Raw genomic sequence first — 63,081 nt, 5'->3', positions numbered from 1 at the left:
GGGTATCAAAATTGACTCAGTCTCCATAATAATGAGATTTCAGGCAATAAGCATACCCTGAGGGAGGCATGTTATTGATAGAGGTGAAAACAAGCAAGGCAGCTGATTAAAAAACTAGGAGTGAGCTGGAAAATTCTGAACCATTTACAAAGGAAGATAATGATGAACATGTAAACAGTTTATAGCAAGAATGAGTGGATCCCAGGTATATAGAGGATGGTCATTCCCTAGCTCAAAGGGAGGCAGAATAGCCATCTCTAGCCTTCTTTCCTCCTACCCTTCTCCAAGGGAGATTTTCATTCCTGCCACAAAGGGAAGCAGGAGGTTGAGGCCAGAAGGCACTTTGCTTGCCTCAGATAGAGTCCAGGCATATGGAGGTGAGATCCTTTGCCAGAGTTGTGGCAGAGAGGAGGTATCAGAGGAAAGAAAGGAGTATATTGGAGAGATGTTGTAAAGAAGTAATCAACAGGCGTTGGCAACAGATTGAATATGAGTGAGCGAGCAATAAGGAGGTGTTGAGATAACCCTTAGATTCAGAACCTTTCTTGTTTCTTTCTTTCTTTCTTTCTTTCTTTCTTTCTTTCTTTCTTTCTTTCTTTCTTTCTTTCTTTCTTTCTTTCTTTCTTTCTTTCTTTCTTTCTTTCTTTCTTTCTTTCTTTCTTTCTTTCTTTCTTTCTTTCTTTCTTTCTTTCTTTCTTTCTTTCTTTCTTTCTTTCTTTCTTTCTTTCTTTCTTTCTTTTTCTTTCTTTCTTCTTTCTTTCTTTTTCTTCCTTCCTTCCTTCCTTCCTTCCTTCCTTCCTTCCTTCCTTCCTTCCTTCCTGCCTTCCTTCCTTCCTGCCTTCCTGCCTTCCTTCCTTCCTTCCTGCCTTCCTTCCTGCCTTCCTTCCTTCCTTCCTTCCTTTTTCTTTCTTACTATTAATTAGGGAAGTGGGAGGATAGTGTTCCTGACAGTAACAGAGAAGTTTTAAGGAAAGGGAAGTGTGTGAGGGGAAGTATAACTAGTTCAGTTTTAGACATGTTGAGTTTAAGATGTCTATGAGGCATCCAGTTCAAGACATCTTATAGATAGTGATGTGAGACTGGAGGTCAGCAGAGAAGATAGGGCTGGATGATCATCAGCATAGAGATGGTCATTAAATCCCTGCGAACTAATGAGACCAACAAATGAAATGGCATCAAGAGAAGAGGAACCAGGACAGAGCTCTGTGGGACATCCATGGTTAGCTGGCATGATCTGGATGAAGATCCAACAAAGGAGACTGAGAAGGAAAGGCAGAAAGAGAACCAGGGATGTCCCCCAAAAAAACCTAGAGAGAAGAGAATGTCAAGAAGAGGGTGATAGATAATGTCAAAGGCTTAGAGAAGTACAAAAAGATGAAATTTGAGAAAAGATAATTGGATTTGCCAATGAAGAGATCAATAGGGCCATTTAGGAGGCTTAGTAGAGAGCCAGGCCTGGAGACAGGAGGTCCTGGATTAAAATCTAACCTCAAACACTATCTAGCTGTGTGATTGCCCAGCCCTTACCACTCTTCTGCCTTGGTACCAATTCTGAGTATCAATTCTAAGACAGAAGCTAAGGATTTATAAAAACAAATAAATAAAAATAGATCATTGGTAACTTTCGAGAAAGGAGTTCCAGTGGAATGTAAAGTTGGAAGTAATGAGAGGAGAGTAAATCGAGGCATCTATTGTAGACAATCTTCTTAACTGCCTGGAAAACATTATTTGCTATAGAAAATCTGTAAGCACCTACCTTCTCCGTTCTCATATTTTCATCAAAGATACTCTCAGTAAGTGTGTTGGCCATTCTTTTAAAGATTTTATGGAGAGAATATATTAGTTCTATGGCTTGGTAGTTGCTAATCTCTTCTCAGTTGCACTGTTGGAATCTTGCTTGCTATTTACTTTCTAATCTCCCTTCTTTGAGTTATCATGAAACTTAATTTTTCTGTGTTTTGAAAATATGCTACCCTCCAGCCAGATCTTTTCAGTATATTCTTAAGTCTTGTCCAGTCTCCTACCCCAACCTCACTTTCTTGAGAGCTATTAAGAAACTGATGGAGTCTGAATGCAGATTGAAACATACCATTTTCACTTTATTTCCTTCAGGAGTTTTTTTCCCCTTTACATAAGTAGCTTGTTTCTTTCCCATCATGACAAACATGGAAATAAATATTGCACAATAGCACATGTATACTCTCTATATATATTTACCTGGGGAAAGGGGGAAGGAGAGGAAGAGAGGGAACATGGATCACAAAATGTCAGAAAACAATTATTAAAATTGGAGCTACATGTAATTTGGAAAAGAAAAATATAATACTTTTTTAAAAAAGGAACTATATTTGAGTACTTACGTGTTTAAGACCAAACATGGTGGTGTGGTGCTGCTGTCATCAATGATGAAAATAAATCACTATAGAAACTATAACGAACCTATTCCATTTTTGCATCTTTCTGGATTTTATTTCTCTTCCAGTTTTGGCTATAAACGTTCTTGGGATGATATGGCTTAAATAAAATCTCATATTCTCTTCTGATTTATTTTCTTTTCTACTTTATGAAGCAATAATAGTCATAATTTTATTTGTTATTTTTAAACCCTTGCTTTCCATCTTGGAATCAATTGATTCCGAGATAGAAGAAGGGTAAAGGCTAGACAATCAGAGATAAGTGACTTGCCTAGGGTCACATAGCTAGAATGTCTGAGGTTTGATTTGAACCCAGGTCCTCCAGACTACAGGCCTGGTGCTCTATCCACGGTGCTACCTGGCTTCCCCTAATGCTCATAAAATTATAGTGTCCTCAGTAATACCCCACCAATGAGCTAAACCATTGTTGGTTAGTAAGGAGGGCAAGAATTTCCTGGAAGAGGGGCAGTTTCCAGGCCCTTCTGGGCTTCTTACTATGGTAACTACAGTGGTTAAGTGTTAACTATGAGAAATAGTAATAATTGCTGCCAATGTGTATAGAAGATTTCATGACATGCTTTGTAGAATTTGCCTACTGCATTTTCTCTCCCTTTTTTGCAGAGGTGGGTGAGAGACTATTGGCATGGCACAATACATATGCTGTCAGATTTTGTTGATGCGGTGGTTAATTTTGTTGAACATTTGTTAGTTTTTGTGACGTAAAAACAAAAGATGTCAATAACTTTTATTTTAAACCCTCACCTTCCACCTTAGAATCAATACTCTGTATTGGCTCCAAGGCAGAAGAGTGGTATGGGCTAGCCAATGGGGGTGAAGTGACTTGCCCAGGGTCACACATCTGGGAAGAGTCTGAGGTCACTTTTGAACCCAGGACCTCCCCCCTCTCTAGGCCTGACTCTCAAATCCACTGAACCACCCAGCTGCCCCTTAAATAACTTTTTTTAAATTATTTTTTTATTTAGAATATTTTTCCATGGTTACATGATTCTCAATAACTTTTTTTAAAAAGCATTTCTCCACTATTTTGTCTCCTGATGCATAAGTTAGCACATAAGCTCCAGGTGGTAGTTTTGACTACTCATATTTGTCAGGAACATCACAAAGCAAGATGACTTTCCTATAAAATGACGTTCCCCATTTCCTTGGAGCCCACAGTGAAACCAACTCCATTCTTCCTTTTTTTTTTTAACCTTACTTTCTGTCCTACTAACAACTCTAAAACAGAAGGATGAGGGTTAGGCAAATAGGGTTAAGTGACTTGTCCAGGGTCACACAGCTAGGACAAGTCTGAGTTCAGATTTGAACTCAGGACCTCCTGTCTCTAGGCCTGGCTTTCAAACCACTGAGCCACCCAGCTTCCCCCTCAATATGCTTTTCCACTATACTACTCATTGGTCTTTATGGATGACCACTGTGCTCACTATTTTGAATCTTAGTGTCTTTCTTGTTTGCCAATGGGGGAAACTCCTGAGTCTGCTTAACTTTTCCATTCTCCTCCTCCTCAATCATCTAACTTTCATAGCAAATATCCATATGTATCTATATCTATATAAGTACATATATTTCAGTGCAGCAATTATATATAATTATTAAGTACCTATTTGGGGTGTAGGGGTGTGCTGATAGGACCGGCACCTTTGGTGTGAGAGCTTTCCAATCTTGTTCTCTTGTCACCCAACTCTCTGGTAAAACAATCATGGCAGAACAGGCTAAACCAGGATGAGGGTAACCAAAAGGATCTCAAGTTCCCAATGAGCTAGGGGGGAAGTGAAGACTTTTCTGGATCAGTGGGTGGATGAGAACAATTTATTCTAAGAGCCTCAAAGGTGGCTAGAGTGGACACTGGGGAGCCCTTAGAGTTTGGACAATCGCTCTATCCTCGGCCATCACCAGTCAGCTTGACTTTCATCTTGCCATTGGACTTTGAAGACTGGAATAGAGAATGAGGCGGACAACTTTGTGCAGTTCTGCCTCACTTAAATCCAATTCATAAGCAAGGCAAGACATCGCCTCATGCCACTGGTCCTTTAAAAAATCAAACAATAATTATTTTTATGCAAAGTTCCATGCTAAGGAACAAGGAACATAAAGCACATCAAAGACCACAAAGTGTTTTGTTCCCAATAAGTCTACCTTCTAGGAGTTTATAATCTACTAGATCTATAACTAGGTCAGAGCTACAAGGGCTTAGTTCCAAAGTTCCAAATTAGAGAGTGATAATAGCACTCGTAGTCCTTCAACAGCCAGAAACAACTGAGCTTAACACCTAGTTAGCAATTATAGTTAAAATAGGATGCTCCAACAGCTTCCTTTCCTTCAGGTAGCTGTTTCCCAGACCTAGCCCTGAACCCCAAACCCTACATCCTTCTCAACATTGGCAAAGTAGTGGCTCTGAGTGCCCCCTTCTCTACCCCCATCCCCTGCCCATGTGCATTTATTTAATGTATCTTCTTCAGTGATCAGGCATAAGATCCATGTTGATTTTTATTAGGTAGTGAATTATTTTTTAGTCACAAAAGCTCATGAAAGAATGAGATATAGAAGGATTTTGATGTTCACTGGATGATAAGCTGATTAAAGTTGTTTTTTTTTTCTGCTCTACTATTTTCTCAATGATTTATTGGATAGTTTTGGAGCCGTTACAAATTACACATAGTAGTGTGAATAAGAAAAATTTAAGTTTTCTTTTCTAGTCCTTTTTTCCCTTTTAACTTTTATTTTTAAATTTTTTTCCATAGTTACATGATTCATGCTGTTTCCCTTCCAGAATTTATAAGCAATTCCACTGGGTTATACATATGTTATCAGTCAAAACCTATTTCCATGTTTTTCATTTTTATAAGATAAATCTGTTAAAACCAAACCCCCAATTCATATACCCATATAAACAAGCGATAAATCACATGTTTTCACCTGCATTTCTGCTCCCACAGTTCTTTCTATGGATATGAATAGCGTTCTTTCTAGTAAGTCCCTCAGAATTGCCCTGGATCATTGCATTGCTGCTAGTTAGCTGATTAAATTTTTTAAAAATTTTAATTATTTTGAATTGTGGTGTCTGTTGGTGATGGAATACTATTGTGCTCAAAGAAATAATGAACTGGAGGGAACGACCTCCAGGAAGTGATGCAGAGTGAGAGGAGCAGAACCAGGAGAACATTGTACACAGAGACTGATACACTGTGGCACAATCCAATGTAATGGACTTCTCTACTAGCAGTCATGCAATGATCCAGAACAATTTGGAGGGATCTATGAGAAAGAGCACTGTCCACATCCAGAGGAAGAACTGTGGGAGCAGAAACGCAGAAAAAAGAGCATTTATCACACTACATATATGGGTATATGATTTGGGGTTTTGGCTTTAAATGATTGCTCTATAGCAAAAATGAATACGGAAATAGATATCAAGTGACAATATTTCTATTACCCAGTGGAATTACTTGTTGGCTCTGGGAGGAGGGAAGGAAATAAAATGAATCATGAAAACATGGAAAAATATTTTTAAAATAAATTAAAAAAAATTTTAAATTGTAATGGTTTTGGAGGGGAGAGACGGAGTCAGAACCTGTTATTTCATCTATGTAAGGACCTCCCAGGCTGGAAACTCCCTATACCAATGTAGAGCAGAAACTCAGTAAAAGTCTTATTTTTTCAGAGCACTAGTCCAAGGCCCCAGTGCCTCTATCTGTCAGAGGCAGGATTCGAACCTAGTTCTATCTGACTTAAAAGCCAGCTCTCTGTTCCATGATGCAATGCCATCTCTCTCCCATACATTTAAAAAAAAATTTTTAACCCTCACTTTAAGTCTCAGAATCAATCCCAGATTTCAATTCCAAGACAGAAGGGCAGTAAGGGCTAGGCAATTGGGGTTAAGTGGCTTGCCCAGGGTTGCACAACTAGGAAGTATCTCTGGCCATATTTGAACCCGAGTCCTCCCAACTCTCAGCCTGGCGCCTAGCTACGTCTTCTCCACGCATTTTAGTAAAATCAAAGATGGGATTGAACAACATATCTAAGTAATTCGATTGTAGCCATGCTTCCTTCCAAATATGTCCGAAGTTTTGATGCCTATCGTTTAATTTTTTTGTTTTCTCCAGTTTTAAGTCAGTCAATATGCTGCTCTGCCTTACTTTTCCTTCCACGTCTTCCTGTATTTCCTCGGATTTTTGACATTTATTCTTTTTATGGCACCATAATGTCCAGTTACGTGCATAGGAGAGAATTTTTTGAAGCCACTCTCCACACGTGGGCACATAAATCGCTTCTTGCTGCCCTCCTCTCCCTCTCAAATTTTAAGCCCTTTTGAAAGGTTTTCTCATTGTCATTTACGGCAGATTTTAAAATTTGGTTCCATTTAATACTCAATAATAATACTAAACACCTATATACCCCAGACACACGTCTAGATATCACAGGGTTTTTCAGACTCCTGTCCAAGCCACAGATTCCCTCCCCAGGAATTAGCAGGAGGCCTCTGGCCAGGCCAATGTCATAATCATCTTTTGTGATCTCATCATCGGAGGATACGGGTGCGATTTGGGGGCAGAAGAGGCTGGCACCCGTGTGGGAACCCAACCGAGCGGCTTCCTGCATTATTGTCCAAGAATTAAAGCTATTTCCAAGGACAGATGAAACTCCCCTGTATTCGCCAATGAAGTAGTAGCTTGTTTTTAACCCCTCATCTTCTGTCTTAGAATCAATGCTAAGTATTGGTTCCAAGGCAGAGGAGTGGTAAGGATGAGGCAATGGGGGTGAAGTGGCTCTCTTAATCCGAGGTTGTTTGGGAAGGATGGTACTAGCAATTAGGGGCAGAAGAGGAGTAAGAAAGGCTCCTAGGAAAAGGGGGAGCCCAGTGAGTCTTTAAGTGAGTTTCTATGAGTGGGGAGAAGGAGGAAGGACATGGTAGGCATTGGGGGCATTCTGGCAGGAGACAAAGAACCGAGGCGAGGAAGCAGCTAGTTGGTTCAGTGGTCACACAGCTAGGAAGAATCTGAGACCACATTTGAACCCAGACCTCCTCCCATTCCCAGGCCTGGCTCTCTAGCCACTGTACCACCCAGCTGCCCATAAAGGCTATGAGAGTCCTTCATCGCCAACCCTCTCATTCTACGGAGGAAACTGAGGCTCCAGGAGGCTGTTAATTTCCTAAGTTCCCACTGTTAGTGTCCCAGGCAGGATCTGATCCTGGAACTTCTGACTCCAGCCCCAGGGCTCTCTCTACTCCGCTAGGATGCTTCCATGGTCCAGATCGTCTTGTCTCCCCTGCTTTGGCCTCCAGGAATTCTCATGGGCTGTCCCTTCTCCCTTCTATTGATTACAGGCCATGGTTTCCTTTGTGGTTCAGCACAGCTAGCCATCTCAGACTGGGGAGAATGGAACCTCTTTTTCCATGGACAACTTATTGGTTACTCAAATAGAAAAGATCTGGGTTTGAATTCGGGGTCCAGCACTCACTGGGACTTTGAACAAGCCTCAGTCTTGTCCCTGGAGGCATAATCTGGGTGTTTGTCAACCTTACCCAGACGTTGCAAGAAAAGCTTTAGATCTGAAGATCCTGTGGAAATAGGTGTCATTGTGAGAGGTAGTGTGCATAGAATGCTGAACTTATAGCCGTTGGATGACCTGGGTTCAATTCCTGTTTCTGATACATTAATTCTGTGATCATGTACCTCTCTGAGCCTCAGGCCTCTTTCTAAGACTTATCCACTAAGTTATGGATAGAGAGAAGAGGAGAAAAGAAAGAGAAAAAAAACTTTTTTTTTTAACCCTTACTTTCTGTCTAAGACAGAACAGCAACCACAGTTAAGTGACTTGCCCAGGGTCACAAAGCTAGGAAGTATTTGAGGCCACATTTGAACCCAGGACCTCCAATCTCCAGGCTTGGCTCTCTATCCATTGAGCCAACTAGCTGCTTCCTCACTTCTGTTCTTCAAACAAGATCTTTCTGTCTCCTGTCTGAATGCCTTTACAATATCTCTCTCCCAATGCCTAGAATGTCCTTCTTCCTTCTCCCAACTCATAGAAACTCACTTAAAGACTCAGACCGAGCTCCCCCTTTTCCTAGAAGTCTTTCTTATTCCTCTTCTGCCCCATAATTCCTAGTCCCGTCCCTCCCAAACAACCTTAGATTTATTCTGTACATTCTTATTTCTCTAAATATTAAATCCCTGTTAGAATGTAATCCCCATGAGGGATAAGTAGGTAAGCATTTATTATATGTTTATAGAGAATTATAGATCTTTGCCAGACTGAAGCAACAATAACATGCCCAAATGATGAGAAAATAAGCCAAATATTTTACTCTGGGGGATCTTCTGCTAAGAATTAGATTTGTGGGTCTGGCAGGTATGTGGGTTGACACTTTCCTCAAGGGAGAAAGAATGTTCAGAAGAGAGAATCTCTTAGTGGGGAAACCTCTCGGTCTGTCTCTCACTTGACCAGGGGCCCTTGGATAAGTCATTTTCCTTTTCTGATCATCTATGCAAGGGGGATGTTAGTAGCTGGTCCAGCGGAGTGATTCTTAGTAAAAAAAATTAAATTAAATTAAAAAGAGACAAAAGAGACTTATTTTTCCAACTCAGATAGAAGGGGAGAATGGGAGAGACGGAGAAGTCCCAGAGGGAAAGGCAACACATCCCTTACCCTCAAGTCCAAGAGTCTGAGACCCTGGTTTAGATAGATTTGTATTTTATTCATTTGTCATTTAAGCCATATACTCAGATAGATGCATGATTTCTCTGTCATTTGAGTGTTAGCTCCTTCAGGGCAGAGACCCTTTTCCTTTTTGTTTTGATATCCCTCAGCACCCTTCCTTGATGTATAGTAGGAATTTAATAAATGCTTATTGATTTGAGTGTTTTCCCCACTTACAGATGAGGAAACTGAGGCCCAGGGAAATTGCAACAAGGGCAGGTTCTGAAAGGGTAAGCAGTCTTATGGGAAGATCATTGGCCTCAGAGTCAGGAGCCCTGAGTTCTATTCCCTGCTCTTCTATCACTAATATTCAAGAGATCTCTGGCTAGAATTCTGCCTCTTGGACCTTTGACTTTAACCTGTTCCCTGGAACTTTCCCGTCTTCTCTCACCATGCTAAAACCATTCCCATCCTCAGGGTTCACCTTATAGATGAGAATATTCTGTCCCCTGATACAATGGAAGCTCCATGAGGGCCAGGACTATCTATTTCCTCATGGAAATTGGAGAATTTTTCCCATTTCTCCTCTGAACCCTCCAGATACCTTGTAAGCATCCTATGACACAAACCTTGTACTTTAGGGTTGGGGTTTGTTTGTTTTTTTGGTCCCAACAATGATTTCATCAGTAGGGAAATCTTCAGTAAGGAAATCAATCTCTCAACAACAATCACACCATGGGTAGCTGGGTAGCATCATGGATAGAGCCTGAAGTCATGAGGCCCTGGGGTCAAATGCAGCCTCAGATATTTCCTGGAGGAATGATAAAATGACCCTGGATAAGTCATTTAACTCCAGGTGCCAAGCCCTTGCTGCTCATTTATCTTTACTAAGGCAAAAAGTGAGGATTTAAAAACAACAACTAATCCCACAAGTCACTAGTTTGTTGGATACCTGAGACACTGAGACAAAACTTAGACAGGCCCTCCAGGAATTTACACCTTCAAGGAGTTCATTTGGGGAAGTTGCAGCTACACATTGGTATTATGAGCCACTGAAAACCAATATGGCCCCAGTTCTCAGGATGTATGTACCTAAAGAGCAGGTAGGTGGATAAGTAGCTAGAGCTCTGGGCCTGGGTCAGAAAGAAGAGTTCAAATCCAACCTCAGTTACTTCCTAACTGTGTGGCCCTGGGCAAGTCACTTAACTTCTCTCTGCCTCAGTTTCTCAATTATAAAATGGGAGTAATAGCACCTACCAGAAGGAATTGTTGTGAGATACTATCTGAAAAAGCAATGAGCACAGTGCCTGGCAATTGGAAGGTGCTTGATAAGTGCTTTCTTTCTGGAAATATCCAATGGGATAGAACCCTTCTAGTGGAGGGAGACTCCACTTCTATTTGAGTTTAAAACCACTGCACTAGAAAACTTTGATCCACACAATGACAGATCATGATTCTAGATGATTAGATTTTTATTTTATTTTTTTCATTGTCTGTTTTATTCCAATTACAAATTTACCCATAAGTTTTCCAAGGTTCCATGATTCATGTTGTCTTCCTCCCCTCTTCCCTCCCCATTCCCGGAGGTGACATGCAATTCCACTGGGTTATATATGCATCAGGATGATTAGATCTTTTAAAAAACCCTACCTTCTGTCTTAGAATCTATACTAAATATTGGTTCCAAGGCAGAAGAGTGGTAAGGGCCAGGCAATGAGGGTTAAGTGACTTGCCCAGGGTCACACAGCTAGGAAGTATCTGAGACCATATTTGAACCCAGGTCCTCCTGCGGCTCTTTCTCCATTGTGCTATCTTCCTGCCTCCTATATGACCAATTTTTGTCTGAAAGGCGGTAGCCTCAGGGTATAGAGTGAGATGTACATGAGGGACAGTGTCACTCTTCCAGAATAGTTCCCTCCCCTTTTGCCCTGCAAATATATCCAAAGAATGTACAAAATCAATGCAAGGTCAATTGGGAAAGGAAGGCACTAGGACCCCTGCAGGGTTAACTGGTCATGGGTTCTCACTGATGGGAAGCAACAAAATATTCCTAGTCCAGAAAACATCTAATCAGAGGTCTTTGCAAGTTAAAAAAGACAAAAACAACCAATCACTTTAGGTGATATGTAATTGTGATCATTTTAATTGACTGTATTTTTTATATTTGACTCTATTGATTATAATTAACTATAATTGCTTGGGTTGAGGAGGTTGGCTTTTCTAAATAGGCTTCCCTCTCTTAAAATTTTGTATTGATATATTCTGTTTTTATATTGTCATCCTTTTCAAATATATCTTTCCCTCTTCCCTGTAACCAGAGAACTAGTCCTCATAAGGACAAATAAAAAAAGAGTGGAGGAAGTTTGGAATTTTGAACCCTTCTAAGACCCCTTTTCAGGAACTCATTTCCTTCCTTCCTTCCTTCATCCATCTATTCAACAAGCATTTATTAAGCATCTACTAATATACCAGGTCTTCCTGCGACTCGAGGCCCAGTGCTATTACTCCCATTTGACATATGAGTAATCTGAGGCAAACAGGGTTAAGTGACTTGCTCAGGGTCACACAGTAAGTGTCTAAGACTAGATTTGAACTCACATCTTCCTGACTCCAGACCCAGGACTCTCTCCACTTTGCTACCTAGCTGCCAGGAACTTCCTAGAGGGATTTCATTTGGCTACACCTCCTGTAGGTGGTAGTAGTTTGACTGAGTTTATGCCTGTTTTCCTATAGGCAAAGGTGTTATCCCTGTAGGACAGATGAGGAAACCTCAGAGAGGGACAGTTAAATTCACTCCCCAAGTTGTTGTCAAGTCATTTTCCTGCTGAATAGATCTAAGAGTCACTCCTTTGCTCTCGAACCTTCAGGGGCTTCTCTTTGCTTACAGAAGAAAGTGCAAAATCCAAGTATATTTGTGATCTATCACCACCTTACTGGAGCTACTTTTCTAACCATATCCCACCGTTCTGCCCTTCACAGCTCCCTTGCACCTTTAATGATGCCTTATTTCTTTCAAGACTCAGCTCAGGCCGACTTATCAGCTCTAATGAATACAGTGATCCAAGACCATTCCAAAGCACCCATGATGAAAAATGCTTTCCACCTCCAGAGAGAGAACTGATGAACTCAGAGTGCTGATTGAAGCAGACTTTTTTTACTTCTTTTATGTGTTTTTGCTTTTGCTTGTGTGTGTTTTTTGGCAACATGGCTAATATGGAAATGTTCTTTGCATGACTTCACATGTATAATTGCTATCATATTGCTTGCCTTCTCAATGGGTGGGGGAAGGAGGGGAAAGTGAGAATCAAAAAAAATTTTTAATGAATGTTAAAAGCCAAACCCGGGTGCAGTTAGGTGGCTCAGTAGGTTGAGAGTCAGGCCTAGAAATGGGAGGTCCTGGGTGGGCAAGTCACTTCACCCCCACTGCCTAGCCCTTACCACTTTTCTGCCTTGGAATCAATACATAGAATTGATTCTAAGCAGAAGGTAAGGGTTTGTTTGTTTTTTAAAGCCAGACTCAGAGACAGGAGATCCTGGGTTCAAATATGGCCTTAGATACTTTCTAGCTGTGTGACCCTGGGCAAGTCTCTTAACCCCCAATGCCTAGCCCTATACTGCTCTTCTTCCTTGGAACCAACACTTAGTGTTGACTCTGAGATGGAAGGTAAGGGTTAAAAAAATCTTAAAAAAAAGACAGCTCAAGCACCTTGTTCTGTGTGATACTATTCCTGATTCCCCACTCCCACCCCTGAGTGCCAGTGCCTTCCATTCCAAATTGATCTTACACTGATTTTATATTTTATATATAAAAATTTTTTTTGGATATACTTGCAGGGCAAACGGAGAATTCCTGAAGAGTGACATTATCCCTCCAGTATGTTCCACTCTGTACCCTTAGTCTGCCACCTCTCAATCAGGAGGCAGTTAGCATGTTTCCTCATCAGTCATCTGGAATCCTGAGCTGTCATTGTATAAGTCCTCTAGTTCAGTGATATTGAATTCAAATAGAATAGGTCCTTGGAGTTAGTATATTGACTTAGAAAACCATAAATTAATATTATCTAGATTGTAAGGTATTTGCATTTATTTTGTCAAGCATTTCTCAATTACATTGTAATCTGGTTCAGGTTGGACTGGAGAGTGCATTTAATAATAAAGTCCCAAAGTTATTTGTCTTTATAGCCAAGTGATTACTATATAAATTGTTCTTTTAGTTTTTCTCATTTCACTCTGCATTAATTCATGCATCATTTTATCCTTTTCAAAGCAATTTCCCTTCTGCTATTTCATTTCATTTTTCCCAACACGTGGTGGTAGGGGAAAGGGAGCCAGCCATTGTTACCCTACTCTACAATAGAAGAAACAGAAGCCCAGAGAATTAAAATGGTCCATCAGGTATGACACATCTGGGACTGGAAGGCAGGTCTCTGCTGCTTTCTTCAGCATTCAGGGTCTCAAGTTATTACTGGCCCATTCGACCACAAATCACCTGCTTGAAAAGCCAAGGTAGGACTTTCTTCCTAGGGTAAGGCCATTTCCCCTATCATATACATGTATACTGAACCTAACATATATTGTAGCCACATACCATTACCACCCCCAAGATTTCCACCTGCACACTCCCCTTTCCTTGATAAGAAGGGGAAGGGAACCCTTCCTCCCATTTCTAGGCCTGGTTCTTTATTCACTGAGCTACCTAGCTGTCCCCTAAGTGTTAGTTCTAAGGCAGAAACGTTGTAAAGGCTAGGCAATTGGGATTAAGTGACTTGGTCATGGTCACACAGCCAGGAAGAATCTGAGGCTGGATTTGAACTCAAGATCTTCCATCTCCAGGCTTGGTGACATATCTACTGCCCCTTGATGTGATTTTTTAAAATGTGGAGTATGTTGACAGTAATAATAGCTAACATTTATATAGCACTTATGCACTAGGCACTGTGTTCTCATTTGAACCTAGTTCTGGGAGGTAAGTGCTATTATTACCCTCATTTTGTAGATGAGGAAACCAATTTGCTCAGAGTAATACTACTAGTAAGTATCTGAGGTTATATTTGAACTCACATCTTCCTAACTCCAGACCCAGTGCTCTATCCACTAATTTTACCACTATCTACCTAGTTGCCCATGACAAGGATGGATCAAGTGCTGGAAAGGACCTTAGGGATGATCTAATCCAACTCCCTCATTTTACAGTGAAAAAAACAGAGGCCTGGAAAGGGGAACTAACTGATTTGTTCAAGGGCTCATATAACAATCCGACCAGCGGTTGCTATATAATTTTTCTTTATGGGATATAGCTTGAGAAGGAGGAAGGAGTCTGAGGAAAATGGGTGATACATCAAGACACACAGACAAGTTAATTGATATAGGGAGCAGCGCTTGCCCCTCATATTTTCCTTTGAAAATTAGGTAAAGGAAAATATGAGAAACAAGAGAACACATGGAAGTAAGAATTCCGAGATAGACAGCAAATGGCCAAGAGTGGCGCTAGGAAAGATAAAGAGAAATAGAAGGAAGAACTCCAAGGTTGCAGGAATCAAGAGAGAGAATAGCAGCCCTGCCCCAGCATTTATTGTTGATTGAGAGGTGATCAATGAATACGAATACGTAACATATCACGTAGGTCTTAACATTGGTTGATTAGACAATGACAAGATCAGAGGGGGTGGGGATTCACCTGACATGCGCTTTTCAGAGGAATGAGGTTTGACAAGGTGAGAGCTAAGCCTTTGTGGCTCAGGCTCAGGAATTCTCCTGCCCTTAGAACTGTCTATACATTGATCATTAACTGATCTGACCAAGTATTTAATACATCAACCATACTTCCCCAATGCTTATATGTCTGGTATGTTACAGCTCACATCTATTAAATAACAGGATTAGAACCCATGTTGTCTAACTGCAAATCCCAGACTTTGTATTTGGCATCAAACTGGAGCCCTGTGAAGTAGGTATTATTATCTTTGACTTTGCAGATACAGAACCTGATGCTCAGAGAGGGGAAGTGGCCTGCTTTGATCACAAGGCTTAGAAGGACTATAGAGAGGATTTAAGACCAGATCTTCCTTACTCCAAGTCCAGCATTGGATTCTCCACTGCTGGAATGCTTTAGAAAATACTCTGGCAATTAGGAGAGACCTTGAGACCATCTCATTTAACCTCCTTCTTTTTAAATGGGAAAAAGAGGGTGTGGGGGTGTTCAAAGAGCACCAGTACCTTTGGTGTGAGGGTTGGCCAAGCCCTATTCAGGATTGCTCATCCTCCTTTGGTGTCCACCTGCCCCCCAGCTGTCACCTGTGGCTCCAAGAAACTGTAGCATGTGCAATGGCCACACCTTGGTAAATGATCTGGGCAGGTAGGCTAAATCAAGTTGAAGTAACCAACAGGTTGTTGTGGGGGTGGGCTCTGTCTATCCCAAGCATGTGAAGACTTCCCCTGGCTGATGAATAATGAGAATAATATTTGCAATAGCCAAGAAGGCAGAAGCAGGTGCTGTAGAGGGCATAGAGCTAAATCATCCACTGAGTCCCAGGATGTTGCCAGTCATACTGACTTTTGTTTTGCCACTGGATGATGACTCTGGAAAAGAGGGTGAGGCTGATGACTTTGTGCAACTCAGCCTCACTGGAATCCAATTTGTGCGAGAGTCAAAAGACATCACCCATATCATTTTATCATTTTACACTTATTACATGTATTATTTTTCACAAAATTAGAACCATCCCCAGTTTAAACATTCATAAGGTCTATTTTGTGCCCAACTTGTGGTACAGCCTTATTAGCTCATATTGGATTGATTGGCCACAGTCAGACATACCACATACATTGACCCAACCTAGTAATGTCATTCAGATCCTCTTCATATATGAAGGACAACCACCAACCAAAATGGGAAAAAATGAGGCCCAAGGAATGAAGTGATTTGCCTTTGGTCACACAGCTAGTGTCAGGGAGAAATGGGATTTCAACCCAGGTCTTCTTGACTCTGGTCTGGCATTCTATCTACTATATCCAGCTGTTAGAACATATGGATAGGAGAGATAAGGGGACTTGAAATTTTCTAATCCTACCCTTTCCTTTTATGGATGAGGGAAACGGGCCCAAAGAGATGACTAGATGTGTCACACAGCAACCTAGCGATTCACATGTCTTTAGGCCAACAGGAATGTTGGGCATTGTTTTGTTCTCTATATGCCCAGAAAATTGTTTAACTTCTCTAGAACATAGATGGGAGATTCTATCTTCTCTAGAGTTTTCCAGGGAAATATAGCCCTAAATTTATGTATATACATATACATTTTTTTGTGTGTTAGGATTTAAATTGTAACACCATCCTCGCTCCCACCCCTTTCATTGCTACAGGAGTTTGCCATCAGTAGACTCAAGTATTCCAAGAAGCAGCAACACAATTCTGAGATGTCATTACATTGAGCAAAACACTCAGAAACATAGCCTGAAATTAGCACACATGGAAGGGAAGGGGACTTCTATACCAATCTGATTAGCATTAAGTTCAGCAGTCCTTGCTTCCGTAGAGAACAGAGTGATTATTAGAAGGATCTGTTTATTTCAGCATTTCCCCCTACCTCATCCACCCTGATGTCTTTTGGAAGGTAGGTGACAGCCTGAGCTTCTCCCTCTGGCCCCCTTTATTAAAGACTATGTCAGATTGACCACATAATTTAACCTGTGTTGTCTAACCTGATACTAGAGAATTAAGAAGTCATCCATTGGGGCAGCTAAGTGGGTCTGGTCAGGCCCAGAGAGGGGAGGTCCTGGATTCAAATTTGACCCCAGATACTTCCTAGCTGTGTGACCCTGGGCAAGTCATTTAACCCCCGTTGCCTAAGCCTTACCACTCTTCTGCCTTAGAACCAATACACAGTACTGATTCTAAGAAGGAAGGTAAGGTTTAAAAACATTTTTTTAAAGTCATCCATCATGAAATATGTGCTCCAGAGACAGGAATCATCTAGCAGCAAGCATTTATTAAGTATGTGCTGGGGAGATAGTCCCTACCCTCCAGAAGCTTATAGTCTGGCTTACAATAGCCATTATTTTCAAAGATAAATACAGGATATATACAAAATAAATTATTTGGAGAGTAGAGGGAAATAATTGTTGGACAGTAGAGAGGCAAATTTCAGTTCTATACAAGAAAGAATTTTCTAAGGATTAGCCCTAAATTACCATTCCTCCCCATCTGCCTTCTGTACTCCTATTCATGTCCATTGATTTGGTCTACAACAATGTATGTTATCTAATCACTATTTGGCCCTTCCTGAGGCAAAACAAACTGTTTGCTCTTCCCTACTTGATTTACATCCTCAAGCTGAATCTTCCAAATATTCACTTTTCTTCCCAAGCTACTACCCCACCCCTGGTCCTGCCTCTAGAGAGAAGACAGGCCATTTGATTTGAGTTCCTTTTCTTTCCTTCATTCCATTCATTTATTTCTCTCCATTCATTCTTCTCTTTTGCCCCAGGCACTGATGAGGGAGTAGTAGGGGTCTCCACAATAAGATTATTTATTATAAGATTTTCCATTTGAGGACTTGATCTGATTCCTTTCATTTCCTCCAGTATTTTGCCTCTTCTGTTATGCCCTCTCTCTCTTTCTCTAATCTTCAGTCTCTTCCTATTTCCTGGCTTCTTCTTGCCACCTACAAACATTTCCAGCTGCTTAAATATTCCTCTTAAAAATCCTTCATGTAACCCCATCAGAGGAGTGGATAGGTGGCAAAATGGATAGAATCCCTGGGCTAGAGTGAGTTCAAATTTGACCTTAGATACTAGTTGTGTGATCCTCAGCAAATCACTTAACCCTATTTGCCTCAGCTTCCTTATCTGTTAAATGAGCTGGAAAAAGAAATGGCAAACCACTTCAGTAAAACCCCAAAATGGGGTCATGAAGAGTTGGACATGACTGAAAAATGACTGAACAAACTGACAATCCAAGCCTATGAGGTTACAAAGTGTCAGATGTGACTGAGACTGAACAACCCTAGCATCCTCTGAAGTCATGATGACTTTAGTTCTCTTCTTTTGACCTTTCTATAATTTTTGACACTGTTGACAACTCTGGTGGCTTCAGGGATTAGTAACACAGTACACTGTCTTTGCTTATATTTTCTATAAAGCAGGATTTTAAAAGAACTTTATTGAAGTAAATTTCCATTTACCCAACTCAGGGGATGATCCTTAATCTGCTGGTTGTCGACCTTCAGGGTTAGAAAAGTTACAATCACAGAATGTTCTAACTGAAAGACATCCTTGTAGTTAACCTCTTCATTTTACATACAAGGAAACTAAGGCAGCTCCTGCATGGGGTAATGGGAAGAATATCAGATTTGGAGTCAGAGGATTTGAGATTAAATTCTGCATCTGACACTTTTTTTACTATGACCTTGGGCGAATCAGCTAACCTCCCGGTAAAATGAATGGATGGGATGGATGACTTTTAGGGTCCCTTCTGTCTTTAAACCTAGGATCCTTTGATCCATGGAGATAAGAAGCCATTTAGGAATCTTGAGTTTGCATTATCCACTCCTTCAGCAGTGTCTCTAGGTTAACTGATGTTAAAGCATGAATTTAGGCAAATTATCTCCTGGGGAACCTGGCAACCTCATTTTGATGAAGGAGTTGGACTAAATGGCCTCTAAATTCCCTTCAATGATCCTAAAATCCTAAATAAACCTCCCAGGCATTTTAGAAATTAGAAAGGGATATGTTGGGGGGGAGGGGTGGCAGTAGAGATTTGTAGTAGGGACCTACTTTGAAAATTAGGCATATTTGTATTTAATCTTGAAACTTTTTGGGGAGGAGGTGCCAATTGGCACTCTGGAATAACCTCCTTCTTGGTTATCTTCTTTATTGAGGTGCTGAACACACTGTAGGTATGATATTTTATGGTCTGCTCTATGAACTGCATTCCCAGGATCTTTGGGCAAGTCTGTGGGAACAAAGATCATCCAGTAACTTCTCCAGGCTAATGGAAGGCTGGAAAATCATGGCTCCAGAGAACAGGATTCTTATTGTCTTCTTTAGTCTGTGTTCTTCCTCACAAACCAAAATCTGAACCCCTTTTCACTCTTAGATCAGTGTCTTCCCTTCTCCCACCGTCCCGGTCTCCCCCCACACACCCTTCCCTTCTTACATCTAGGCTTAGTAATGTTTGGTAATAATGGCAGATATATGCAGGATGAATGAATGAATGATGACATAGATGAAATCAACAGATTAAAAAGTAGGATGTTACTAAAAAGATAGAACTTGAAATGTCAGCGGTAGGAGAAACCCAAGATTAGGTCAGAACCAGAAAGGTTCTTATAACTTAGAAGATTGTATGTCAGAGCTGGAAGGAACCTCGAGGAGCCTTTTGTTATAAATAGTGGAGCATATCTTATCTCTCCTGCCAAACTACACTTTGGTATGACTTCCTGACTCCTACAGGAGGGGACTCATGACCGGTGTCTTGAAAGGGGAGGTCGATTTTTTTTTTTGCTCAAATTTTGCCCTGTGACCTGCACCTCAATTTCCAGTTATTAAATACTTTGCTTAAGGAACATTGCCAGGACTTGGTGACAGAAAGACAAAAATGAAAAGGTCTCTACCAATTTGGGACTTACTTTCTACAGAGGTGCTCTACATAGAAGGAAATAAATAGGTGGGAATTTGAGGAGAGGCAGAACAGACTAAAGAAATGTAAGGAATTTGAGACCTGAGGTTTAAAGATAAGGATTTTAAAGGATGGAAATCAGAAAGGACTATATCCTAGTCCCGGTGTATCCCAGGACCTAGTAAAGGAAACAAATAACAGCCTGGCCTGGGGCCTTGACTGGAACAGATGGAGTTAAGGTGACATAAAATAGGTAAAAGGTTAGAAGTAAAATGTGGAGGGGCTTTAAATGGCTCAAATTTCCTTATCAGCTAAAAGAGATCATTGAACTAGGTCCCCTCATATTCTAATATGAAGACTATGTTTTTCTTAGGTAGGATTCAATTCATTTATCCTCTAAGTAGAGTGAGACAGAGAAAGGTGGGATAATCTAAATAAGAGTCTTAGATTTAAAAGGACACTGAGTCTAGCTTCCCATCCAGGATATTAGAACTCCCCCACTTTAGGGAGGCAATTATGGTACAGTGGAAAGTGAAAAGACGTACCTCAAAACCCACCTTTGTCGTTTACTACCTCTCTGATCTTGGGCAAGTAGTTTAATCTCCCTGGGTTTGTTTCCTTAAATGAGAGATTTGGATTAGACAGCCCCGGGGATCGGTCCAGTTCTAGAGCTAGGAGCCCGGAGTGGGGACAACGCTTTATGTCCTTGTGGAGAATGAATCTGCATGCTCTGGACATCGGCCCCACTACCTACTGGCAGTTCTACTGGGAAAAAGGGGGATTGAATATAAAGGAACCAGCTTCGAATAGCAGCAGGAGTTGAGCCGATGTTGGGCACCGCTTCCCAAGATGCCAGTCAATGTGTGTGCGTGCACAAGGGCTGCTCTGAACCTAGGAGGTGCCCGGTTTGTGACAGAAATAGGCAGGGTCACTGCACGAGAGTACCAGAAGTACAGAGGGGGCTCTAGTCCCCCACCTCCGCACCCCGCGGCTGAAGGAATGAGCAGGACAGTCTTTAGCAGAGCATCGGTGGGGGGGGCGTCAGGATGAGTGGGAGTGGCTGGGGGGGGTTCGGCCCAGGTTTCGTTCCCAGTGGGCTTGGCAGTGGGGTGTCTACGACCATTTTGAGAGGGGTTCCTTTCTATATCGCGAGCTCTTTGTGCATAGTTGTGTAGTCCATCTGCCAGAGTCGGTAAGCACTCCTGAGAGCATGTGCAAGCCCAGATGCTGCCTCTGGACCAATGGACCGAAGTCCGGTCCCTAAGGCTAGCCCAAACCATCCCGGTCTCCAGTCCCGAGACCCGCCCCGCCCCTTCCCAACTCCCATGACTCCCCACTTTCTTCCCCCCTCCCCCTCGCCCCGGCCCCGCCCAGCCGCGCAGTACCGCCTCTCCACGGACATGTGGGCCGGCGCGGAGCCCGCGCGTGCGCCGTGTCCCCTGACCCATTGTTGGGCTGGGGGTGACGTCACGGGCTCCCGGGAAAGGCGGGGCGGGGGGGGGGCAGCCGGAGGAGGAGGTGGAGGAGGAGGGAGCTTCCAGCCGCCGCCGCCGCCGCGCTGCCCACCGCCCTGCCCGCCGCCGCCGCCGCAGCCCCCGCGACCGCCGCCGCTTCCCGCCCCGGCAGCCGCAGCCCCGCGTAGCCGCCGCCGCCGCCGCCGCGACGAGCCCCAGCCCCAGCCTCAGCCCCAGCCCCAGCCCCAGCCCTTGCCCGAGCCCGAGCCCGGAGCGAGCCCGCCAGGCAGCGGCCGCGGTAGCGTCGGCGGCCGCGGCGGCGTCGGCGGCGTCGGCAGCAGCGGCCGCGGTAGCGTCGGCGGCGTCGTCGGCGGCAGCAGCAGCAGCAGCGGCCGCGGCCGCGGGCGCAGCTGAGCCTCCTGCCGCTCCTCCGGCCCCCTTCTTCCCCCCGCTGCTGCTGAATGCAGGCGGCCGGCTGGAGAGGAGACAAAGGAGGAGGAGGAGGAGGCGGGGGGCGGCGGCAGGAGGAGCAGGAGGAGGAGGAGGGGGCGGCGGCGGCGGCGGAGGAGGAGGAGGAGGAGGAGGAGGAGGAGGAGGGGGCGGCGGCGGCGGCGGAGGAGGAGGAGCAGCAGCAGCAGCAGCAGCAGCAGCCCGGGGAGCGGCGGCAGCGGCGGCAGCAGCAGCAGCAGCGGCAGCGGCGGCAGCGGCGGCGAGGATCGGAGCCCCGAGCCCAGCCCGGGTCGCCGGCCGCCTCCCCCCTGAGGGCCCGGCTCCCGCTGCTGCAGCAGCCGTGGCAGCTGCAGGAGCGGCAGCGGCAGCAGGAGCAGCTCCGGGGCTAGCGAAGCCCGGCTCCCCGCCGCCCTCCCCGCGCCCGGCCATGCCTAGCTCCATCTACCAGCCCGAGGGAGGGGAGGCGGCGGCGGCGGCGGTGGCGGCGGCGACGGCGGGCCCGCCCCACAGCTGCGGCGGCCTGGGGATGCTAAGCCCCGGCCCTGGCCCTGGCCCTGGCCCTGGACAGCAGCAGCAGCAGCAGCAGCCCCCAGCACCCCCGCCGCCGCCGCCCCCGCCCACCCCGCCGCCGCCCCCACCGCCCCCGCTCCCGGACCAGGGCGCCGAGGGGGCAGCCCCGCCAGAGCAGGAGGAGGCGGCCGCCGCCGCCCTGAGGTTCGCTCTGGACCAGCTCTCCATCTTGGGGTTGGAAGAAGAGGAGGACGACGAGGAAGAGGAAGAGGAGGAAGAAGGCGGGGTGAACGGCGAGGCCTGCGCCGAGGAGGAAGAGGAGGAGGAGGAGGACGATGAGGAGGAAGAAGACGAGGCGGCCGACGGCGCCCTGGAAGACCTGGACCCTGCCACCGGGCCCGGGCTGGACGCCCCCGGAGGGGTGGCCGTCGGGGCGGGAGGCGTACTGGGAGCCCTCCAGATGCTGGACCCGGACGTGAGCCCCCCGGCCTCCAACACCACGTCCCCGCCAGATGTGTTCAGCAACTTTCACCACCACCCTCACCTGAGCCACCACTCCATCCTGGCCGAGCAGATGAGCGTGATCGGCAGCCGGAAGAAGAGTGTCAACATGACCGAGTGTGTCCCCGTGCCCAGCTCAGAGCACGTCGCCGAGATTGTGGGGAGACAAGGTAAAGTCCCTCCCTGGCCTTGATCGCTGCCCTCTGGCACTACCCCTCCCCCCCTCCAGCGGCGCCCTGAACCCTTTATCCAGAAAGTGTCACTAGGAAAAGTGGCTTGGACCAACGACCTGGAAGTTGTGAGTGCCCCCACACTGACACTCCCTTTGGAAACCGGGGCTTGTGAATGACAGGAGCTATACTATTTAGGAGGGGCCGTTGGCAGCCCCCTAGGACTGGAGTTTGGAGTCAGCTCCAGGGCTTTAGTTATTGACCTGACGGGGTATCTGCACCCCCATTTAGGGCAGAAGCTGTGAGCTCTGGGGAAAGATGTGCACCCCCTTCTGTATCTGGGTCACTTTTGTTCCCTTTGTGCAGTGCCTGGAGAGTTTAACTTGGCAAAAGCCCCCCTCCCACCCTGCCAGCCTCCCTGTCCTTGCCCTGGCTGGCCTCTACCTTTTGTGTGCTGCCCGGCCTTGGTGGTCCCAGCTTGGGGACAGTGTCTGTCTGCCCAAGGGGCCAGCCAAAGTTTGAGCTGCTGTTAAGGATCTGGAGAAAGGGAGGGAGTCCCTGGGGATGGGGGGGGGGGAAGAAAAGGCAGACTGTGTTCAGTTTGGGGTTGGGGGGCCTTTCCTTTCTAAGCCCTACCGTGTAAGTAGGCTTCTGTCAAAGAGGTGTGTGTGTTGGGGGGGGGGGGCAAAGAATCAGTCACAAAGACTCCATATTTCCCAGCTTACTGAGAGGGAGGGATGCTGCTGGGCTGGTGAGAGAGTGGGGGGGCTGGGGGGGTCGAGATATTTCTGAGGAGATCTTTCAGCCTTTTACATGCCCATTTGATATTCCCCCTGGGAGTGTACGTGGTCCCCTGTGGATTGGTCTTGAGGAGCTGGTGGGTATCGGAGGATACCGCCTTCACCCACCACCCGCCCCCACCCCAGGCCACTGCTCGGGGCTGGGCCAAAAGGGGGTGGTCTCCGTTCCATCCCGGGCTGGAAGGCTGGGGCCGGCTCTATTGTCGGAGGGGCCTGGGTGGCTGGCTGCCCTATTGTTCCCTTTGTTAGAGGACCATGCTGCGATTAGCATGGTGACATCAGGCCCAAGGCTTCTCATTGGTGGCTGGGCTGCCCTGAGCCAGCCCACTACCTCCCCCCCACTCCTTCCCAGCTCCTCTCAGCCCTGGCCCAGCCCAGCCCAGCTTGGCTGCCGGTCTCAACTTTTCTCTTCCCGCTCCCCCCCTTGTCCCCCCTCCCCCTGCCCCCCCCACCCCCAGCCATCCTCTGCCTTGCCCAGCTCTTTCTTTGTGGCTTGGGGGGGAGGGCCTGCTTAGGGAACCAGGGTGGGGCCAGGCTGGTAGCATGGGACTAGGAAAGCCTGCCTGACTCCTTCGGTGCCCTCCTGCGTGGCATTCCAGGTCTGGCATAGAAGTCCCGAGGTCACACCAGTCACCCAGTGACAGTCCCACAGCCCTTTCCGCTCACTCTCGCCCCAGAGGCTCCCTGGACTCTGCATCCCAGGAGAGATGAGGAAACTGAGTTCCATATGGGATTAGAGGATGTCGGCCAGCTCCCTCCTTTGACCCCTGGGGAAATTTAGGCCAAGACCGCAATTTGCCCCTAGTAAGAGATGCCCTCTGGAGCAGAACCCAGGTTCTCCGCTTTTTCCAGTCTAGAGTTTGGGGTTGGTTTTTTGTTTGTTTTTGCATCTGGCTGGCCCGGTTTGGCCTTCCTTTTGCCTAGAAACCATTTTGCACCCAAGGTGGCAAAGTAGAGAATGCTGGACTTGGGATCAGCAGTAGGCTGGTGGGCAGGTCGATGGGCTTCTTTCAGGGCTGTAAAATCAGCCAAGAACAGTTTACAACTCACCAGGCGGGCGGGTGTGAGCTCTAAATGAGATCATGTATGTGAATGGTTTTGCAAACCTTCCCAGATCTCGAGGCTACTGTTGCTACTATGGCTAAGTGTGTCCAGTTGGGGTTAGTTTGTTTCTAGTTTGCATAGGGGCAACTCTGTGTCCAAAGAGATGTCTTGGCCAAGGTCACTGGGCAAGTTTGGTGGCTCATGGAGGATGGAGCCCCCGTCTGCAGAGGGTTTTTTCCCCAGAGTGTTTCTTAGTTGCTTCCCAGCCCTCCGCTCCTCTGAGGCTGGGGCCCCACCCTAGTGGGCACCGGGGAGTCAGGATGCTCCTCCTGAGCACCCCTGAGGGCTGAGTGTCAGGAGCTTTAGATCTCAGCCCTCCCACAGGATCCCCAGGAGGGGGCTCTCTAGGGATCGAAAGGTGGAAGGGATTCCCAGAGGCCATCTGGTCCAACCCCTTCATTTTACAAAAGAGGAAATCAAGTCCCTGGAGGGCAAGTCACTTGTCCAAGGTCACACAGGTCAAGCCAGGACCCCAGAGTCAGTGTTTTCAGGGCCAGACCTTTGGCAGGGCTCAGCATGGTGAATTCAAACTCAAGACAGCTCAAATCTATGGCTAGCTACTCCCCCAAATGACCTTGGGCAAATCCCTTTTTATTTAAGCTCTCAGTTTCCTTATCTGTCATAGGAATTTGCCCAAGGTCACTTGGGGAATGGCTGACCCCTTAAGGGAATTCTTTCCCATACCCTGCTCTCTCCTCCAAGGTCCCTGGGATCCTAGAAAAAGCTGACCTCTCTGTGGTAGCTGAAGCCTAAATTTCCATGAACTGCCCTGTCTCCCCACCACCCAGCCCCTCCAACAAAGCCTTGCTTCTTTGGCTTCCCACGTGGAGCAAAAGCAAACATATTCTAGGAAAATTTGGGTTTTACACAAAAGGTAACTAGTCTATCCCCCTTACTTCCTGCAAAGGACTTTCCACACAGCCTTGGAGGGGGGTCTGGGGTGGATAATGCAAGGATTTTTAACCTTCTTTTATAGTTGAGGGAACTTAGGCACAATTCCCAAAAGTGAGTAAATGGTGGAGCCTGGATTAGAACACAGGTCTTTTAATGCCAAGTCCAGGACTCTTATCCTGTTTGTTACAATGGACAGGGAACGTTCTTTATTTTATTTTTTTACTTTTTATATTGTAAAAGATGTGTTTTTTAAATTTTTAATTATTTAAAAAATATTCTTCCATGTTTACATGATTCATTTTCTCCCCCCCCCCCCCCCCTTCTCCCAGAGCCAACAGTTCTTTAATAAAAGCATCATTCTTTGTTGAAGGAAGTCACACAGGTGCTCCATAAGTGGCCAGATTCCCCCAGAAGCATCAGGCAGACCCAGTTCATAACATCAGTCAATTAAGCATTTATTAATCAGCCTTCTGGATAAGATTTTGAGAAATACTTCTGTTAGGGAGAGCAAAATAACAAGCTTAGAAAGGCTGCACCCGATAGGCTCCCACAGGTTAGAAAAGATGGAGTCACCTCCTTCCCTGGGAATCTGAGGTTCCTCCCTGGACATTATATGTAGCATGGATTAGGACTCTGCATGTTTTCTAGGGGCTCCCCCTTCCCTTTCCCCCAGGGATCCAGAGAGTTGGAAAGGGGGCTCCCTGACCTTGGCAGTTGATGCTCTAGCCTGGGGAAAGCCAGAGAGGGGAATTGCCACCCACAAGAGTGAAAAACTCACCCAGCCCTTTGTTTGCCTCCTCCTCCTCCCTTCTCCATGCCTTTGAACTTCACCATTCTCTCCTGGCCCAGAATGCCCTCCCTCCCACCTACTTTCCCACCTTGAAATCCTTGGGTCTTTTTTCAAGCCCTTAGATCATAAACACTTGGAAGCTAGGGCCTGTGAACCATTTCTCCAGCCTCCAACACCCAGCAAGAGATATAGGAATGAAAGTGTACTGATGGATGGTGGAAGTCAGGGGTTCTTCCTGGAAGAGGTGGCCCCTGAAGAGTAGGGCTTATTCCCTTTGGAGGGAAGAGAACAAATATTGATTAAGCACTTTATTTATTTATTGTGCCATGCACTGTGCTGAGCAATTTACGAATATTATCTTATTTGATCATTTTGGGAGAAGTAATGAAGCACCTACTATGGGCCAGGCACTGTGCTGGGTGGTTTACAAATAATATCTCATTGATAATTTTGGGAGAGCTGGCACTGAAGGACTTGGGCTGGCCTGAGGCGGTGGCAGAGAAAAGGACCTCAGGATTATAATTCTTTTTTATTTAAATTTTTGAATTTTGTTTATTTTCATGCAAAACCCACTTCCATTGTTGTTGATCATTATTGTAAGAGCAAAATCATACATAATCAAAACCTTCAATAAAGCCCAAAGATCCACTGATGTGAAAGACCACCCCGACAGTTCCTTCTCTGGAGTGGATAGCCTTCCCCATCATAAGTAGGATTGTCATTGTCTCCCATTGGAGAAGAACCTTTCCATTCCCTCCTTCTCAGTGTGGAAAGTACCCTTGAAAGAGTTACTGCTGGGAGAGGTGATTGTGGGATGCTGGGGAGGGACGGGGGCCCATCCTGCTTGTAGAGTGCCCTTTGATATGTCTGAACCCCCTCTTTGCCTCCTCCAGACTACTCCTCTTGAAGGTTATTTGGGAACCCCAAGAAATAGACAGGGATAACTTCCAACTAGCCCCATCTCTTCCCCTTCCCAGGTTCTTCCTACCTCTGCTAGGGCAGTATCCCACCAGAATATCCCACCTTCCCCCAGCCTCCAACTCAGCTCCAGTGCCACCTCTCCTGGGAAGTCCCTGCTGATCTTAACTTCCAGGCGTGCAGCCTGGGCATATTGGGAATTCCCTGTAGGTATGCCTTGCTTAATCTGTGTCATAGCAATAGAAGACATTGTGTGCCGCTTTTAGGTTTGCAAAACAGCTTCTTGCTAGTATCTCCTTTGAGTCTGGGTTGCAGCTACCCCCAAAGGAGATATAATTAATCCCCATTTTACAGAAGGGGAAATCAGGATTTAGAAGTGTCTAGAAACTCACTGGTGCTTGTCCAGTGTGGGAAGTAGACATCATCTCAGGTCTTCTCTGCCTGATATCTAATCAGTCTTTTCACTCTATGCATTGTGGCTCCTTAATATAAAATAAAATTTCATTTATATCGGGCCTTTAAGGTTTGCAAAGTGCTTAGCTTCAGGTTTTCATTGAAGCCAGCCATCTCTTACAGATAGATAGGGTGGAACCTATTCAGAGATGAGGCGAAATTGCCTAGATTTAGAGCTAGGAAAAGGGACTGTCTAACCCAACCTCTCTCACGTTTTGCAAATAAAGAAATAGACCCAGAGAAGGCCTTCTAGGGAATGAGTGACAAAGGCAGTATTTAAACCCCAAAGCCTCTGTCTGGTCTGTCCTGCTTCCCTCATGGAGGGCTTCGGACCTTTCTTTCTCAATCTGGGCCCAGGTTGCATGGACACAGCAGGCCATCTGCTTGCTCCTGAACACCCAGGGGACATAAAATGCCGGGGTGTCTATGGGTGGGTAGGAGTGCCTTCTTAGGTGTGCTGAGGGCACAGGGCAGCAAGGAAGGGAGGCATGTTCTTCCCCATGGACATCTTAAACCCATTATGTCCAAAATAGAACTCATTATCCCCCCCTAAACCCCATCTCCTTTCCTGCTGTTCCTGGCACCACTATCCTCCCAGTCCCTCAGGCTGGCGACCAAAGAGTAGCTCCTGGAAATCTCCTTATTCTGAGCTGTTGTTGATTTTGCCCTCACATCTCCTGCCTGGCTTGTGGCAATACCTGCCTAGGAAAGTCTCTCTTCACTCCAATCCCTCCTCTCCATTCAGCAGCCAAAGTGATTTTCATAAAGAGAAAGTGGAATTGTTTCAAACTCCTGCCATTCCCTGTTGCCTCAAGGATCCGATAGCAAATGCTCTCTTTGGTATTCACCTCCCTTTTAATCTAGCCCTTCTCTCTCATCTTTCCAGGCTCCTTAGATCCAGCAGGGTGGGTGTCTTGGAGGAGGCACATGAGCTTGTGTCTGGAAGGGCATTGTGGCTTGGGTGGACCGTGTGCCTGGGCTGGGCTGTGCAGGGACCAGAGAGGGATCCAGCTGAATGGGAGGAAAGCAGAGAGATAAAGATGGCAGCATGAGAAGGCTAGAGAGCCACAAGGACCAGACAGAAATAGACCAGAGCAGCCCCTTTGCACAGAAGGCACTCACACCTTTGAGAATCCCTAGCTTCCTTCAGAGGCACCTGACTGGCAAACTGGTTAGAGCACCAGATCTTGGAATCAGGAAGACCTGAGTTCTAATCTAGCCTCATATATTTCCTAGCTGTTCGATCCTAGTCAAATCACTTCACCTCTGTCGGCCAAGGTTTCTTCATTTGTAAAATAGGGATAATGACTGGCTTGTTGTGAGGATTAAATGAGATTTTTCTTTAAACCCTTAACCTTCCATCTTAGAATACTGTGAGGGGGAAGCTGGGTGACTCAGTGTATTGAGAGCCAGGCCTAGAGATGGAAGGTCCTGGGTTCAAATTTGGCCTCAGACACTTTTTAGCTGTGTGATCCTGGGCAAGTCTCTTAACCCCCCTTGCCTAGCCCTTACCACTCTTTCTTTTTTTTTTAACTCTTTTTATTATTTAAGTGTTAGGTTACCCATTTCTATCTTTTTTAAACTTTTAATTAATTTATTTGTTTAATTTAGAATATTTTTCCATGGTTCCATGATTCATGTTCTTTCCCTTCCCTCTTCCTTCTCTCCTCCCTTGACCAACGTGCAATTCCACTGGGTTTTGCATGTGTCATTTTTAAACCCTTACCTTCTATCTTACAATCAATACTGTGTAAGGGCTAGGCAATGGGGGTTAAGTGACTTGCCCAGGGTCACACAGCTAGGATGTATCTGAGGCCAGATTTGAACCTCATATCTCTACAAAGAGATTTTTGTAAAGGGCTTAGCACAGTGCCTTGCACATTGTGGGTACTTAATGTTTGTTTACTTCCTTTGAAGTTCAGCTCCCCAGCCACCCAGGGAAGCTTTCTCTGGTTCCTGAAGGCTTCCAGAGCTTTCCCACCTCAAATGATTGTGCATATATTTATTTACATGACCTACCTTAGTAGAATGTAAGCTCCTTGAGAGCAGGGACTGTTTCTCCTTTGACTTTCTTATTACGTGCCGTGCTTCATAAATACCTGCTGGTCACATTGAATTGACAGCAGAAACAGGAGGCGGTGGTGGAGTCAGAAAACCTGAACCCTCAATCACTTCTGCCATTAACAGTGTGACCTGGGACAAGTAGTCATCTCTTCTCTTTATGCCTCAGCTTCTTCTCTAAGATAAGATTTTATAAATTCAGAGAATTCCAAAGTTTTGGTTTAGTGAGCAAAAAAGGAGCCAGTGGTGATTTCTGAGCAGCAGAGAGCCCCACACTTTAGAAAGGTTCGTTTATTAATTTAAGTATTCAGTATTTACTATATACAGGTGGGAGATAGAAAATTGAGTGGCGCCCACAATCAAGTTTATCCCACAGCCATCAATTAGACTGGCCTAACTGACCCTGAGAGCAAGGGAGTGTGGTACAAGGACAGAAAAAGAAACCTCACTGGGGCTTCTGGACTTTCTTCTTAGAGGGAGTGTCTGAACTTTGGAGAATGGGGAGAATTTCCTATGGGAAAGTATCAGAGATGGGCAAAGGCCTAGAGGTGGGAAATCTGTAAATCCATACATAGGCCTTCAGTTAGCCAAACTTGGCTGCTTAGTAGCAGAGATGATCTTTCTAGCCACTTATGCAGAAGGATTTGGGGAGTTACAATGATCTAGGCAAGAGTAGGTGAGCTAGGGTAGGTAGAGGCTGTATGAGACAAGAGAAAAAAAGACTTTCCTAGGAGTGGCAGAGAAGAAAAGGCAGGGGCAAAGATGGTTCTAGGATTGTGAAGTGGAGGGAGCCAAGGTAGCAGGTGTCAGGAGCCCCTGGTCTAGCAATCATGCTAAAGGAGATAGTTGGGGAAATGAAAGAAGCCCTGGCTTTAGTGTTGGCCAGTCTACATAGGTTCAAGTCCTAACTCTGCTACTTCTTTCCCTTAGGACCTTGGGAAAGTCACTCCCACCCTTGGGACTCAGTTTCCTCATTTTAAAAATGGGAATGGTTGTCCTTCCATTGCTTATCTTATGCCATTTTGATCATCAAATGCCAAACCATAAGCCTGGGAGATGGTATCAATTTTTTTGTTAAGAGCTTAGCTGTCCATGCCTGATTGGCCATGGAGTGGCTGGCTCATGGGGGAGGAAGGGAATGGGGGGGGGGGGGCACTCAGGGCCAGCCTAACTTGTCCCCATTGTTAGTTGTCCCAGAAGGAAACTAGGTTTCTTGCAGAAAATCCCAAGTTCCATCCATAGTTCTTCTGTTAACCTGCTTGAGTAAGAGGCTTCAGGCACCTTATCTGAAAAAATGACAGGTTTGACTTTTGATCTCAGCCCCAAATCCCATGATTCTGTGGACTTCTCTACCCACAAACCATAGACGATTGTTGGAGGATAAACTCCAGGAAAGTGTGGTGTGGCTTAAGGTCATGGAACTAGCTCTTGGAGGATGAAGGGTTCAAACTCACTAGCTGTTTGTCACTTAAGCTCCCATTATCTTTGTAAAAAGAGATCAGCCTGATGGGAAAGGTCACTCTGAGCCTTAATAGTCTGTGAATACTTTGGGAAAAGGCTCAGTTTTGTTGGAATACAGAATAATCAAAAGCAGGTCAATCCCTACCCTTGAAGGGAGAATGTAAAGTCTGGTGGAAGGTTTCACATCTGTGCTGTGTTCTTGGGCAAGTCCTTTCCCTTCCTCTCTCCAGATGGGAGAATAGGTCTAGGCTTAGCATATCAGAAAAGGATACAACAGCCTTCTTTTTTGGAAAAGCCAGTGCAGAGTCAGGAAGACCAGGGTCCAAATCCCAAACTCCGACCCTGTGTAACCCTGGACAAATCACTTAAACCTCTCAGCCTCAGTTTCTTCATCTGTAAAATGAGGGTCCTAAATGGCAACCAGCTGGGGTCTGTATATCCACAGTATTCAGTGTATCCAGTGTATTCAGGGCATTCATGAACTTGGAACTGAAAATAACATCTTGATTTCAAAATAATTGTCTTCCTTTATGATGCTATATATTGTATTTGTCGCAGATAATATCTTTCTGAGAAGGGGGCCCCAGGCTTCACCAGGCTGACTGCCTGGTCAGAACTCTTGCCTTTATAGGTTTGTTAGAAGGATCAAATGAGAGCATGTCTACAGAGTTCCCTTTGTAAAAAAACTGTTAATGTGAAAACTGATTATTACTGATCTCTCCCTGCACCCCCTCCCCTTCTTCAAAGCTGGGGACAATTTCCCTTTTTCTGATCTTATAGAATTGTGTTCAGAGTCCCCCTCTCTCTCTCACGTACTAGCTGTGTGACCTTGGCCAAATTTCTTGCCTTCTCTGGGTTTCATTCTCCTCATCTGTAAAGCAGAGATAATAATTCCTGCACTACTTGCCTCCCAAAGCTGTCAGGAAGAAAATGCCCCGTCAGCTGTGAAGAGCTTGGAGAAACAAAAGCTGTTATTATTTGCTACTGAGCTGAGGGAGTGTCTGATGGATATCTTGAACCAGAGAGGCTAGGAGGAGGAAGGAAAGGGCCATGGACTTCCAAGTGGTAGGCTCTTATTCCAGAGGGAGCAGGTACAGTGGCTTTGGACTCAGGACTTCGGTTCAGATTCTGCTTTGGTTACTTACTACCTGCATGACCACTGTGTGCACTGGGCTACCTTTTCTGCATCTGTAAAATGAGAGGGTTGTTGGATTAGATGGGTTTGGGGGTTCTTTTGAGCTCTTTTTTTTTTTTAATCCTTACCTTCTGACTTGGAATCAATATTGAGTATTAGTTCCAAGGCAGAAGAGCAGTAAGGGCTAGGCAATGGGGGTTAAGTGACCTGCCTAGGGTCTCACAGCTAAGAAGTGTCTGTGGTCATATTTGAACCCAAGACCTCCTATCACCAGGTCTGGTTCTCATTCCACTGAACTACCTAGCTGCCCTGCTTTTGAGTTCTTAATCTGTCACTCTATAGTTCTTATTTTTAGGAGCTGGTTTGGGAAGTCTCTTTTGGGGGCTGCTGTAGGTAACCGTGAGCTAGGCACCATAGGGGGACGTCTGTGAAAACAGACGTAGTCTTCTCCCTTGAGGAGTTGGGATGTCTGGGAAGAGCTCAGCTGCCCAAATGTACATCTGTTGACTAGTATAAGGGATAGTCTTAGAATCAAAAGTCCTGGATTCAAATCCTGCCTCCAGCACTTAACTAGCTGTGTAAACCAAGGACCAATCATGCCTTTAGACTCAATTTCCTCATCTATCTAATGAGGATAACAATGGTCTTACTACTTCCCTCACAAGGAGTCAGGAGGTGAAGGAATTAGGGTGCTCTTGAAATGAGCACTAATGGAATGATGAGGGGGAACGGCAGGTCTAGACGACTATTCAGCTGTGGATCCCTCCATTGGCTTGGGTGAGGAATAGGAATCTTAGTCCAGCATTAACCCCAAGCTTTTTCTTAGTCCTTCTTGAGCTCTGTGGCATTTAACAGTATCAATTCCTTTCTCCAAACTGGATGTCCTTTGGGCCCCTCCAACCCAGCAGGGTCCAACACAGAAGCAAGTATGTCACCCTCCTAAGCCCATTCCTCTTCTGAATCCATCCAGCCTCAGGGACATCCTGAGCTCCTCACTCTTAAAGACTCACCCCATAGTGATCAGCAGGCACAACTTGTACCTCTCCACCATCTTTCAGATGTGTTCCCGTCTCTCCCTTCACACTGCTCCCCTTGGTGTTCAGCCCCTCATTGCCTCTAGCTTGGACCACTTCAGTAGCCAGCTTGTGGGTCTCTGCCTCAAGTGGATCTTCTGCAAAGTCACCAAAATATGGGTGTCGTGGCAAAAAAGTCCAGCGACTCCTTTGTCATCATCAGCGTCAAAGAGAAACTTAGCCTGCCATGTTCCTAGTTTTTGTCCACGTTACACCACTCCATGCACTCTTAAGGCCCCACCATTCAGATCTCACATGGGATACCCCCTTTTCCTGCCTCTGCTCCATGCTTGGAATTCTCTCCTTTCTCACCTCCACATTTTAATCTCTGACTTGGCTTCCTCCAATGTTTATCTTGAGCTTTCTTCTGTAGCGGGCTCCTTCCCCATCCCCCCCCCCCCCCCCCCCCCTTAGACTATCTTAAATGCTGTATAGATGTATCTACTCTTGAAAGCTCTTAGCACAGTGCCTGGTACACACCCTGTGAGTGCTTAATAAATTTGTCCCCTTCTTCTTTCCTTATGTTTGTATCTTGTATGAACCTCTATTGATGTCTTCTCCACTGACCTGTACACTTCATGAGGTCAGGGGCCCATCACCTTTCCTTTGTATCCAGAGCCTGGTACCTTGTGCTATGAGCCCTTAATCCTCATTTAATGATTGATCGATTGATTTCCAAAGTCCAGTGAGTAGCTACTCATCTTGGCCAAGGATCCAGCCTCTGTCCTGTGAAGAAGGTTGGATTAGGAAAAAGATAAAGATTACTTCTCTGTTAAACAAAGGCATTGGACCGGATGACCTCAGACCCTGCGTAGCTCTAAATCTCTTCTCCTGGCTACTCTTTTTTTCTTTTTAAACGAGCTCTTACAAGATCTGTCTTAGAATCCATACTAAGTATCAGTTCCAAGGCAGAAGAGTGGTAAAACCCATGGGGATTAAGTGACTTGCCTGGGGTCACCCAGCCAGGAAGTGTTTGAAGCCAGATTTTAGCTGGCTCTCTAGCCACTGAGCCACCTAGCTTCCTTAATTCAGGCCACTCTTAATTCACATGTAGCTTCCCTGACTAAATAAGACCACCTTGAACCACAGCCTGATGAGATGGGCCTTTGACCAAATTAGTGATGGGAAAGTTGAGACCAAAAAAGGGATTCAGGGGGTAAAGCTAGGAGTTTATCTGAGGGCCTTTTCCGGTACCAAGACCACACAGCCTGCAAGTTCACCCCTGTGCCATGCCTATACAGTATAAAACAGAAGACGTGCTGATGAAAGACGACTCCAAATCCCAGCCTTCAGGGCCCAGATTCATCTCACATCCCTTCCTTTTTTGATATTCCTCTTTCCAGCCAAATTGGACCGCTCTATTCCTCTCCTCCATCTCCCCCTTTCTTATCACCCAGCGTTCTCCATCCTTCCTTCCCAGGATTCCCTCAGAAGCCTTGTGGGCCAGGAGAGGGTGCTGAATTAAGATGTACAACATTGCAGCTTTGAATTTCAGCTCTGCCACTGACAAAGGAAAATCACCTGTCCATGAGGGCCTCCCCTTCCTCATCTACAAAATGAGGTTGTTAGAGGAGATGAGATCTCTGAGGTCCCTTCCTGTTCTGAATCTGGCCTTCTCAAGAACTCTTCCTGCTCCTTCATGAAGCCTTTGCCAAGGCTCTGTCTCTTCCCTCTCCTCAGAGTTAAGGATTCCCACCCCCTCCCTGCCCAAGTTCTTCCCAGAGCAGGGAACCCAGCAGGGAATTGTTGGGACCCCTGCCTTGCTCTTATCTAGTTCTCTCATTGGAGCCAGATCATGGCGTGGAAAGACTTTGAATGACAGACAGAGAAGTTGGGGTCTTCTCCTCCATAGGTAACCAATGGATCTGAAGCCCTAAAAGGTCATTTTCCTAAAGTGCTACACCGATAGCACTATCTCCCTCTAATCAATGAAATTCAGTGGCTCCCTGTTATAGTCTAAAGTCTTCCGTTTCACATTTAAAACTCTTCCCAGCCAGTCCTCTTCTTACCTTTCCAGTTATATATTTACTCCCCTCCCACAGTCTGGGCTCTATGGTCCAGCTGTCAGCTGTCATGGCTGTCTGCCGAGATGCTCCATCCATCTTTCTTCTCTCAGCCTTTGCCATGCCTGGGGATCCTCTCTTTGCCTCCTGACTTACTGGCTTACTTTCAGGACTTGGCTCAAATCTCCTGATCTTCAGGAGCCACGAAGGCCTTCCCTGGTTGATTACCTTTCTTGTATCTATTCTGTCTAGTAGTCTAGTTATTGAAATGTTTCCTCTGCTAGACTGGGGCCCCTCCAGAGACAGAGCCATCGTTTTGGCTTTTCCTTGTATCCCTAGGGCTTAGCACATAAGCATTTAATGAATGTTGACTGACTAAAGAAGGTTCTAGGGAGTCTGACAAGTAAGAATGTGATTTTAGAGTTTAGAGATGAAAAGAGACCTTAAAGATCATTTAGGTCAATCCCCTACCCCCATTTTATAGATGAAGAACTTCATGTTCTTTTTTTTTTTAATTTTATAGTATTTTATTTGATCATTTCCATGCATTTTTCATTAAAGACAAAGATCATTTTCTTTTCCTCCCTCCCACCCCCCGTGGCCGACGCTTGATTCCACTGGTATCACATGTAAGAACTTCATGTTCTAAGAGTAGAAGGGACTTACCCAGGGTCACTGAGAGGCTGAAGCTGATTGTAACTCGGTGACTAATTTTTCTACCCATACCTGCTAAGCTTTGGAAAGATAAGAATTCTAATGAAAGCTGACCTTTATTCAGCCCTTCTGGATCTTCTGACTGTCCCCCACCCCCACCCCCCAAGAGGCAGTCACTAGGAATAGAATTATCACTATTTTACAAAGGAGGAAATAATCCCATTTGAGGTTTTCTTGGCAAAGATATTGGAGTGGTTTGCCATTTTCTTTGAGGAAACTGAGGCAAACAGGATTTAAATGGCCTGCTCAGCATCACACAGCTAGTAATAAGTGCTAGAGACTAAATTTGAACTCGGAAAGAGGAGTCTTCCTGACTCCAGGCCCAGTGCTATGCTTTGCGCTGTCTAATAGGAATAGCATTTCTGTAGTGATATAAGATTTACAAAGCCCTTACATCTCTGATCATGTAGGATCTTCACAACCCCATCAGCTGTGGGGTGGGAAAGAGGTGCTATGACTATCCCCATTTTGAAGATGAGGAAACTGACGCAGATGGCCATGAAGTGGCTGGCCCCAGCTCATATACCTACTTTGTGGATATCCCGAAACCCAAATCTTCCTGACTTCAAGGGAGCCCCCATTCACTCTGCAGTGGTTGTGCTGGAAAACACTGAATGGGGAAAAAAGCAGAAAGGAAAGCCAGGATGTGGTGGTCCAGCAAGAGTGAGGGCCATTGGGAATGGAGAGCATGGGATAGATGGGAAAGGTCTTTGCAAGGACAGATTGGCTCTGGCTGTGGGGAGGTGGGGAGGGGGGGAAGGAAGTAGAAGCTTCCTTGTTGGGGGAGGACCTTGTCAGCCTTTGTAGTTTCTGGCTGTGGTTTGGGAGCATCATCCATGGGCTCCAGTTCAGGACAGGCCTGAGGTTTCAGCGACAAGCCCTTTTATTAAGTGCTTCTTGTATGCCAGACCCTGTGATGAATGAAAGAATGGAACTCCTTGGGAGCCCCTGAGAGGAGAATTACGTGCCCTTGATGGGTCCTCGGACATGGACTTGGAGGGGTTCTCTCTCTAGGAAGTATCCTCCTCTCCTGCTTAATGATGGGAAACTCACTGCCTCCCCAACATATATTGATTTAATTAAAAAAGAAAAGTCTCCTTTAGAAAACCCTCACAGTAAGCAATGAAGTAGATGCTATTATTATCCTAAGACAGCCCATTTCCACTTTTAAATAACTGTTTGGAAACTTTTCCTTACAGTGGCCACCCCAACCCTAATCTTTCCACCCCCCCCCCCCATTCTTCTCCAGATGCTCTTGTTTCTGCCATGAAGCAAAGCTTAGATAAGATACTTGCTGAAAATGACCTTAGAGGCCATCTAATCCAACCCTCCCCCTTTTAAAGAGGACAGAATTGAGGCCCAGAGATAATTAAGTAACTTACTCAAGGTCACACAGCTCATAAGTTGCGAAGCTGGAATTCTAACCCAGATCTTTTGATTCTCAGTCTAGTGACACGAGGCTATGGTGTTCCCTGGGTTGCAGCAGAATCTGTGGTAGCAATTGAAGCTGGGCAATGGCTTGCTATTATAAAGTATTTTGAGGATCAGGCTCTGTGATTGAGAACATAGCCTGAGAGGAGCCTTCTGCTTGTGGGTGGCTCAAGGACCAGGATGCTGGCCTCCTCTTCCTGCCCCTTCCCAGACTTCTGGGCGATAGCTGGATGGGGGCCTTCCCCTTCCTCGATCGGAACATGCAGGGCTACCCTTGGTTAGGATCTGACAATTCCGGTGTGGAGTTACCTGGTGGACCTCAGAGGCTGTCCATTCTAACCCATTCATTTCATTTCATTAATTTTTATTTATTTATCATTATTTATTTTTAAAACCCTTACTTTCTGTCTTGGTAACAATTCTAAGGCAGAAGGACAAGGGCTGGGCAACAGGGATTAAGGTTTGCTCAGTCACACAGTGAAGAAGTGTCTGAGGCCACATTTGAACCCAGGACCTCCTGGACTTTAGGCCTGGTACTCTATCCACTGACCCTCCTAGCTGCCCCTAACCCCTTTATTTTACAGATTAGGAAGCTAAGGCCCAGTAAGAGGCAGAACTCCAACTCAGGCCCTCTGACTACAGAGTCTAACATCACACAGTGCCTCTTCCTTTCGGCCATTTTGGGTGGTGAAGAGGCCCATGTGAACAGCTAAAACAAATGTGTCCAGGCCTCCTTCTCAGCTCACCTCCTCCACGCAGCACTTCCTTAACCAGTGCCAGCTGGCTGCAGGCTCCTAGTTGATCAGTTTGCATTTATCCCTTGAGAAAGGTGGCAGAGTGAAAAGTGCATTTGATTTGGAATCAGGATTTTCAATTCAAAGTGGGAAAAGACATGACAGGTCATTGAATCCGACTCCTTTGTTTACAAATGGGGAAACTAAGTCCAAGGGGAGGGAAGTATCTTGCCCTGGGTGTCAGTAAACATTTATTAAGTACCTATTGTGTGCCATGCACTGGTGATATAAAAAAAAAAAGGCTAGACAGTCCCTGCCTTCAAGAAGCTCCCAGCCTAATGGAGAAGATAACATGTAAACAGCTGTTTTGTTAGAATTATGTACAGATGAGCTATAGGTAGGATAAATTGGAAATAATCAGCAGAGGGAAGGCATTAGAATGAAAAGGGATTGGGAAATGCTTCTTGGAGAGGGTGGGATTTTATTTTATTTTTTTGAAAATTTTATTTAATTAGTTGATTTAGAATATTTTTCCATGGTTACAAGATTCATGTTCTTTCCCTCCCTTACTTCCATCCCCCTCTCGTAGCCAATGAGCAATTCCACTGGGTTTTACATGTGTCATTGATCAAGATCTATTTCTATATTATTAATATTTGCACTTGGGTGAGAGTCTATATCCCTATCGATCCATGTGATCAAGAGAGGGTGGGATTTTAGCCAGGGCTTGAAGGAAGCCAGTAGATGAGATGAGGAGAGAAAGCATTTCAGGTATGGGGGACATCAGAAAAAATCCCTAGTCTGGAGAATGGAGTGTCTTGTGTACAGCTAGCAAAGACCAGAGCCACTGGGTCAGAGTAGATGGATAGGGGTAGGGAGAAGGCTCAGGGGCTTAAGGAGACAAGAAAGGTTCCGAAGGACTTTCCCTCCTCTCCCCTTGATTGTGTGACCCACTCTCCTGGCCCTGAGCTCACCTGCATGGAGTTGGGAGTGACCTTGGAAGTTCTGTTGTATTTACTATAATCAGGAAGAGACCTTGCCCAGGATCAAATAGTGAGTTGTGTCTAAGGCAGACCTAGAATTCCCCATTTAACCCTACACTTGTTCTTTCTTTCTCTTTCTCTTTCTCTCTTGTCTCTCTTCATCTTCCTCCCCCCTTCATGAGAAAGGTATTTGAGACCCTTTCTCCGTCCCCTTCCAGGCTCTCAGAGCCTTGATGGTTGTACCTGGCCATGAAGGAAGCAGGTAAGAATGTCTGTAGCCTTTAGAAAGAGAACAGCAAGCATGAAAAAAATCACATCCTAAATCTCTTTTCTCCTCCTCTTCCTCTGTCTTTTTTCCTGGGGCAGTTAAATGGTTCAGTGGATTGAGAACGAGACCTACAGTCAGGAAGTCTTGGTTTCAAATCTGGTCTCAGAAGCTTTCTAGCTATGTGACCTTGGGCAAGTCACTTAATCCCCATTGCCCTTACTGCTCTTTTGCCTTGAAACTAATACTTAGTATTGATTCTAGGACAGAGGGTGTGGGTTTAAATTTTTTTTTTTTAAAGGAAGGAGGCAAAGTGATGAGTCTGGTTATTTAGTTGTTCAGTTCTATCTGACCTTTTGTGACCCCATAAACCATAATTATCCATGAATTTTCTTGGCAAGGATACTGGAGTGAATTGCCTATGGCACACAGGAAGAATCTGAGACTAGACTTGAATTCGGGTCTTTATGGTTCCAGGCTCAATGTTCTTAACCACTGAGCCACAGCTGCCTCTGCTGAGGCAGAGGACCTAGTTTCAAATCCCATCTCCAAGGCTTGTGATCTGGATGGCTTTAAACAAGTCATTAAGTTTCTTGACCTTAGTAGTCTCTCATTCATAAAATGTAGAAGTTGAGCTAGACAGTCTCTGAGGTCCCTTCCTGCTCTGGAGTCATGACCCCTCCATCAAAACAAAAGCCAAAAAAAAATTGCATTAATTCACTGGTGATTGAAATAAACTCAAATATTGTTTCTTTTTCCCTTTTATATTTTTTCAGGGCATGAAGATAAACTTTTAAAAATAATAATCTTCTATTAGGCAGGCAGTGCAAGTTATGATCCCATTTTACAGATAAGGAAACTGTGATCCAGAGGGTAGAAAGGATTTGCCCCAGGTCACATGGCTAAATAATTTGTTGTTCTTCAGTCATTTCAGATGTACTTGACTCTTCATGGTCCCTTTTTTGAGGGTTTTCTTGGCAAAGATACTGGAGTGGTTTGCTATTTCCTTCCCCAGCTCATTTTACAGGTGAGAAACTGAGGCAGACAGGGTTTAAGTGATTTGCTTAGGGTCACATAGCCAGAAATGTCTAAAATGTCCAATTCTTTATGATTTCATTTCGGTTTTCTTTTCAGAGATACTAGAATGCTTTGCCATTTTCTTCTCTAGCTCATTTTATAGATGAAGAAACTGAAGCAAACGGTTTAAATTACTTGTCTAGGGTCACACAATTGGTGAGTGTCTGAGGCCAGATCTGAACTCAGGAAGAAGAGTCTTCCTGACTCCAGGTCCAGCACTGTTCACTGTGTCCACTTAGCTTCTCTAGTTCTATGTATTTAGCTTTAACCTCTCTCCTGACCCCATCATATTAGCTGCCTCTTAGAAATCTCAAACTGGATGTGTCCCATTAGCACTTAATGGAATATCAAACTCAATTTGCCCAATATAGAATTCATTCTTTTTCCTCTCCAACTCTTCCTTCTTAAAATTTCTAGTATTATTAAGGGCATCACCATCCTCTGTCACTTAGGCTTATAACCTAGGTGTTATACACTTCTCTCACCCCACATATCTATCTGTTGACAAGCCTTGTTTCTACTTTCATAAAATCTTTTAGATACAAATCCCTTTCTTTTCATTCTTGTTGCTCCCACCCTAGTACAGACCCTCATCACCTCATGTCTAAACAGGTAGTCACAGTAGCCTTCTCATTGAGTTTTCTGTCTCAAGACTCTCCCTATTCCAGGCCATTTGAATCATTTCCTTCAATTAACAAAGTAATTTTCCTAAAGCATATTCATATCATATCTCCTCCTCAATCAATAAATTATAGTGGCTCCCTATTTCCTTCAAGATCAAATCCCCTGTTTAGCATTAGAAATCTTTCACAATTTCTTACTTTTCCGGCGTCTTATGCCTTTATCTTCTTATATTTTATAGTCCAGTGACCCTGGCCTCCTTGATATTTCTTAAGCAAGACCCTCCATCTCCTGATTCTGTGCCCCATTCCTAGAATGCTTTTCCTCCTCATCTCTGCCTCTTGACTAACTCTAAGACTCAGCTCAGACTTGCTTCCCAGTTCTCCCTCTAGTCCGCCACACACATCCTGCTAGTGCCTTACCTCTGTTTCCCCTGTCTATATCTTGTATATTCATAGTTGTTTGCCAGTTGCCTTCCTTAGTATAATGTGAGCTCCTTGAAGGCAGGGACTATTGTTTTTGCTTCTCTTTATAACCCCAGCATATTGTACAGTGCCTGCACATAGCAGACATTTAATAGATGCTTGTTGACTCTTACCAGTAGAATCAGGCTTGGACCATAGAACATAGCCTGTCAGGGTGGAAGAGCCCTTCGAAGATGGGAAAAGTATAGTTCAGCAGCAGTTCTGAAAAAGATCTGGTGGTTTTAGGAGACTTCAAGCTTAGTGTGAGTCAGTAGTAGTGTAGCCAAGAAAACAAATGAAGCTAAAGGAGGCCTAACTTAGGACATGGGAAGGTGATAGTTCCACTGCCAGGCCTAGCTTAGGACAGTGGGGAGGTGCTAGTTCCACTGCCAGGCCTAGCTTAGGACAGTGGGGAGGTGCTAGTTCCACTGCCAGGCCTACCTTAGGACAATGGGGAGGTGCTAGTTCCACTGCCAGGCCTAGCTTAGGACAGTGGGGAGGTGATAGTTCCACTGCCAGGCCTAGTTTAGGACAGTGGGGAGGTGATAGTTCAACTGCCCTCTATCCATATCAGACCTCTTCTGAAGTATCCAGGTTAGTTCTAGATGCTATAGTTGAAGGATGTTGATAAGTTGGAAGAGATTCAAAAAAGGACAACCAGTATGGTGAAGGGTTTTGAGTACATGGTATTCAGGAGTCTTTGGAAGGAACAGGGAATGATCAGCTGGGAGAAGAGAAGACTCAGGGCTAACATGGTAGTTGTCTTTTTTTTTTTTTAATATATTTTATTTGATCATTTCCTTTTGAAGGGCCATCATGGAGAGTAGGGATTAGATTGCTTAGCTTCAAAGGGCAAGATGAGAAGCAATGGAGGTGGGAATAATGAAGTAAATTGAGGCGTTATGGCAAAAAGTGCTTCCCAATAATTAGAGATTCCCCAAAGGAGAACGAGCTGTTTAAAGAGGTAGTGAATTCTGCCATCTTGATTATCTCTTAAATACTCTTCCAATATGTTATCACATGTTCTTTTTATCTGTGGGGCAAGTTACTGAGCTCCCCTTTCTAACACTCAAATATTCTGTGAACATAGAATGTCAGAGCTCGGAAGGCCCTCGGAACACAGAATGTCAGTCCTAGAAAAGGCCCACCTGAGACTCAATGCTTTACTTATGGTTGAAAAATCTGGATATGAATCCTGCCACCAGCACATGCTAAATCTGACCTTGCAAAAAAAAAAAAAAGATAAATTTTATGTCTCCTCTTTTGTAAAATGGGACTAATTATACCTATACTACTTACTACCTTAAAGGATTATTGTGAGGCTCAAAAGAGTTTCAGGATCCGTGATTTAATGGAGTAAATGAGGAACTCTCAGGTGAGAAAACCCCTTTTACCAAATGGTGCAGATCTGTATGTGCTGGCCCTTCCCCCAGGCTTAGAGAATTGCCTAGAGCAGAGGTGTCAGACTCTCTTGGGGCCAGGAGACCTGCAACACTCCAGGAGTGCAGCCCAGACTGGATTAAAATGTCTTTGGGAAATGTGAAACAATTACAGTACAACATAGATAATGTTAATTTGTGGTTTCACAATATGCAGCCCAAAGGGATCTGTTTCTAATTGAGTCTGAAGGTATTGGCTGAGAGTACTGAGAAAGTTAAATGACTTGCCCAAGGTGACACAGTCAATAAACTTCCTTCCTTCCTTCCTTTCTTTCTTTCCCTTCCATATTAGTGTCAGTTCTAAGATAGATGCATGGTAAGGGCTAGACAATTGGGAGTTAAGTAACTTTTCCAGAGCCACATAGGTAGGAAGTATCTGGGGCCACATTTGAATCCAGAACCTCCTGTCTCCAGGCCTACTGCTCTATCCACTGTGTTACCTAACTGTAACTGCCCTGGTGCTTATTATTTCAAGTGAGATAACAGAGGCAAAAGACTTTGCAACCCATAAAGTAGCCTGTAAACCTGGACTGTTATCTAACAGAATGCCCTCCTCATTTTACAGATGAGGAAACATTTTCCAAGAGTCCCATCAACAGAGATATCCAGAATTAGATCAATGAATTGAAATTCAAAGTATACTAGTTCTACTCCTGCCAAGGTTGCCTCTGTGACTGTGGGCAAATCATTGAGTATCTCTGGGCCTCAGTTTTCCTCATCTGTAAATGAGTGAGGTTGATTTAGACACTTTGAGAAACTTTATTTAGCTCTTGTACTTGGGACTTGGGAATTAGAGGTACACACCCAATCTGGAAAACAGGCCTTGATTTCAAGGAGAAAACATCTCATGGATATAGTTTTGTACCCATTACCCAAAAGGCTTGGATTAGACACCTACTTTAGATATCTGCTGTTTGCCTCCATGACAGTTTCCCTATCTGTAAAATGGAAATAATAGTCACACTGCCTCAGAGGATCAGATATAACAATGTATGTAAAGCCCTTTGTAGATCTTAAAACATGCTATGAATGTCAGTTATCATTATTGTTGTTGTTCTTACTATGTTCTTTGGGGTAGCTAGGTGGCACAGTGCATAGAGTGCTGAGCTTGGAATCAGAAAGTTCAAATCTGACCTCAGACACTTATTGGCTGTGTGACCCTGGGCACCTCAGTTTCCTTATTTGTAAAATGAGTTGGAGATGGAAATGGCAAATTGCTCTAAGATCTTTGCCAAGAAAACCCTAAAAGGGGTCATGGAGAGTCTGACATGCCTGAAAAATGTCACGATAACGTTCTTCTAGGAGTTATGACATTTAAACAGATAAATGTACTTTGGTTTGAAGGAGAGAATGATAGTAGGTTGTAGAAATTATGACAGTGAATAATGTTTCTCTTTTTAAACCCTCACCTTCCATCTTAGAATCAACTCTGTATATTGCTTCCAAGGCAGAAGAGTGGTAAGGGCTAGGCAATGGGGGTGAAGTGACTTGTCCAGGGTCACACAGTGGGGAAATGTCATCTGAAGTCAGATTGTAACCCAGGACCTTACACACACACACACACACACACACACACACACACACACACACACACACACACACACACAATCTCTAGACCTGGTGCTTCATTCACCGAGCTATCTAGCTGCCCCTCTCCTGTGTGCCCATTTTTGAAGTGCCTGCTGACCTGAGGTGCAGGGAGAGGAAGTTCCTGCCTTACAGAGGCAGGACGTGTCGTTCTGAGACGTGTGCATTTTACAAGGGATTGGGGAGGTTGGAGATTTGGGGGGTGGGGGACGGAAGGTCAGAGTTGTTTTACAAAGCTCTGGAATGGAATGGTGAATGGTTGGTAGGAGATTCCAGAGCTGAGAATCTGATGGTTCTTTCTCCTTTTCCCTCTCCTACCCCAGGGTGTAAGATTAAGGCTCTTCGAGCCAAAACCAACACCTATATCAAGACCCCAGTGCGAGGCGAGGAGCCAATCTTCATCGTGACTGGGCGCAAAGAGGATGTGGAGATGGCGAAGCGGGAGATCCTGTCAGCCGCCGAGCACTTCTCCATGATCCGGGCCACACGCAACAAAGTGAATGGCCTGACGGGGGCTGTGCAGGGGCCCCCCAACCTCCCTGGGCAAACAACCATCCAAGTCCGTGTCCCCTATCGCGTAGTGGGGCTGGTGGTGGGGCCCAAGGGTGCCACCATCAAGCGGATCCAGCAGCAGACCCACACGTACATTGTGACCCCAAGCCGGGACAAGGAGCCCGTGTTCGAGGTGACGGGCATGCCCGAGAATGTAGACCGGGCCCGTGAGGAGATCGAGGCCCACATCACCATGCGCACAGGCTCCTTCATCGATGCTGGGGCCGAGAACGACTTTCACTCCAACGGTACTGACGTCTGCCTTGACCTGCTGGGTGGGCCCGCAGGGCTCTGGGCCAAGGCTCCCAACCCAGCCCGTCGGCCCTCCGCGGGCCTGCGCGCAGACAGCCTGGCTCCTGCAGAGGCCTTCTACGGCAGCCGGGCCCCTGCAGCAGAGGCCAGTCCCACCAGTCCCTACGGCCCTGGCCCCGGCCCGGGGGGTGGAGGCAGCTTCAGCTTTGGGGGTGATAGTCAGTCTGCCGCCCCACCTGCTCCACCCTTGGGCTCTGAGGATTGTGACTTTGGCTTTGACTTCCTGGCCCTCGATCTGACTACCCCTGCCACCATCTGGTCCCCCTTTGAACGCACCAACCCCCTGCAGGCCTTCGGTGGCTGTCCTTCGGTCCCCGGCTGCCCCCAGCGGAGGAACAGCGGGCTGAGTGGTGCCGCCACCCCCCGCCACTCACCTACACTGCCTGAGCCAGGGGGCATCACCCTCGAGCACCCGCTGGCCCGGCGCATCCCCAGTGAGCCTGTCAGCGCCCTGTCCTGGCTCCCAGGGCCCCAGGGCTCTCTGTCGTCCTTCTCCAATAGCACGGGCTATTCGTCATCTTCGTCATCCTCCCTGCCGGGCAGCGTGTCAGCAGCCTCGGGCTCCCCTACAGACTCTAGTAGCTCTGAGGGTGCCCGCAAGGCCTCTCGGGACTGCATGGTGTGCTACGAGAGCGAAGTCATCGCAGCTCTAGTCCCCTGTGGCCACAACCTCTTCTGCATGGAGTGTGCTGTCCGGATCTGCGGGAAGGCTGAGCCTGAGTGCCCTGCCTGCCATACCCCAGCCACCCAGGCCATTCATATCTTTTCCTAGCTGCCCCCACCCTTCAGCTGTGGGGGGAGGGAGGGGGCCTACCATAGGGGCCAGCATAGACCAGAGGAGAAAGGGCAACCTCCCCGCCTCCCACTCTTCCTCCTCTTCCTCTCGTCCCTTCCTCTCACCCGAGCGCTCCCTTTGAAGAAGCCTTTTCTACTCCGACCCTTTTATTTAAAAGCTGACTCCCAGAAGGGAGGAGGAGGAGGAGAAAGAGGAAGAGGAAGGATGGGGAAAGGGGAGAGGAGATGGAGGGGAGGGGGGTTGGGACTGGGAGGGAGGGAGAGCTGGTCAGGGGGGACAGGGGGAGGTATGTGAACTGGGCTTGGGGGGGAGGAAGGGGGGAATAGAAAACCACAGAGAAAAAACAAACCTCCAATGTTTACAGAATAGCTTTAACTCGGACCCCAGGTGTGGAAGCCGCCGGGACTAGGCAGACTGGCTGTCCTACAGTTATTTCCAAATAACAGTATTCAGTTGAAAAGTTAAAATAAACAGAGAGAAGAGGTCCAATGGCACTTTTTATTTAGAACACACAAGGGTTGTCTTTTTTATATTTCTAAAGCTTTCCGGGGGGGGGTTTTGTACGGAGCATTCTTTGCTAGGCTTTCCAGTCTCTCCTTTGAGGGCCAAGGGCTCTCTCCGCCTGGTCGCCCACCTGCCTGCGGAGAATATTGTCTTCCTTCTTTCTTTCTCAAGGGCGGGTTTTCAATTCCGGGGTCCCTGGGCAGTGCGGATGAGGCCAAGCTGGCCCAGGGGGGAGGGGAGGGGGGAGGAGGGTTCCAGTGCCACTGGGGGGAGGGGGAGGTAGCAAGGATGGAACCACAGCCGTCGGACAGCAGGGGCGGGGAGGCAGTGCAGACCACACCTGGGCGGGAGGGGGGGCCACTTGGGGTGGGATGGGGACAGAACTGTCATGTCGCAAACAGAAGAAACCTACCTTTTTTTAAAAAGAAAAAAAATTTCTCCTTTTGCTGATTATGTCTTTAAGTTTTTATTATTTTTTTAGTTTTATTTTTTTATTTTTTACCTTGTGTATATGTAGGGAATTTATAGGAAAATATGTACTTTATTGAATAAATTTTAAGAACTAAAATATATTTTATTTTAAAGAAAATAACGGACCTTTAACCTTACACAGCTAAAGTACTGATTATATATTTGCTGAGCTGACTTGACGGTTAAGAAAATTGTATCAAGAGTTTTATTTTTTGACTTCAAAGCCTTCTTAATAAAGTCTTTTTACTCTATATAAACATTCCTGCTTGGCTTGCTATCTAGGGCACAGAGGGAGAAGAGGCGGGACCTGGAGAGGGATTGGGAGGCTTCCAGGTTCTCCTCCCCTCCCTATACACCATTCCCACACCCTGTACTCTGTGTCAGACCTCGAAAGGACGTTCGAGCATGGAATCTTATCTGGGAGGGAGCACAGAGCAGCAAACCTGGAAGAGATCTTAGAACACAGAATATGGGGGCTATGAGGAGCTTAGGACACAAAGTCAGAACTGGAAAGGCTCTTAGAACACAAAATGTCAAAATTTGAAGGAACCCTAAAACAATGTCAACTGGGAGAGATCTAGAACACAGTGGCAGAGCTGGGATGATCTAGAACATCAAATGGCAGAGAAGAGAAGGGCCCTAGAACACAATGGCAGGGCTGGGAAGACCCCAAGAACACAATTCAGAACCAAGAGAATCCTTAGAACATCAAATAGCTGAGTAGAAAAGGGCTCTGGAACACAATGGCAGAGTGGAGAGAGATCTTGGAATATTGCATGCAGAATGAAAAAGTACCTTAGAACAGCAAATGGTGAGGCTAAGAGAGATCTTAGAATGTGAGGTGGCAGAGCTGAGAGTGTGCCTAGACAATGACAGGGCCAAGGGGGATCTTAGACTATTAAATGACAGAGTTGGGAATGACAAAGCTGGAAGAACTCTTAGAATACCAAACAAACCTGAGAATGGCTCTAGAACAATGTCACAGCCAAGAGGATCTAGAACACTAATTAAAAGCCTGAGAGCTGCCCTACAACACAATGGCAGAGCTAGGAGGACTCTTAGAACATCAAATAACATGAGTGAGATCTAGAACATCAACATGACAGATGAGAGGGGCCTAGAACACAATGAGAGGGCCAGAAGAATCCTTAGAATATCAAGTGGCAGAGATTATTGGGGGCCTAGAACACAATGGCAGAATGGAGAAGGGTTTAGAGAATCTAATGGCAGGGCAGAGGGAGCCTAGAACACTGACAGCTGAGAAGGATCTAGAACACTGAGTGGCTGGATTGAGAGGAGCACTAGAACACAATGGCAGAGTTGGAAGAACCCTCAGAACATCAAATGGTAGAGATGAGAGGGGCCTAGAACATAATACACAAGGGCAGAGCTGAGAAGGATCTAGAACATTGAGTGGCAGCATTGAGAAGAGCCCTAGAACACAATGGCAGAGCTAGGAGAACCCTTAGAACATTAAATAGAGATGAAAGGGGCCTAGAACACAATGGTAGATCTGAGAAAATCCTTAGAACATCAAATAGTAGAGATGAGAGGGGCCTAGAACACAACAGAGCTGAGAGAACCCTTAGAACATCAAATAGAGCTCAGAGGGACCTAGAACACAATGCTTAATGGCAGAGATGAGAAAGATCTAGAACATTGAGTGGCAGCATTGAGAAGAGCCCTAGAACATGATGACAGAGCTGGGAGAACCCTTAGAACATCAAAGATGAGAGGGGCCTAGAACATAATGCACAATGACAGAACTGAGAAGGATCCAGAATGTTGAGTGGCAAAATTGAGAGGAGCCCTAGAACACAATGGCAGAGCTGAGAGGACCCTTGGAACATTAAATAGTAGAGCTGAGAGGGACCTAGAACACAATACTTAATGGCAGAGCTGAGAAGGATCTAGAACATTGAGTGACAGCATTGAGAAGAGCCCTAGAACACGATGACAGAGCTAGGAGAACCCTTAGAACATGAAATAAAGATGAGAGGGGCCTAGAACACAATGCACAATGATAGAGCTGAGAAGGATCCAGAATGTTGAGAGGCAAAATTGAGAGGAGCCCTAGAACACAATGGCAGAGCTGAGAGAACCTTTAGAACATCACATAGAGATGAGAGGGGCCCAGAACACAATGGTAGAGCTGGGCAAACCCTTAGAACATCAAATAGAGATGAGAGGGACCTAGAACACAATGATGGAGCTAGAAGGACCCTTAGAACCTCAAACAACAGGTCTTAGAATGGCCCTAGAACACCATGCAGAACTCAGAAGGTCCTTGGAATTGAGAATCTATGCTAAGCATAGTGTTTCGTGCTTATATTCCCCCTTCTTGGATCTCTTGAACCCAGGAATTCTACACTACTGCAGACAGTGCCAATTGGGCATCCCCCCAAGTTCAGCACCAACATGGGAAGTTCTTAACAAGACTAGATCCAGATTGGAAATAGAGTGGGTCAAAGCTTCTGCACTGATCAGTGGAGGAGGGATTGGCCTGTGAACTTCTAGCCTATGGGGAATAAAGGAGACTCGATGTCTAAAAAACAAAACAAAATGAGACAAAAACCTTACAACATGACCTTGACTTGTTGGAGCCAAAGAGAGACCTTGGAACTGTAAGAGTTAGGGTGGGGATGCAGGGGGAACCAGAGAAGGTAGAAGAACCTACAATGTCAGTTCTGAATGACTTTAGATTATCCAAGGTTGGATCAGATCTTAGAACACATAATGTCACTGGGAAATCAAAGACCTTAGACTATAAAAACAGCTAGTGGCACAAAGGATAGAGCACTGGACTTAGAGTCAGAAGACCAGGGTTCAAATTTGATCTCAGAAACTAACTATGAGACTCCCAGCAAGTCACTTCACCCCTATTGGCCTCAGTTCCTCATCTGTAAAATGGGTTCACCCTGGAGAAGGAAATGGCAAACCAGTCCAGTATTTTTGCTGAGAAAACCCCCATGGACTTTGTCCAGGGAGTCATGTAGAGTTGGACACGGTTGAGCAAAAAAGAACAAAACAAGTATGACTTAAGTACCTACTTCCTAGGGTTCTTAAGGATAAGATAACATTCATAAGGTGCTTTGTAAACTGTAAAACTATAAATGCTCATGTCAAGAGTGGGGAGATCTAAGATCTTAGAACATAGAATGTCGGGTGAGGGGGGAACCCTAGAAGATCATCTGATTCAAATCTTATCTCAGGTGAGGAAACAAATCTAGAAGGGAGTATTACCTTGGTCACATATCGAGTGAGTGGAAAAGTTGAAAAACGAAATTCATGGGGCAGGGAGGTGGTTCAGTGGATGGAGAGCCAAGCCTAGAGATGCGAGGTCCTGGATTCAAATGTGGCCTCACACTTCCTAGCTACAGGACCCTGGGCAAGTCACTTAGTCCAGCCCTTATCCATCTTTTGCCTTAGAACCAATACACAGCATTGGTTCTTTCTTTCTTTTTTTTTTAACCCTCACTTTCCATCTTAAAATCAGTACTGTGTATTGGTCGTATGACAAAAATGCAGTAAGAGCTAGGCAATGGGGGTTAAGTGACTTGCCCAGGGTCACACAGCTGGGAAGTGTCTGAGGCCACATTTGAACCCAGGACCTCGCATCTCTGGGTCTGGCTCTCCACTGACCGAGCCACCCAGCTGCTCCCCACAGCATTGATTCTAACATGAAAGGCTATTCCCGCTGACCCTCACTTTCAAATTCACCTCTTTGGCCTCCAGCCTCGCCTCCAAATTCAGCCCTGGCTTGCCACCCCACAGAGATGTTCTCCATCTGTTCTTATTTTTAGTTTATCCCAGTCTGTCAAATGGAGAATCCTTTTGGGAATTATTTAAAGATTCTGAAAAAGAAGTGTGGGGACCAGAAATGGAAACAGGCTCGTGATGGAAGTCGAATGAGAGGCAACAGATGGATGGATGGCTAGCGGAGGGGTGGGTAGCACTGTTCTCCCGGTACCCCAGAGATAGCGACTGAACCAGAGGGAGCCTCCGGCGAGCTGGGCAGACCCAGATATGAAGAACCAGAAGGGAAGGATTTATGGGAAACCATCGCCAAGAGCCATACAGGATTAGAAGACTTAGAGAGATTTTTTCTGATCCATCAGAGTAGAAAGAACTACAGACCTAGGACTGGCACAGCCTGGCTTGTGAAGAATCTTTTCTGAGGGGCAGCTGGGTGGTTCAGTGGATGGAGAGCCAGGCCTAGAGACAGGAAGTCCTGGGTTCAAACCTGGCCTCAGACACTTCCTAGTTGTGTGACCCTGGGCAAGTCACTTAACTCCAATGACCTAGCCCTTATAGCTCTTCTACCTTAGAAATGATAGTTAGGGGGCAGCTATGTGGCTCAGTGGATTGTTGAGCCAGGCCTAGAGATGGGAGGTCCTGGGTTCGAATCTGACCTCAGATGCTTCCTAGCTGTGTGACCCTGGGCAAGTCACTTGACCCCATTGCCTAGCCCTCTCTTCTACCTTGGAACCAGTACTAATGCTAATTCTAAGACAGAAGGTAAGCGATTAAAAATGTGTTTTCTGAGACCTTGTCTATTTCCTGGTTCAATTAATTAAAAGATTTTTTGAGGTTCACCAGAACAGGTCTCCCAAAGGGCTCTGAATTTGGAGTCAAAAGACATGAATGTAGACCCTACTTCTGGTTCTTACTGTTTGTATGACCGTAGACAAATCACAACCTCCCCGATCTTTTTTCTTAACTTTAAAATCAGTTGATTGATCTCTAAAGACCCTTCCAGCTTTGTGGGAATTTCTGCTTAGATTCAAGATGGATTCAATGGCCTCTGGAGGAAGGCTTCCAAGTGAAAGAGCCTATGATTCTCATGTTGGATTGATCAGGGAAGACTTCCTGGAGGAGGTGAGTAGGTAAGCCAGATCTAGAGGGAAATAATGAATCTGGATCAAGGAAGGATGTCAGGGAGGAGAAAGGAATAAGGGTTCAAGAGTGGCCTTAGGTGCTCCTAGAAAGGCCAGTTTTCCAACAAATCTAGGATTCAATTGGGAGGCCTGGAAAAGCATTAGGTAGGTAGGATTGAGCACTGAGCCTGGAGTCAGGAAGACCTGAGTTCAAATACAGCCTTAGACACCTACTAGATGTATGACCCTAGGCAAGTCACCTAATCTCATTTTTCCTCATCTGTAAAATGGGGATACTAATAGTACCTCCCTCCCAGGATGAGTGTAAGGATCCAATGAGTTATTTGTAAAGAGATTAGCACAGTGCCTGGCACATAGTAAATCTTATGTAAACAAATATCTTATATAAATAAATAAATTAAAATCTTACACAAATCAAAGTTTAAAAATGATATAAATAAAAATCTTATATAAATATCAGTAAAAAGAAATATCAAAAATATTATATAAATATAAACATTTTATAATAAATAAATAAGAATTATTTAAAGATTTGTAAAGAACTTTACAAAGATCTCATTTTATTTTCACATTGACCCAGGGAGGTAAGTGCTATTTTTACAGATGAAGAAATAGAGGCAGACACAGGTTATGTGATTTGCCCCATTTCATAAAGCTTCTAAATGTCTGGGGTCAGTACTTGAACTCGGGTTTTCCTGACTCCAGCTCCTCCTCTCTCTCCATGCCAGACCTAGACACAGTTTTGGTTCGTGGACAGAAGCCTCTGTCAATCCTTTTTTTTTTTCATCACTCATAGAATTAGAACTAGAAGAGGCTAAAGGGGTCATCAATTAAATGCCATACTAGGAATCCCAGGTAATGCACTGGGTAATTTTTGGGTAAAAATTGGGTAAATTGGGTAAAAAAACAGTAAACATTCTTGGCTTTATAGATGAGAAAACTGAGGCCCGAAGAAATGAATGACTCACCCAGGCTCACACAGTTGGAAAGTATCTGAGAAGACTCGAATCCAAGTCTTGACTTTAATCTTGACTTTCCTTCACTAGTCAGTGCCTCTTTGCTCTAGGGTGTTGGAGATCTGTTCCATATATGGGGCTCCCAGGATGGAAGGAAGTTTAGGATTCCTTCTCTGCTTTTCCCTTGATCCATGGAGAAAGTGTTATGTAGTGGCTAGAACACTGGATTTGGAGTCAGGAAGACCTGGGTTCAAATCTTACCTATATGACCTTTGGACCAATCCTGTCTAAAATGAAGAAGGTGTTGTTGGGGAACGAAGTGGCTCAGTGGATTGAGAGCCAGACCCAGAGATGGGAGGTTCTGGTTCAAATCTGATTTCAGAAACAGTGTGATTCTGAGCAAGTCATTTGACGTCAGTTGCCTAGCCCTTCCCACTATTCTATCTTAGAATAGATACTAAGACAGAAGTTAAGGCTTAAAAAAAAAAGAAAAAGGAATAACAGTTTAGGTGGATAGAACATTGAGCCTGAAACAAGAAGAAGTTCAAATCCAGCCTTAGATGCCTACTAGATACGTAACCCTGCTTGGACAAACCATTTCACTCCAATTGCCTAGCCCTTACCACTCTTCTTTTTTTAAAAAAAATTTATTTAAAAATATTTTCCCATGGTTCCATGATTCTTGTGTCTCCCTCCCTTTCCCCCTCCCCCTTCCCAGCAACTCCTCTAGATGATACATATATTATTTATTTTTATGAGTCATCTTTTCAAACCAAAACCTTAAATTACATACCCATATAAACAAATGATAAATTATATGTTTTTCTTGTGTGTTTCTACTCCCACAGTTCTTTCTTTTGATTTCCTTGCCACTCTTCTGTCTTGGAACCTTGGCCAAGAAACCAAAGTGGTTGGCTATTTCCTTCTCCAGATCAATTTCCAGATGAGGAAACTGAGGTAAACAAGGTTAAAGGTTTAAAAACAAAACAAATAAAATAAAACGAGGGAGTGGGGCTCAATGACTCCCAACAGCCTTCTAACTCTACCCGTATGATCCTTAAAGGATGGAGATGGGGCAGTTATGCCTTATAGAAACTCCACCGTCCACCCATCCTATGAGGTCCTGGCTCAAGGTGGCCTGCAGGTAGAAGAGCTTCAGAGTGGAGGATTAGAGGTGGGCGAAGGAAGGTCAGTTTCCTGGGACTTCTTCCTTTTGTTCCCCTGAGCTCAAGTCTGAGGGGGCCCAGGTGGGCTGAGAAATGGATGTAGATGTGCGCAAATGGGATTGCCTCTGTGCAGGATAGTGTGTGGATAGGTGGGCCTGTGGGTCCAAGCTGGGGAGCCATACAGGTAAACTGCTTTATGTATGTAATGGAGACTCTTCCCCACCAGGAGGCACCAGAGCCCACTCTTTGGGAAAAGGGATGCCACTCTCAGACGCCTCCTATGTGGGCCAAGGATGCCACTGACCAGGGCCTGGGTGGGCCTTAATAGAAAGGTTTCTGAATGCATCCCAGGGAGATCTTAGCTTGGAGTCGTTCAGATGGAGGTTAGAGAGAAGCTTGTCTGGAAGCTCCAGCTGGAAACAGGAAAAGACAAGAGGGGGATCATAGCTTTAGAGCTGAGAGGAACTTTAGAGGTCATCCAGACAATTCCACCATCTTACAAATGAGGAAACTGGGACCCAGAGAAGTTCATAGCTCCCAGTAACATTTTTCATAGGCTTAAAGCTAAGAGGACTCTCTAAGGTCATGTAGCCCAGCCCCAAACCTTAAGCTTGTATCTTGGATCAATACAATACTATGTATTGGTTATGAGGCAGAAGAGCAGTGGGGGTTAAGGGACATGCCCAGGGTCACATAGCTAGGAAGTGTGTAAGGTCAAATTTGAACCAAGGACCTCTAGTCTTTAGGCCTGACTCTCTATCTTCTGAGTCACCTAGCTTCTCCTCCCCTTCATTTTTTAGATGAGGAAACAGACCCAGAGAGGGCAACTAGAACACTACCTGTGCCTGATGTCACAGGAAATAAATCCAGGACACAGGTTGGCTACATGGTCTAAAGTAGGGTCAGTATTCATAGCTGTGCTCTTTATGGTGGCCAAAAATGGGAAAATGAGGGGATGCCCTTCAATTGGGGAATGGCTGAACAAATTGTGGTATATGCTGGTGATGGAATGCTATTGTGCTCAAAGGAATAATGAACTGGAGGGATTCCATGTGAACTGGAACAACCTCCAGGAAGTGATGCAGAGTGAAAGGAGCAGAACCTGGGGGATATTATACACAGAGACTGATACTCTGTGGCACAATCTAATGTAATAGACTTCTCTATGAGTAGCAATGCAATGACCCAGGACAATTCTGAGGGACTTATGAGAAAGAACACTATCCACATCCTGAGAAAGAACTGTGGGAGCAGAAACACAGAAGAAAAACATATGACTTAGGTGGGTATATGATTTGGGGTTTGGGTTATAAAAGATCACTCTGTTACAAATGAATAATATGGAAATAGGTATCAATTAATACACGTGTAACCCAGTGGAATTGCTTGTCAGCTTCAGGAGTGGGGAGGGAAGAGAGGAGGGAGAGAAAATGAATCATGGAACCTTGGAAAAATTAAATTTAAAAAATTAAATTAAATTTTAAAAAAGAGTAGGGTCAGTGGTATAGTGAAGGGTCTCGAGTTCATGCCACTTGAGAATTACTTGAAGGAAATGGGTAGGTGAAAGAAGAAAAAATTTGGGGGTGAAGAGGTACATATAACTGTCTTCAAGCATATGAAAGGCTGACATGTAAAAGAGGGACTTGCTTTATTCTTGTTGTTTAGTCATTTCAGTTCTGTCTGACGTTTCATGACCAGATTTGGGGATTTTCTTGGCTCTGATACTGGAATGGTTGGCCAGTTCCTTCTCCAACTCATTTACCAGATGAGAAAATGGAGGAAAACAGTGTTAAGTGACTTGCCCAGGGTCACACAGCTACTAAGCGTCTGAGGCCAGATTTGAACTTAGGGAGATGAACTTTCCTGACTCCAGGTCCAGCTCTCTATGCACTATGGCCTACCTAGCAGTCCCAAATAGCCTTATTGTACTTTCCCCCAAAGGACAGAATAGGAATAATGGGTGAAAGCTGCCAAGAAATACAATGAAGTTGATGTAAGGCAAAAGACTCACAAGAATTAGAGCTGTGTCAAAGAAGGATGGCTCCCTTTCAGTAGAAGACTCCAGGCAGAGGCTGAACCAGATAGTCTATGGCAGTGATGGTGAACCTTTTAGAGACTGAGTACTGCACCCTACCCCCACTCCCACTGCTCTACCCCAGACATGGGAGGGAGGAAGAGCTCCCATTGGAAAGCTGGGAAGAGGAGCAGATGAGGTGAAAAAATGTCCTCAGGCACATGGAAAGAGGGAGGGGAGCATCTCATCCCAGAGTCCCTCTCTCTGGCTTTCTAGTAACAAACTCTGGTGGGTGTCTCTGGTTGCTGCCATCTTTAGGGCCACATGGGCCATGCAGAGTTTCCTCTCCCACCTCAGCTCTGGTTTTCTCCCTTTCCTCCAGGTCTATGCCTTCTCTCCCTCTTAGAGGGTCAAGGGTGTTCGTTTACAATAATCCTGCCAATTTGTCTTCCACAGAATTGCCAACGTGATTTTCCTAAAGTCCATTTTGGCCCATGTTCCCTTCTTACTCAACACTCCAGTGGCTCCCTATCACCCCCAAGGACTGTATGGGGGTGTTCGTGGAGGACTAGCCCCTCTGGTGGGAGGGCTTGCTGAGCCCTTTTCATGGATACTTCTCTTTTGGCGTCCACCCTGCACTCTTCTTTCACATGTGGTTCCAAGAAGCTGTAGCATGAGCAGGGGCCACATTCTGCTTAACCTAAGCCAGGTTGAGGGTAACTGATGGGTCACAGAGCCATAGGTAAGTTATAGGGATGTCTCCCCCAGGCGCATGAAGATTTCCACAGGAGGAATGGGCAGATGAGAACATTTTTTTTCCAATGGCAGTGAAGGCAACTGAGGCAGGCACTGTGGAGCATTTTGAGCTTGGCCAGACATTGAAGAAGCCAAGGTCTTCCATTGCATCTTGACCCATTGCCAGTCATCCTGACCTTTGTCTTTCCATTAGACAAAATGCCACGATGGCCTTGTTTTCAAAGGCAACCAATGATACCATGATGAGTGATGTCCTGACTTGTGTGGGAATTGGATTGTCAGCCTCACTCTTGCTAGGCTTTGATCATGTATAAGTGGACATTTTGTATTCTTTGGACTTCATCTCCCAGCATTCTTTTCTCGTCCCCAAATTCCCTTTTCCCTTTCCTATACCAGCATCCTTATGTTGTTTCTATATAGTGGAGTTGGCTCCTCCCTCTCGCTCTCTTTTCCACCTGGAAGGCTGGTGAGCTCTCGGTTTCTCTAGCCTTTTACTTTCCCTTTGCTTCAAGTTAAATATTAATAAATATCGATACATGGAGTATTGAATATTAATTTTTAAAATTTACAATCATTTGGGAGACTTTTGTCTTGCCACCCAGTAGTAAAGTACTAGAAGTACTAGAAGCCCGGAAAGGTAGGAAAGGACCAGGTTATAAAGGTCTTTAAAAGTCAAACAAGATTTTGTATTTGTCCCTTAAGGTAATAGGGAGCCATTGGAGTTTATTGAGAAAGGGAGTAGGGTAGGCATAGGATTGGAACTGTATTTCATTTTATTTTAAAACTCTTACCTTTGGTCTTGGAATCAATACTGTGTTAAAACGGTAGTTAGAGAGGCAAAACTGGATGTGGGGAGAGAGGTTAGGCTGGACAGGTATCCAAGAGTCCAAGGGGGGAGCACTGAAGTGGAGAGATTGAAGATAAATGAGAGATTGGGAGCGATAGCAGAGGCAATCTGCCGGGAAAGCAAGCAAGACAGAGCGGAAGGAAGGGGCTCGTTCATGCACGAGGAGGGGTTTGTTTGCCTTGGCAAGGAGGACCACCTACCTTCTCACATGAAATAGAATTAAGTGAAAGAAGAGTTAGTGGTAGAAGGTGTCCAGGAGGGCTGAGATGAGGAAGAGGGAAGAAGCCAGAGCTCACCGGAACAGCCTCGATTTCCTCAGTGCAATGTGAGGCAAAGTCCTTGGCCGAGGGAGAAGGGAGGAGGAGCTCTGGGAGATTTGAGAAGGCATGAAAAGATCCCTTTGGCTTGAAGGGCCATCATGGTGAGTGGGACAGGGAGTCAATTAGGGAGGCCCAAAAGGCTACGGCTCAGTAGAGATTATGGAAGACATAAAACCATAGCGGCGTCAATGAGCAGTTCTGGGATCTTCTTGTTGAGCAGCACATGAACAAGAATGAAGGCTGTGGATAGATGGTGTAATCCTAGACTGGAGGCTTGGCTGAGCAAGATTGTCAAAAGGATAAAGGGGCAAAGCACTCAAGGAAAGAGGAGAGTGTAGAGTTGAACTGGCTTACCAAGGGACCAAGATGGCGGAGGGAAAAAGAGTGTAGCCAGTGTAGTGATGATGGCCTGGGAAAGAATGGTCTACACGGAGGGAGAAGGAAGAGCCATCTTCAACAAAGGTCACCCTTAGCCTTACCGACCTTAACGAAGCTCTTCTTAAATTCACCCTCTACATCTCTAACCCCAGCCCCCACTATGGAGATTTGCACTCAGGACATCCAGAATCCCCCGTTTCCAGATACCCAACCTTGAGCTATTTCTGAAAGGTGAACAGGTGAACTCCAAAGCCTTTCCTTCAGTTTCTGCCTTCACCCAAGGAACCAATCTAAGTTTTCTCTCCAAACCAGTAAACAGAATTCGATACCTCTACTGGGCAGGAGGATGGAGGTTTGTGCCATACTAAGGGCCAAGCAGCCCTGCCCATCCTCCAGGGACCATCACCCAGGATCGTTTTCCAGGGCCCATCCACGTGGTCTCCCAAGCAGGCCAGTCTCTGTCCCCAGAGTCTCCTCTAGAGATTGGAGACTTGCCCTGGCTCTCTGGACTCAGCACAGTGACATTCGATTCCATTTCCTCCCATTCTCTTCCAATAGAGGCTTCCCCCAAATATAGGACACACTCCCCAAATGAGATTCCTTTGAACAAACAAAATGCAGAATTTCTGCATGAAAAATGCAACGACTCTAAAAGGTGCTTTTTACATTCCCCCGCCCCCCCATGTTTGTGATCTTGAGATGGAGCCCTGATGGAAGGCTGAGTGTTTTTCCTATTTCTTCCATTAGTGGTAGGAAAAGCCCTTGGCTGGGAGTCAAGACCCGAGTTTTAGTCCCAGTGCTGTCACTTATCAGCTGTGTGAGCCTGGGTTAGTTTTATAACCTCTCTGAGAAGTCCTGTTATCAGTAAGATGAGAAAATTGAACTAAGTGACCTTTGAGATCCTTCCTGTGCTTTAATGTTCTAAAAACCTTCTCAGCTCTAACATTTAATCTTTTTTTTAACCCTTACCTGCTACTCTAGAATTAATACTATGTATCGGTTCCAAGGCAGAAGAGTGGCAAGGGGCAGGCTATGGGGTTGAAGTGACTTACCCAGGGTCACACAGCTGGGAAGTGTCTGAGAGAGGTCACATTTGAACCCAGGACCTCCTGTTGCTAGACCTGACTTTCAATCCATTGAGCTACTCAGTTGCCCCCAACATTTAATCTTTTAAAGTCTATATTTTTTATTCTATATATTTTATTATATGTTATATATTTTATTCTTAAATTTCTTTTTCCCATGGTTTCATGATTCATGTTGTCTTCCTCCCCTCTTCCCTCCCACCTCCTGGAGAGGACAAGCAATTGCACTGGGTTAGACATATATTCTTTTTTTTTTTAACATAAACTCTCACCTTCTGTCTTGGAATCAATACTGTGTATTGATTCCAAGGCAGAAGAGTGGTAAGGGCCAGGCAATGGTGGTGAAGTGACTTGCCCAGGGTCACATAGCTAGGAAGTGTCTGAGGTCAAATTTGAACCCAGGACCTCCCATCTCTGGGCCTGACTCTCCATCCACTGAGCTACCCAGCTGCCCCCTGTAAATATATTCTCATAGAGTTTATTTCAACTCTGATAGTCTCTGTTTTAAGAGCATTTAAGAGCCCTTCCAGCCCTGACATCCCCTGGACATTCAGTGTTCTGAGGATCCTTTACACTGTTGCTTTGTCAAATCCAGGTTTGCTTATCTGTTTTTTCTTTGTTACAAGGGGAAGCTTTGATGGGAGTGCGAATGACTGGAATATAAAAGAAAAATCAGAAGAATCCATATGGGGTTTGTTTTTATTTTTTAAGAAAAAGAAACTAAGTCCCTCTCAGTTCTGTGTCTTTTATCTTAATGGCACTACTACGTCTTCTCCCAGTAAGGGACCGTTAGCTTTGGGCTTATTCAGAGATTGAGTTCAGTCCTAGGGCAACAGGACCTCTAAAGAGAAGATCATGGCCTTCTTCTCATACTCACTGGTTCTTCATGCACCTTCCTTGCAGTCCCAAGGAAAAATCACAGACAAAAAAGCTTAGATTGGTTTCGATCTAGACTCTAGATTCTAGAGTCTCCCCAAACCAAGCATTGGAATGATACCAATGTACGAGGTAGATCACCTGGTATTGGACAGCTATTTATTTCTTCCACACAAAAGAAGGAGTTAAAAATCACAAAAGGCTCACAAGTGCACATTGACGAAGACTTAAAACATGAAACAGTAAACTAGTGCACCTAAAAGGTAAATACTTAAAACGTTAGACACATAGTGGGACTGCCCAAACAGCCATTTCTCCGGCACTTAGCTCGGCACTGCCCAAACAACTCTCTCCAGGTCTAGGTCTTCTGGCAGGCTGAAGCCCATCCACTAGGTTGTCGTCATCTTTTCCATTGGGGGGTAGTTATAGAAAACAACTCCCTCTGCCACTCAGCTCTAACCATGGGACTCCAGACCCACTCATCCATCTCAGTATTTGGTCACCTATGCTCAGGGAAAGAAATACAGAGCAGAAGAGCCAACCGGCAGCCTGGGGCCAGATTCAGGTTTGTGTAAGCTATACATGTGGGAGTGGCTGTCATCATTTTGAAGGGAATGGGATAGGAAGAGGGACTCCTTCAGCCCTAAAAGAGTTTTAAGAAAAGTCCTCTGCAGGGTCCCCTACCTCAGCAGATGGGAAGAAAGAGAGCCCTAGATAATGAAGCCATACCTTTTTTGGTCTACTGTTATTCATGTAAATAACTATTTCTTTCTTTCTTTCTTCCCTCCTTCCTTCCTTTATTTACCTATTTTTCTATTTCTTTTTCTTCCTTTTTCTCTTCCTTCCTTCCTCTTTTTCTTTCTTTCTTTCTCTCACTCTTTCTTTCTTTTTTCTTTCTTTCTTTCTTTCTTTCTTTCTTTCTTTCTTTCTTTCTTTCTTTCTTTTTTCTCTCTCTCCTTTTCTTCCTTCCTTCCTCCCTTCCTTCCTTCCTTCCTTCCTTCCTTCCTTCCTTCCTTCCTTCCTTCCTTCCTTCCTTCCTTCCTTCCTCCCTCTCTCCCTCCCTTCCTTCCTTCCTTCCTTCCTCCCTCCCTTCCTCCCTTCCTTCCTTCCTTCCTTCCTTCCTTCCTTCCTTCCTTCCTTCCTTCCTTCCTTCCTTCCTTCCTTCCTTCCTTCCTTCCTTTCTTTCTTTCTTTCTTTCTTTCTTTCTTTCTTTCTTTCTTTCTTTCTTTCTTTCTTTCTTTCTTTCTTTCTTTCTTTCTTTCTTTCTTTCTTTCTTTCTTTCTTTCTTTCTTTCTTTCTTTCTTTCTTTCTTTTTCTCTCTCTCTCTTTCTTTCTTTCTTTCCTTTTCATTCATTTCTTCCTTCCTTTCTTTCCTTCTTTCTCTCTCTCTCTCTTTCTTTCTTTCTTTCTTTCTTTCTTCCTTTCCTCCTTTCTTTCCTTTCCTTTCTTAAAAAACAAACAAACAAACAAACCAGGGGGTAGCTGGGTGGCTCTGGATTGAGAGCCAGGCCTAGAGATGGGAGATCCTAGGTTCAAATCTGGCTTCAGACACCTCCCAGCTGTGTGACCCTGGGCAACTCACTTAACTCCCATTGCCCAGCCCTTACCACTCTTCTGCCTTGGAACCAATACCTAGTATTGATTCCAAGACAGAAGGTAAGGGTTGAAAAACAAAACAAAACAATCCTTATCTTCTGTATTGGTATTCTTGGTATTGATGGAGACAGGCAACGGGCACTAAGGGGCAGTAGGAGAAGCAGGACCCTCATGCTCTGAAATCTTGTGTTTCTCACCAGTTAGCCCTAAACATCACCTGCAAAAATCTGTACTTTCAGCCTTAGTCAAGCATGAATTGCAGAATCTGTTTTGTTGCTCAGTTACCCATTCTGTATCATCGATCTGCACCTGTAATGTTCTGTCCTGGGCATCAGCTTTGTGCTGCTCTGTTCTATTAATCACTCCTATTGTTCTATATTCACCTAAGTTCCTCTGTACAGCATCCCCCTCCCCATGCTCTCATCATTGAGGAAAACATTCCGGAAGGGTAGCTGGACCTCTCCCACACTGACAAGGTGGACAATGGGCCATGTGCATGATGGGAACATGGGACATTCCAGAAGGATGCCCCAAACCTGCAGTACTCCTTATTCCCTTTCTGGTGACATGCACCGCCCAACACCCCTCCACCTGAATTTGGCCATGACCATTTCCAGGCTTTTCAGGCTGTAATGAGAAAAGGTGTTGATTTCTCTGGAAGCTCCTAGACCCCGATCCACACCTGGGGCCCCAAAGGCTACTCTATCACCCCGAGAGCTGCCACTCCATCAGCACAGGGCTCTCTAGGAGCCCCCAGGCCATTCTATCAGATA

General features: G+C 45.3%; 1 protein-coding gene and 1 long non-coding RNA gene across 2 annotated transcripts; one reads left to right on the top strand and one right to left on the bottom strand.

Annotated features, from left to right (window-relative positions):
• Positions 1 to 16,806: 16,806 nt before the first annotated feature.
• Positions 16,807 to 21,028, bottom strand: LOC103103007 (uncharacterized). The gene is made up of 3 exons (XR_465791.2): positions 20,235 to 21,028; positions 18,846 to 19,023; positions 16,807 to 18,292 (listed from the first exon to the last, which is right to left on the bottom strand). It is a non-coding gene; the product is annotated as an uncharacterized LOC103103007 (long non-coding RNA).
• Positions 21,029 to 21,089: 61 nt separating this feature from the next.
• Positions 21,090 to 46,930, top strand: MEX3D (mex-3 RNA binding family member D). Its single transcript, XM_056820979.1, has 3 exons — positions 21,090 to 21,175; positions 21,405 to 22,774; positions 45,105 to 46,930. The coding sequence occupies exons 1-3, from the start codon at positions 21,090 to 21,092 to the stop codon at positions 46,415 to 46,417; spliced, it is 2,769 nt and encodes a 922-aa protein (XP_056676957.1). The 3' UTR covers positions 46,418 to 46,930.
• The last annotated feature ends 16,151 nt before the right edge of the window (positions 46,931 to 63,081 follow it).

This window comes from Monodelphis domestica, chromosome 3 (genome assembly GCF_027887165.1).
Source record: "Monodelphis domestica isolate mMonDom1 chromosome 3, mMonDom1.pri, whole genome shotgun sequence".
Taxonomy (NCBI): Eukaryota; Metazoa; Chordata; class Mammalia; order Didelphimorphia; family Didelphidae; genus Monodelphis; species Monodelphis domestica.
This window is presented reverse-complemented; position numbering and strand designations above follow the sequence as displayed.

Bases quoted from the DNA above. Each gene is read 5' to 3' on its own strand.
- MEX3D (XM_056820979.1), top strand. From the start codon at position 21,090: ATGTGGGCCGGCGCGGAGCCCGCGCGTGCGCCGTGTCCCCTGACCCAT. The intron at 21,176-21,404 runs GCGGGGCGGGGG...CCCTTGCCCGAG, and splicing joins GTCACGGGCTCCCGGGAAAG to CCCGAGCCCGGAGCGAGCCC. The intron at 22,775-45,104 runs GTAAAGTCCCTC...CTCCTACCCCAG, and splicing joins CGAGATTGTGGGGAGACAAG to GGTGTAAGATTAAGGCTCTT.